Source organism: Hevea brasiliensis, chromosome 4 (assembly GCF_030052815.1).
Source record: "Hevea brasiliensis isolate MT/VB/25A 57/8 chromosome 4, ASM3005281v1, whole genome shotgun sequence".
Lineage (NCBI taxonomy): Eukaryota > Viridiplantae > Streptophyta > Magnoliopsida > Malpighiales > Euphorbiaceae > Hevea > Hevea brasiliensis.
This window is the reverse complement of record NC_079496.1, coordinates 111356429-111425189: the sequence shown is the minus strand read 5'-3', so window position 1 is coordinate 111425189 and position 68761 is coordinate 111356429. Positions and strand designations below refer to the sequence as shown.

Genomic DNA, 68761 nt, shown 5'->3' with positions numbered 1-68761 from the left:
CCGAGCTGCACAGACTAACTCGCCGAAAGGATGACGAACACTGGTTCTTTCAGGCGAAGCCTCATTGCGGACTCTTTTCCGATCTGCCCTCATCCCTTAAGAATTGGAAGAACCGTTTCTTCATTCTGAGGAGCAAAGATCCGAGCTGCTTTGAGGACTTCTCTCGTAGCTGGTGGTACCAAGGGCCCTTGCTTCCGAGGCACATTACCCTGAGTCAGGAGGAAGAGTTAATAGTGATGGATCTGAAGAGTCTGGCCGCCACTCAAAAGTATTCTTGTTTGGATGCGGTGACTGCCGAGCTGCACCATTGGACTATTCAATTGCTCACCGGCCAAGACCGCGAACTTCCGCTCTCTGACCTCGGCATTGGTATTTTCTATATCTCAGATCTCAGGACCTTAGCGGTCTCACTGACCTTTTCTTTGTGCAGGTATGGCGGGTGGTGAGGGTTCTAGGAAGCGGAAGAAGGAAAGAGAGATCTCCCGGAAGATAAAGGAGATGAAGCGTTCGGAACGACTTCAAACACCCGGTCATGAGCCTGGGGAGATACAAAGAGACCCGCCTCAACCTTCGGTCCACGACCTCGGGAGTCGTCCGATCTCCTCCTAGAACGGAAGAGCAGCCTCCACCTCTCCCAATTGTTCCAAGCACAGAAAGGGGGCCTACTCAAGCTTCTGGGAGGACCTCTTCTCGTGGCGCTCAAATACTGATCGACTCCTTGAAGAATAACCGGACTGTTAGAGAGAACCCCGATTTTGCCAAAGTCCTGGGGTCTACCATCTTCTTTCAGGAGGATCGGGACAGGCTATCCCGGAATGGTCTCGATGATATCTTGACTCGATCCATGAGCCTAAACGTAGAGTGTCTGGTGAACCAGACCATGGTTCGGGAAAAGATTCAGCGTCTGGGTAAGGAGATCGGGAAGAAGAATGAGGAAGTGGCTTCCCTCCGATCCCAACTCTCATCCGCTCGGGATTATATATCTCAAGTTGAGGGACGGGCAAAGTTCCATGAAGACAGGCTGGCCGAACAGAATCATATTTTGGCTGAGAGGGAACGTGCTCTTGGGGAAGTCCAGGCACTTCACGCCAACGAAGCCGCTCAGGTCGCTCAACTTATAGAGGAACTCAAGGAGAAAGACGAGGAGCTTAAGGCGAAGGATGAGGAGCTTAAGGAGAAAGACGAAGAGATGGTGACAGGGATAGCCGGAGCCTATGTGAATGCTCACCAGGACCTCTTGGCCGAACTTCAGAAGCGCTACCCTGAAGAGGACTTCTCCTGGATGGCCGACCTGGCTCCCGAGGGCGATGATGAGGACAGTGAGGAGGAAGCCGAGGGTGAGAGAGAGAGTGAGCAGACAATCAGTCTGGGGTGATCCCCACCAATAACTTGTACAAATTATGAAATGAAATGGAATGCCTCTTTGTTCAATGAAGGGTTGTGATCGGAAAATTTTAAACCATTGTTTGTCTGAGTATTTGATTGTATGAGCACAGCAAGACAAAAATGCAATTATTAATCTAAGTATAAGAGATCGGAAAGCACAATAAGCATGAGATCGGTGGGGAAGAAATGCTGAACGGGACTTGATTAAAATTGAAAATTTAACTTGAAAACTTAAGATCGGAACCTTCATTAAACCGAACCAAAACCTTAGCTCTTGATCTTCCGAAAAGGAGGTCGGCACTAAAACTGGTAGGAAAAGATCTAGTGCCAGTTCATTTCATTTATCAACGGAGATCAGGAATATACTCGACAGGTCCGGAAATTCGACAGCGGGTTTGAGAGCTCGGTAAATGATCTGAGAGATCGGCGGAGCTTTGACGGATGTAAGGACTTAGCGTTGATTCAATTCCTTTTAAGGAGAGTTCGGAAATATGGTTGTAAAGAAAGATAAAGAGGAATCGGAAATATCAATGGCTGGCCCAGGGATGACCTGGTGCTGGGGATCGGTTTCAAATTTTCATTGGTTTTGGGGGATCGGCCAAAATATGGTGTCGACACACATGATTTCGAATGGCAAAGTCCAATCTGGGGGTTGCATGATAGGAGCTGTTGTTAAGGTCGTCTTTAACCTGCAAAAAGCAACCATACAATCCTGATTAAAATCAAATTTAACATCATGATTCAAAAGATTTGTTAAGGGTTTAGCAAGTTTAGAAAAATCCTGAATAAATCGCCAGAAACCCAAAGATGTCCAAGGAAACTCCGCACTCCTTTGACAGTGGTTGGAGGGGGCATTTTTTCAATAATTTCTATTTTAGCTCTATCCACTTCAATTCCCCTATTTGAGATCAAATGCCCTAAAACGATCCCCTCTTGGACCATAAAGTGGCATTTCTCCCAATTCAACACCAAATCATTATCAGCACACCTCTGCAAGATTTTAGACAAATTAGTCAAGCATGAATCAAAATTAGTACCATATACTGAAAAGTCATCCATGAAGACCTCCATAATTTCTTCAATAAAATCAGAAAAAATGGCCATCATGCATCTTTGAAATGTGCCAGGTGCATTACACAATCCGAATGGCATCCTTCGATAGGCAAAGGTGCCATAGGGACAGGTAAAGGTAGTTTTTTCTTGGTCATCAGGATGTATTGGAATTTGAAAGAAACCAGAATATCCATCTAAGTAACAAAAGAATGAATGCTTGGCTAATCTCTCTAACATTTGATCCATAAAAGGAAGGGGAAAATGGTCTTTTCTTGTAGCATTGTTCAACTTCCTATAGTCTATGCACATTCTCCAACCTGTAACAGTTCTAGTGGGTATCAATTCATTATTCTCATTTTTAACAACTGTCACCCCACCTTTTTTTGGTACAACATGCACAGGACTCACCCATTCATCGTAAATAGGGTAAATAATTCCAGCAGCTAGTAATTTTAGGATTTCCTTTTTCACAACATCCTTCATTGTAGGATTCAATCTTCTTTGGTGTTCAATGGAAGGTTTACTATTTGGCTCTAGGAAAATCCTATGCATACAAACTGTTAGACTAATTCCCTTTATATCATCAATTGCATAACCCAAAACTCTTCTATATTCTCTCAAAACTCTCAACAATTTGTCAATCTCAATATTAGTCAATGATGCATTAATTATAACAGGATATGTTTCATTTGGTCCAAGAAAAGCATACCTGAGGTTGGAAGGAAGAGGTTTACGATCTACCTTTGGGGCATCCTCTACCTTTAATGATGGTGGTTTGATCTCCAAATTTTGTACTCCTTCAAGTTGAAAATTTGTGGCTTCAGGATGTGGTGGAGAACTCTCCAAGTGTTGTGCAAAAGCAGCTATGTTGAGATTGTCATCATCAATGCTCCCACCATGGACTAAGCAATTTTCAAGTGGGTCTTGTGGGTAGCTTTTTCTGAAATGCTCTTGAACAATCTCATCAATAATATCTACCCGCAAACAAGACTCAACTTCTTCATGTTTCCTTTTCATGGCTGGATTGATGTTGAATATCATTTGATCATCTCCCACTCTAAGTGTCAATTGCTCACCCTTCACATCAATTAATGCACCAGCTGTTGCCAAAAAGGGTCTTCCCAATAAGATAGGAACTTTTGTGTCTTCTTCCATATCTAGAATGACAAAGTCCACCGGAATGTAGAATTTCCCAACCTTGATAGGCACATTTTCAAGAATGCCTTCTGGATACTTAATTGAACGGTCAGCCAATGAAAGATACATGTTTGTGGGTTTCAACTCTCCCATATTCAACTTCTCATATATTGAAAGAGGCATTAGGCTGACGCTAGCTCCAAGGTCACATAAGGCATTTGCCACACAATTATCACCAATATGACAAGGAATGGAAAACACACCCGGATCTTTGAGTTTGGGAGGTAACTTCTTCTGAATTATAGCACTGCATTGCTCTCCCAAGTTGATGGTGTCATAATCTTCTAGCCTTCTTTTGTTGGAAAGAATCTCCTTCAAAAACTTGGCATAACTTGGCATTTGAGATAGTGCCTCAGTGAATGGCACATTGATATACAACTTCTTTAGCACTTCAAGAAATTTGCCAAATTGTTTGTCTAGCTTATGCTTGATGAATCTTTGAGGGTAAGGAAGGGTGGGCTTGTAAGGTTCAGGTGGGATGTATGGTTTCTCTCCCTCATCTTGCTCACTTTTGCTTTCTTCTTCTTTTTCATTTTTCTTACTCTCAATTGAATTTTCTTCTTTTGTGCTCTCTTTTTCTTCTCTCTTGTTTTCACTCTCTTGACCAACTTTTTTACCACTTCTCAAGGTCACCAACTTACATTGTTCATGAGGGTTTTGTGGTTGGCTAGGTAGTTTCCCATAGGAATTGCTTCCTGATGAGCTTGCTTGTTGCGCCAATTGAGTTTCCAACATGCGGTTGTGGACTTGTAATTGATCCATGGTTTGTCTCATGTGTTGCATTTCTTCCTCCAATTTGCTATTCATTTTGCTTTGTTCAGCAAAAAATTTCTCCATCATGCTCTCCAAGGTTGGCTTCGGTTCATGGGATGGAAGGGATTGTTGTGCTCTTGCTTGATATCCCGGTGGTGGCTGCCTTGTGGGCTGAAATTGAGGCTGAAATTGAGGCCTATTTTGCTACATAAACTGCTGGTTATGAGCATAATTTGAGCTTTGGCCTTGTTGAGCAAAAGTTGCTTGTGGTCTCCATGTTGAGTTGTTCACATTAGAGTAAGCATTTCCCATAGGTTTCTGTTGATAACCTCCTGCATAAGCAACTTGCTCCTGCAAATAATCATCACCATAAGAAGAGTAATCAACTCCACAACTTTGAGTTCCATCTGTGAAGGCAACTTGTTGCATAGTTGTAGGAGTTGAGTTTGTTGCCTTTGTGCAAAAATCACTAAGAAGCTGAGTCAACTGATCAAATCTTGCATTCATGTAGCTAACTGAGTCTAGTTCATAGATCCCAGCTTTCTTTGGCTCAAGTGCTCTAGGATTTCCCCATAAATGGGTATTATGAGCAATCTTCTCTAATAAATCATAGCATTCTTCACTTGTCATTCTCATGAAATCTCCTCCTGCTTGTGAATCAATTGTGTTTCTTATGGTCGAGTAACTCAGTGTAGAAATTCTGAACAATCATCCATTTGGGTATTTCATGATGAGGACATTGCCTTTCAAGCTCCTTAAATCTCATCCAAGATTCATACAAAGTTTCATCATCCCTTGGTTTAAAAGCTACCATCAAATTCCTCAAATGAGTAGTTTTCCCAGGTGGGAAAAATTGAGATAGAAAAGCTTGAGATAGCTGCTCCCAAGTAGCTATAATAGCTTGTGGAAGTGAATCATACCACTCCAATGCTGAATCCCGAAGAGAGAATGGAAATAAGGTGAGCCGAATAACTTCATCAGAAACTCCAGGTTGTCTTTGTGTACCACATATCATCAAAAATTTCTTCAAATGAGAATGAGGATTTTCAAGTGGGCTACCTCCAAATTGTGAATTCTGAACCATTTGAATGAGACCAGTCTTTAACTCAAATTGATTAGCTCCAATAATAGGTCTGTTATCTCTCACATCTGCACATCTAGGAAAAGCATAATCCAACATTAATCTTCTTTGAGGATCATTTTGATTAACAACTACATTTTGCCCGTTTTGCTCATTTCCTCCATTGTTTCCACCAATAGCTCTATTTTGATTCTCCATATTTTCAATTGTCGCCTCTTGCTCAAATCTTTGTTGTTCTTCTTTTTCTGCTTCCTTTCTTCTCTTGTATTCCTTTTTGTTGGCTCGGCAGAATTTTTCAATTTCTGGGTTGAACAACAATTCAGTGTCACTTGTGCTTTTCGATCGTCTCATAAACAAGAAAAGTACCTGAAAAACACAAGGAACAATAGTGAAAATAAAAGAAAATAAAAATTCTAATTAGCTTAAAACAATTAAAATCCAACTTAAAAACAAACAATTCCCCGGCAACGGCGCCAAAAACTTGATACGGTGTGTCCGCAAGTGCACGGGTCACAGTAGTATAGTTTTAAAAATGATATCGATCCCACAGGGAATTGTGCTTAAATTGGAAATAAAAGGATAAGCTAATTAGAATGACAAAATTTAAAGATATTAAAAATGAAATTTAGAATTAAAATTGGTATTTGAGAAATTAAAACTAAATCAAACAATTAATTAAAATTAATTAAACTAGATTACCAAAAATTAATTTGAAATTTCTATTTATGAAATTAAGAAGAATTAAATCTAAATTCAATAAAAATAAAATAAAGTAATTCTAGAGATTGGATTTAAATTGGATTTAAATTGAAATTGCTATTTATGAGATTCGGAGGATTTAAATCTAAATTCAATGAAAATTAAATTGATTCTAGAGATTGGATTTTCAATATTGTTTGCATGTGGTTTATCATTAATTTAGCCAAACACATGAGAATTGCAATTTTGAGGGAAATCAATTCTTAAATTTTTGAAACCTTTTTCAAGCATCTCAAAATTGGTTTTCATTAAATCAAACCCTGTTTTCACGTATTTCAAATTCTACAAAAACCCAACTAATGCATAAAATTGATTTTTGGAAAATTCCCCTTAATCTTCTTAGCTTATTTCTAACACCAAGAAAATAAAGTTTATTGCAAGATTATCCATCCCCAATATTCACTTTTCAGTCCATCTATTAAGGATTGAAACTTAACTTAATGAGGGCTCATTCATCAAGCAAGGCAATAAGCACACAAGCAATAAATCAAAATATAACAAATCCCATTTAAATGGCTAAATCAGTTCAAAACCACAATACAAATCAATATTTACAAACCCATCTCTAGAATCTCAATCAACTACTCACAAATCATTGTTTAAAGACAAACCCAAATGGAGAAATGAAGAAATAATGGAAATGTAAGCTAAAAGGGGTAGAAAAAACCCAGCAAATTGCAGAAGGATCTCTGCAGAAAAGTGCAGAAACGTGATCCTTCTTTGCTTTGGAAGAAAATGCAGAAGGTGCTCCTCCTTCTCTCTTTCTAACTTTTCCGAAAATGACTCCCTTGCTCTCTCTATGGAAAGAAAGTGATAAAGGGCACTTTATATAGGCGAGGGGACTGTTCTAGAATGGGTAAAAGGGGGAAGGATCCAGAGAAAGTGAGGTAAAAAGCTGGAGTAACGGAAATGCCACGTCAATTATTTTCCGAGAAAAGCGACATAAGCCGAGTCAGTTGTGTCGCGGGTTGTGTCGCTCTCGGCGTGAATATCTGACGATCGACACAACCTGCGACATAAGCTAATTCGGTTGTGCTGCAGGTTGTGTCGCTCTCGGCCATTTTTTTACTCAACTTCAAAATTTTTGCAATTCGATTTTAATCTCCTCCAAATGGCTACTCTAATCAAAATACATCAAATTTCTCCAAATTTATCCTACAAAACAAATGAATTCCAAAAATTAAACTAAGAAAAGTGAAAATTGCAAAATTGACTAAATATATACTAATATCTAAAATAATAGCTATGAATAAGGGTAAATTATGTGCAAAAATTACTCCTAAATGATGATCTAAAATGCATGCATCAGAATTCATTTGAACGTTACAGATACGAATTTCAAGAAAATAGCCGTTATTTTGTCGTTTTCTGCGATGTTGTGCAGAGTTGAGACAGTTAGCATACTTGAGAAAATAGCAAACCAGTTAGCATACTAAAATAAGTAACAAACCAGTTAGCATACCAGGAAAACTTTTCTGCATAACTTTCAAAACTATAAAACTTTACACCAAATCATAGTCAAACACTTTTTAGGCCAATAATGATATTTAAAAGAAAATCTTTTGAGGGATTGAAAATAAGCATCATTGACTTTTACTCCTCAATTCTTTTCACAAGTGATCCTAAAAATAAAATTAACTTCTATGCTATATGTACCTTCAATTTTGATTTTCAATGCAGCCTTGGAAGGTAACATTTTCTTCTTTTATCTCCTTTGATTCATCCTGTTTTATCCTTAGAATGTCATCCTTTCTTCAGAAGCACGAATCCATTATAAAATCCATGTGTCCTTTTTCTTTGAGATACACAACACTTAAAACAATGTTAGTTTGATTCTAGTTGAGTTTTGGTATCATCAAAATCTATGCTCCTTTGAGCTTGTGGGGTCAACAACATGCTTATGTGGTGCACAACACTCTCACACTCAAAAACACATGTTGTTTCAACTATCATCTAGACTATAAAAAAAATATAAATACCATTACAATGATTTGTTTCCTAAAAAGGGGGAGGATTTAGCCTTCACTAAAAAGTAATGAAGTTGCATTTGTAGACGTCACACTGTAGTTTAGAGGAATATTTTTTTGAAACAGAATTAAAATTTAAATATTTTTTAGTAACAAATTAAAGTTAAAGGAATGAAAGTGAAACACTGGATTTAATTTAGGGACGTATTATTAAAATTACCTAGCATGATTTTGATATTTTCAAAATTCTAAATTCAGGAGAGATTTTGTTTCTGAGATTATCGATTGCAAATTCATGCTTAGGGGGAACAGTTGATGGCACAATGCTATATGGCCTCAACAACTAAATTGAGAACGAATTCTCTCTACTTTGGTAGAGAGACAAAGTCTCTCCCTTTTTTTGGTTTTCTTTTAGGAGTCTAGCTCCTTCCGTCTACCGATTGTGTGGCTGTCTCCTACCCATCCTAGAGGGGCGGCTCCCTTCTTGCCTAGAGGTGGATTTCCTCTTTTCCTCCCCCAAGTAGGGTATAAATATGCTTTTGGTTTTTGGATTGTAGGTTGTGCATGTCACATAGAAGGAACTTATTTTGAAGACTTACGTTTTTTCTTTTTTTTAGTCAATTGGCCATAAATAAAATCACCATGTAAAATGTAAAATTTATTAATTAGTTATCAATTTTAAAAATTTTAACTGTTTGTTATAATATTTCAGTAATATAAGGTTTAGTTTTTTTTTTACATATAAAAATGAAAAAAAATATTTAATTATTTAGAAGTAGAGTGAAAAAAAAAATACAAATCATCATATTATATTTTCACATAAATAAAACTAAACACTCATATAAAAAAATAATATAAAAATTTGAAAGATTTTATAGTGTTAACAAATCACATAGATTGACTAATGAGCAGACTGTACGCTTCAATTTTTAACTCTATAGTTTTTTTATGAATTATATCATATTATCTCTAAATTTAAATATCATAACGAAAAGGGGTATACACCTCATAAAAGACTTTCTTTAAAAAAATATTTCACAACAAAAACACATAATCACTCCATTAACGCAGAGAAAGTACCAAAAAAAAATTAAAGATCTATTCAACAAGGATATATCTAAAAATTTATTCACTCAAAAATTATCATCAATAATAAATGAGAAAATATATACTCAATGTTTATTTCAAATAGATATAAATTTAAAAGTTGTTAAAAAAGGTAAGACTTAGATTGAGCTTAATAACTAAATTTAAATTATTGGAGAGGTTACAATTAATTAAAGACGATAAAAAATTAAGTATTTGGTACAAGTTTAAATACAAGGGAAATAGCAAAATGTCATATCCATTTGACAATTTAAGTCTTGCACATGCATGTGAATGTGATTTTTCCAAGTATCCTATTAATTTTATTTGGCAAAGTCAAGTCTTCCGGGCGATGAACTAAAGCTTCACATCTTATTAATTAGGGGCTACCAACCCATATTAATTTTGATTAGTAATAGCTGATATCCACCAGTAAGGTGGTACCCCACTTCCCTCTTTTCTTTATTTTTTTTAATTTTCTTATTTTAATTAATTTTATGAGATCAGTTCGCCAGGTAGATATCAATGGAGATAACGACTCAACTTCTGATTTTATCCATGAAACTATTTTTGAAAATTATTAATAAAATATATTTTCTATTAAATTTAAAGAGAATGTTAGTCAAATTATATTCTAATTCATTTTAATTTAAATTTATATGATTAGTTAAATTAATATTACAATCTAACCACTTGTATTTAACTTTTATTTTTTATTTAGGACTTATATTTTCAATTCTCTTCATTTAAATATAACTACATAATTATCACTTAACTATTACTTAGTATTAACCTAATACGGATTTAATTATGTAATCTTATGAGTAGTTAAAATTCATAATTCAATTCGACTTATGATATCATAATAAATTTAAAAAGTGCTGATCAAATTATATATTAATTCATTTTAAATACTCTATAAAAATTTCATATGTATTTTCAATTCAAAATAATTATTTACATATTTAATTTCCAGAGGTTATGATATTTTTCTAAAATAAATTAAATATTAAATGCATTATATCATTGATTTATTTTTTTTTTTAGCTTTTATTTCCCCTAATAAGAAAACACATTTTTATATACGCATCTTTTTTAAATAATAATAAATAAATAAATAATCTGAGTTAAAAAAATTAAAATGTTGGTAGACTGTACTTGCATATATATATATATAAAAAAAACAAATATTAATCTAATAAGATCACGTGAAAAACACATTGCCGCATAGTCACCTACTACGATTGGTAAAATTTGACTTCTATCAGAATTAAGCAAATACTAAGCTTTTAACATCACAATCAATACAATTAAAAGGGTATTTTGTTTTCCTTTCATTAACAGTAACGATGTTGAAAAAGAAGAGACACAATCCTTTTAAAATTAGAGGCCCAAAATTATTATCATTTTTTTTTAATTTAAATATTATTAAAAATATATTTTATTATTTTAATATTTTTATAATTAAAATTTATCAAATTTAATTTAATATTTTTTAATTAATATATTTAAAAAATATTTTTTAATAGTAATTTTATATACCTTAAGTATAGTTTTATTTTTGGATATTTAATAAGTATTATACCCTTATAAACATTTATCGCTCTTGTTCATTTTCAAATCAAATACTATTGTCTACTTGAACTAAAAAAAATAAAATCGCCATATAAAAGGATAAGTTTGTCAATTTTATGACCAATATTAAAGATTTTAAATTTTTTTGCTATAAAAACACTAATAAAAGTTTTATTTAATGAATAAATAAAATTAAATTATTGGAGACAATTTAGTATCCCTTCGTCCCATTTAAAGTGCTGTTTAAAGTTTTTCATAAGAATAAACCGAGTAATATGCATATCTGATAGCTCTTATATAGGCCTTCGATGTGAATTTTTAATTAAGATTAGGAGGCTATACTTGAGTAGTACTAGGAGTATATTTTGATGGTTGAATCCCCAAATGAATGGAATTCTGATTATGAGAGGTATCTCGGGATTATTATCCTAAAAAATGACCTGAGCAGCGATAATATAGTTTAGCGAGTAACTTTCTTATCTAAGTGTCAGAATATCATATAGTTAACTGATTTGGATTATTCGTTATCCGTTATTTAGTTAATCATTACTTGGCTCTTGTTATTATTTTAGTAATGGTAATATCAATTAATAATTGAATAACTTTATTTTTATAAAAGAAAATTATTAATAATTGATTAAAATACTCTTGTATTTAATTATAATAGAGAAAGGTGATAAGGAAAAGATAATATACCTTAGGGATATTAATAAAGAAGGGTAAAGTTGAAAAAAAAAATTAATACTTTCTTAACTTTCTAAAATAGAAAATAAAATGGAATAAATTTTTTATTTTTAAAACATTATTGAAAATGAGACAGAGGGATATAATTAATTAAGGGTGTGACTATAAAAAACTTGAGTTCATATAAAATAGAACTTAATAATCTTTACATTAAATATTTATATTTAAATTCATATATTTATTATATATTTTTTAATTAATTTTACATAAATTTTAATATAAATATTTGATTTAACGTTATTAAATTTATTTTCTTAGATATTGATTTTAAATTAAAGGCACCCTTAATCAGTTGAATTCAATTTAGGTAAATAGTAAATGTCATGTCCATTTGACAATTTAGGTCTTGCATATGTATGTGAATGGCAAACTCAAGTACTTCGGACCTGTGATGAATTAAAGCTCCACGTTTTAGGGACTGCCACCCCATATCTTAATTTTGATTAGCAATACTATATAGACATTCCAGCAACTCTAAAACGCTTAACCAATTGAATCTTGCCAGTTTCCAAGGAATTTATCTATTATTTATTATTGATTTAGTATGCTTCTAAGCACTTGTAAATTGTAATGGAAAATAGTAATTATAATTTTGGATAATATGATAAAAAAAATTTCATAATTCATGGGGTTTAAATTAAACTACAGAATCATTTTCATTTAATTAAAATTATTATAAATAAAAATTATTTTATTGTTTGGATCTATTTTAATTCTTTACTCAAAATCAAATCGTAATTATATTGGTTCTGTAATAAACTAAAAACAAATCAAGGAATCAATTTTATGTTTTAGATATATTATATAATTGTAATATAATTAAATATATTTGTATAATTAAGATTGTAATTTATGTAATTATTGTATATATAATAATTATGTATTATCTATAATTTAATATTATTTTTCCTTCCCTTGCTCTTTTCAATAATTTTAATTATAAATATGTTAAATCACATAATAATTCTTAATTATAAGTGTATTAATATATTATATAGTACGCTTAGTTATTAATTATATATATATATATATAGTTAAAGGCTATTATTAAGAAAAAAAAACTAAAAAATATATTATATTATGTATTAACAATTAATTTTAAAATTTAAATAATAATTCAGGTATGACTTTCTATTATAATAATGGGCGTAAATTTATTTTAGGAACTAAAATCCAAATTAGAATCCAACTAAACTCAAGTATTGAAAGCCGAAACAAAATTGAAACATCAAAAACTCAAACCAAAACCGTATGTATAGAAAATTCAATTTAATTGTAATTTTGGATAGTTTCTAAATGGGAATGGCACTCTAAATGTATATGCGTAGATATAATTCTTACTTTCAAAGCGAATCAACGGTACTTAAAGTTGTTACGTGACGAGTTTTCTCTTAAAACTGTCATATAATACGAGAAAAGCTTGGTTTACTTATTAATAATTATTACTTTTTTTCTTTATTGTTATTATGTTAATATTTTATGCGACTTTAATTATTTAAATTATGTTTAAGATTTATATATTTTAATCTATATAATTAATTAATAAAAGAGTAATTATTTTTATTATAATACTGATTATCAATATTATCATAATTATTATTATTTAAAATAAAAATATAATTTAATAAGCTTTTGGTTAATTATTAATTATTACATTTTTATTTAATTTTGTTACATTAATATTTTATTTTAATAATTTAAATCAATTATCGTAATAATAATAATAATTACTTAAATTAAAAAATAATTTTATTTAATAATATTATTTACTTTGAATAATTGTGACCCCTTTTAATAATTATTACATATTTTTTTTAATGTCATTATATTAATGTTTTATTTTTTTTCTTTAATTATTGAAGTTATATTTAAAATTAATTAATATTCCAATTTATATAATTAATTCATAAAAAATAATTATTTTTATTATAATATTGATTGTCGTTCAATTATCATAATAATAATTATTATTATTAATTAAAAAAATAAGTTTAATGCTATAATTTAATTAATTAGAATTTTTTTATCTTCAATTTAGATTTAATTATATCTAACTAATTAATTTATGACCTAATTAATACAAATTACCTTATTTAACTATTTTTGTACCCAAGAATCGCTTAGCTTTGTAAAATTTTTTTTGTCTAGAACTCACACTATTAAGATTTATATATATTGTAACGTATGATTAATTAATAAAAAAGTTATTGTTTTATCATAATATTAATTATCATTCCATTATCATAATTGTTATTATTATTTAATATAAAAAATAATTTAGTTTAATACTGAAATTATAGCTAAAATATATAAAATATGTAATTATATTTATTAATTTATTTATTTTTTTTACAGAAAATGAATTGTAAAAAGTATAAAAAAATATAATTTTATTGAAAATTTAAATAAGCTATATAAAATTAAAATAAGAGATAAACTTTAATAATCAAATTATATAAAAAAATATTATAAATTATTTTAATAAAAAATAAAATATTAAAATTTAAATTAAATATATAAAAAGATAAATTTTTAGTAAATTTATGTGTAGCCTAAGCATTTAATTATTATTTTTTTCCTACAACATCTAATTAGTTTCGTATATTTGTAAGTGAGAATGTATATCCACCAGTTTGACTGAATAATCACTCAAATAATCCACGTGATGGAAATTAAATGCTGATAATGATATCATGTGAGACCTAACTAACTATGTTGGCTGCTTCTGTAACAGTAGCCAAGCTCTGCTTCTATTTAAATGCTCTCTTTACCTGGAAACCACCAACACCAACAAAACAAGTATCAACCTTGTCTCCCTTCTCCACCTCCATAACACTTGTGCAAATTAAGCATTTCTCCTAGCTTTCTCATGATTTTCCTGTACTTGCCTTAATCACCCACATACTTAATGTTTATTTTCTCTGCAAATTAATCCATTTAATTTCCTTTTGGGAGGGAAAAGTTCTACTTTTACCCGGAAAAGTTTAATTTCCAACCTTTCTCCGAATTGTGAGTTTTTCCTTTTGGTAAACAAAGAGCCCTACAGGGTTTCGACTAAAAGCATGTCAGAGGGAACCAATGATGTTAATATCGACGTCTCAGATCAGTCGAATGGATCTCCAGGAATAACTAAGGTTGATGAAAAGCACGAAATGATGGAAAATACGTTGATCTTTATTGAATCAACTGCTTTTGTCTGCATTACGGGGCTCTTAATCGCTACCTTGATTGTGGATAGATTGCGGGATACCAGGATTTGGGATTTTGAGATGTGGAAATGGTGTTGCTTAATATTGGCTGTTCTGTGTGGTAGACTTCTAGGGTACCTGTTCACGGAGGCTCAAGTTAAGTTGATTTGGAAGATCTGTTCACGGAGGCCCTGGATTGAGAGAGCAATTTACTTCGCGTATGGAGTAAAGAAGAGCATCATTGTTTTTATATGGCTGGGTTTGGTTTTCCTAGCTTGGGCTCTTCTGTTTGACAGTGGGGTTAAGCGAAGCAAGGAAGTAAGAAAGATTCTAAATGATGTTACTAGAGGTCTTGCTGGTTGTCTCATTGGTATTGCTATATGGTTAGTGAAAACATTGTTAGTCAAGCTTGTAGCTTCTTTCCATGTGAAGACTTTATTTGAAAGGATTAAGGAAGCAAACTGCAATCGTAAGATCCTTGAAGCTGTTTCAAATAAAAAAAAGGACTCCGAAGAAGACACAAGCGAGTTGTTAAATGCGATTCGGGTTAAAAAGCTGCCACGTCTCTGCTGTGGTGAGAATGGACGAATCAAAATGGAAGATGAGGAAGGAGCCAAAAAAGCTGCTAATGAGATTTTCAAGGAACTCGTAGTTCCTAATGATCAAAAGTAAGCAATTAATTAGAACAGGTTTCTTTGCCTCTTTGGAAGTTAGTGTTGTAATTTAATATCGTATGCTAGCTAGTTTGTTCTCAGACTATATGGGATCATCGAACTCATCTTATCTCTGTTGTTTCCCTCTATGTGTGGTGTTAGGTATATGGACTTGAATATCCTATTGGACCTCGTGAAACATAAAGAAGAATGTCCCGATTGTCAAGTGGCAAAGGAAACGTGTGAACATTTCCGAGCGGTAGCAGAAGATAAAACGGGCAGAAATGAACAGAACAATCAATCTGACTTCAGGAACTGGGTTACTCAAAGGTTAAATGGTGATCGAGAAGCTGTAGCAGGAGATAAAAAGATAAAGAAATCAGTCTTTAGAAATTGGGTGGTTAGCTCTCTATCAAATTTGCTTTTTCTTATAAACTCTATATTAAGTCGTTATCCTCAATTTACATAGTTTTGCCTTTTGCCTTCCATGTTGTAGATTGATGACTCTTGTCAAGTGTTGTTGTTTACAGGTTAAGGTTTACAAGGACTATGAATCTGTGAACAGCGCCTTGAAATACAGAAAAACAGCAGTTGACGAGTTGAACAAGCTTGCTTCTGTCGTGGTGCTTTTCGTAATCATTATTGTGTGGTTACTTTTCATGGAATTTTTAACCACCAAAATAGTTGTCTTCATGACTTCTCAACTTTTACTGGTGGTTTTCATGTTCGGTAACACTGTCAAGACTGTATTTGAAGCCATCATATTTGTGTTTGTGATGCACCCATTTGATGTTGGCGATCGCTGTCTTATTGATGGCATACAGGCAAGCTCGAAATCATAGAATATATAAATATACTTATATCTTGATTTATGAAAAAACTTAGAATTGTCATTATCTCTCTTTTGATATATACGTTGATATGTCACAGATGACTGTTGATGAGATGGAAATATTAACTACAACCTTTTTGAGATTTGATAATGCAAGAATATACTATCCGAATTCAGTTTTATCTACCAAATCTATCTGCAACTTCTACAGAAGCCCGCCAATGATGGATTCAGTGGAATTTGCTATTGATCTTCATACTAGAGATGAAAAAATTACAAAGCTGCAAAATATAATAAAAAAGTAATCAATGTCAGCACAAATCTTTATTTGCCTCCTATTTGATTTTTTTTTTTTAAATTAATGAGGATGGATTCATTTGAAATTTCAGGTACTTGGAGAGCAATCCTAGACGCTGGCGATCGGACCACAGCTTGCAATTCAAGGAGATAGAGGATATGAATAAAATGAAAGTGATTCTCTATTTTAGTCACACCATAAACTTTCATGATGCTGCAAAGAGAGGCAAACGAAGATCTGAGCTAGTGTTGCATATGAGGATAATTTTTGAAGTTCTTGGGATTGAATATCATCTCTTGCCTCAACAGGTTCACCTTAAGCAGTTAATATAATGGGTCTATGGCCTCTGCACTTCCACCTCCTTAATGATAATTCATTAATGGACTTACTTCGTTTGAAATAAGTTCACCTTCCCTTCTATCCCTTCCAATGTTAGAAGCCTTCAGTTCTTCTTTGATTATGTACTTCCTTTTGGTTTTTTCCCCTCGCTTTAAATGACTATGTTGTGCCGTCCGTATTTATGCTAGTGATGGTTTTGAATAATTATTATAATGGAAAATAAAACTATTTTGTGTTATTTTGCATAAATTTTAATTTACTAAGCTATTTTAAATGCTTGATTTGTAGTTTAAAATTTTAATTTTTTAGTATTTATGGTCAACCTATTTTTAAGTCAATTTATGCACATTGAGTTAAGAAGGCACAGTTTTTCGGACTTCTAATCAAATTGAAAAATTGAACTAAACTGAAACTAAATTAAAAAGAACTAAATTTGCAAGAATCAAGCTAAACTTATTTTACTATTTTAATTCAGTTTCGGCTCTTCATTAAAAATCGAACAAAATCAAACCAAATCAAAACTAAACCAAAGAATTGATTTTATATATATTTATGTGTGTGCTTTTTTTTAATTTTTTAGATATATTATATAGTTTCAATAATATATATATATATATATATATATATAATTTAATATTAATTTTTATTATTTTTAATCATAAATACATTAAATTACTTTATAATAATGAATTATATACCTTTCAATCATGCAATATATTTTCTAGTTAAAAATTATATAATTAAAAAATGTATATAAGATAGTAAAATAAATTTATTAAGATATATATTATGAAGTAATTTCATTTTTAAATATATTATTTCATGAAATTAAATTATGTCCCACTAAAAATGTCAACGATACTATCCGAATTAAATATTTTATGAGGTTTGTGTTTGTGGAGATAGTAGAAAGTATGGCCAAAACAGTAAATGTTCAGAGTTGAATGTGCTAAAATTAAAATTACATTAACTTTCTTATTTTTAATTTAAAAAAGATTTAATAATAATTTATAAAATTTTTATAAACATCTACTATATTAAAATTAAATTTATTTTTAATACTTATTATTGTGAATTAAAATTTAAACTAAGTAAAACTTGTATATTGTCCAATAAAGTTTTAACTTTAAAGAGTTAAATGAAACTACAATAAATAATTTCTCTAAAGTTCAAAACTATGTAGTTTTGTGCTTTTGACTTATTTTACAATCCTTTCTGTTTTATAAAAAGAATTCAGGAAAAAATTTTAATAAGAATAAAGTTGAAAAAAATAAATTTTAATAATTTTAGTAATTATCAAATACAATTGTTAAATTGTTCAATTTTCAAAATGTAGGGACTAAATCGTAATAACAATCAAACTGTAAAGTTAAATAGTAAATTTTTCTTAATTAAATCAATAATATATTTATTTTTTTACTTAAAATAATGATAATATTGAATTGAAAGACATCTAATTTTGACGAAAGTACAAGTAAGAGACTAAATTATTTAATTTTAAAATTACAAGAATTAAATTATAATATCATTCAAAATTTAGGGACTAAATAATAAATTTTTTTTATTTTAATATTAGTGTTATTAATATTTTGAAGTTAAAAATATATGATTATTTTTATCCTTTAAAGAATATAATAATATTATAATTTTAAATATAAAAATCGAGAATCAAATTAAAATCAAATTAAAATTAAAATAAAACCAAATTAAAATTAAAAACACTTAAAATTAAAATCAAAATTAAAATTAAAATAGAACCAGATTAAAATTAAAAGCACTTAAAATTAAATCAAAATTAAAATTTAATTTTTTATTATAAAAAACAAAAAAATCAAAATTTAATTCTAATTTTAATTTTTATATAAAAAAAAAACACTGAAATCAGAAATACACATCAAACATTGAGTTTTGAACGTTCTTTCGAGTACACTTTTCAATATCATAATAAAATATTTATAGTCTTTAAATAATCTATCATAAAGCTGAATATGATTGATGAACAAGAAAACTCTTGTCCTTACTATCACAGCCGTAAAATATTTATAGTCTTTAAATAATCTTTTATAAAGCTGAATATGATTGATGAACAAGAAAACTCTTGTCCTTACTATCACACCCGTCTCCCATTTATTAATAATCATAATGACTTGAAATCCTATTAAAATTTATATTGCAAACCCTTGCATTGAATTAGTAATTTATATCACCTACTAAATTCAAAAGACTACTTCCATTTTCAATCGGTTATAATTTCTGAAATTGTAAAAGATAATCTACGTAATTGCTCTCTCTATTAACCTACAATACCAAAAATATTAACTAATTATTAAATCATTAATATTAAAAAAGAATATATAATTAACATAACAACTCACAATATTTCTAATTTTAACTATTTTTTTGCCTGAATTTTAACTATTTTTAACTATTCTTTCTATCTATAGAAAGAGATGCATGTAAATCCAGAGTCCTTAGTGGGTACCAACATTATCAACACAATAAATTCAACTGTCAAGCGCATGCCCAACCCAAGCCGAAGACAATCATGCATTTTCACAACCCGAAGTCATTCCCTTCATCGTCCATGTTTTCTTCTTCGCCACCCACAGCCAAATGCTCCTGCAGTCTTGGTAGCAAATCTTGAGAAGAGCGTGTCCACTAAGGGGATTAAAAGAAGTGAGATGCCCAGCCGAGAGTGGATGTGGTGTTTGAGGGCAGAGAGGGTGGTGGGGTTGAGATTGAGGTGGAGAGATGGGTTTTTGGATTGTGCCAATTCTCGTTTGTTGATTGGTTTTGTTGGAATTCTGTAATTGAAATTGAAATTTTTCAGATCAAAATTCGTTTTTGTTGTAAATTTTATAATTTTTTGATTTTTTTTTTTAATTGCGTTTTGCATTTCAAGGCCTTAAACTGACATCTGAATACAACACAGAGAGTAAGGTTCTAGGATTGTTCGTGAGCCAATTACAAGGCAGACCCTGGTTCCTTTTAAACTTTGTCACATAGTCGGCCAAAGCATTAGCTTTTCTATTAACTAATGAAAGGGACACATTAGAGAACAAAGGTATTAAAGTGGCTATTGTATCTACTGTTGCTTTGATCTCCCAGGCAGGGTATATATGATCATTCCTCACATATGAAAGAAGAATAGATGAGTCTGACTCCAAGATGATTGAAGTAGCACCCATATCACGAGCTAGCCTAATTGCTTCAAACATTGCTTTAGCTTCACCAACCAACAAAGAAGAGCAGTAAAACTCTTTGACTAGACCATCAATCAGGTTTCCATAGTGATTACTCACAACAACCACTGCCACAGCTTTCGTATCGCCACTTCTCCAAGCTACATCACTGTTAAATTTCAAAACATCCACTGTTAAATGAGCCGGTGCCCTAGCGATGGGTAACCTAGTGAGAAGTTGCGGTTCTCGCAACTAGGAGCCCTAGACCCAGGAGAAAATTCATAAAATAATTTTTGGGACTTCAGAGAAGAGTCATTGAGGTTTCTATGGCATTAGAATGCCAAGAAAATGCTTAGAAAAATTTTTCAATCGGTACAGACAATTTTGGCCCGTTAAGCCAAACGGAGGGCATTTTGGTCATTTCGCCTTCAGAGACGATTTTTGACCAACTTGTCCAGTTAAGTAAATAATTAGTATGATCTAAAATATGAATAAATATTGTTAAAAATTGAATTGAAAATGAGTAGAAAAGAAAAGAAAAGAAAAATGAAAGAAATTGGGAATTATGACATCACATGATGTCATTAACATGCCCCCACCCAATCACAACTTGACAAGAAAATTAAAAGGGATTAAAATGATATAAAAATGAGATAAAAATGAAACAATTCCAGCAGCCCCTTCTTCTTATTCCCGCACCAAAGAAAAAAAAGAGAGGAAAACCACCATTAAAGCTCCAAATGAGCTTGATTCCCTAGCCAACTATACCATAAAACCTCACCCTCTCTTCACAAAAAATTTCCCTTAACACTAGAGCTAAACTTGGGCAGCCATTAGAAGAGAAGGAAGTGAAGGAAAGTGAAGGGTGAAAATTCATCCAAGAGGTTAGTGCTAATTTTCTTGCTTCCATTCTTTTCTAAGCATGAATTTAAGTTGAGTTAAGTTGAAAATTTGATGAAAAATGAATTAAAGATGCATGAACTTGCCCCATGAAATTTTGGCAGCCTTAGGGTACCTAGGGTTTCAACAATTTGATTGCATAATAGTTATGTATGGCTGCCATTAAACATAATTTTGGTGTTTTAATTCATGGATTGTATGTATATAGAGAATTGAAATTGTTGGAGTTAGGGTTTGGGCACCAAAATTTGGATTTTGTTTAAGTATTGATAAAAAGAGGTTGTAATGGTCAGTTAGTGACCATGTGGTTATGTTTGAGTAGGAAATTGAGTGAATGGTGCCAAGAGAATTGAGGTTATGTATGCTGCCCTTGGTGACCTGCAGGGCTGGGCATGAGTTCAGCAGGTTTGGACAACCATAACTTGAATTTTACAGGTTCAATTGGTACAAGACCAATTGGACATGAAACTAGACACATAATGGCACAACTTTAGTGAAGAAATTATGCCCAGAAAACCAAACCAAGTGGACCAAAAGCTTGCCCTAATCCGGGTGACCTGCAGTCTGCCTGGGCAAAATGACCAAATGAACAGTGTTTGGTCATTTGGCCATAATTCAGTGTAGAGAGTTTCAATTGACCTGAAATTTTACCAGCAACAAGCTGAGATATAGACCAACAACTTTCATGAAGAATACAAATCCAAATTTTGACCATAACCTAGTCAAATTGCCAACCAAACTTAGGTCACCAAATCTAGCATAACCAAATTGCCCAGAAAATCTGGGTACAGGTCACTCCGGCCAGTTATGGTAAAATGACCATAACTTGAGCTACAAAACTCCAAATGGAGTGATTCAAAAAGGAAATTAAAGAAGACACAATAAGGAACAACTTTGATGAAGAAAGGTTAGCCCAGTTTCCACTCTAAAATTGTCCAATGGAATAGTAAACTTAGGTAATAAAAACTAAAAATTTAGAAATGCATCTAGGGGACTTTAAATTGCAATTGGCAATTAATACTAGCAAATGTAAAACTCAAAATGTGGGATCTTGGTGTAATTAGAATTAATATATCCATTAAGTATGAAAAATTCAACATTTTGGTTGACTAGTAAGGTGAATAGTAATCAAATGATTAGTAAATTAAGATGAAGACCTAGAACCAATTCTAAGCTTAAATGCTTAGAATTGTATGACAAATGTGGACTATGCATCCTAGTCAAAATTGTTAAAAAGAAATTAAGGCCATAAATTTGAAATCCATGAAATGTTCATAGATTACTTGAAACATGAAAAATAAGTCACCTAATTGATGTGAATAGATAGTTAGGGCTTATATGCCCAATCACAAATGGAATTCATAAAATATTAGTAACTCAACTTGAAATATAAAATTTGTAATTACATAAGTAGATTCTTGAATGTATAAATGAGAAAGGAAAAATGTTTTGAATACAATGGTACATGTGAACCATTGTTTAGAATTGTGATCAATATGAATAACATAATGAATGAATAAATGAACCATATTAATATATGAATGAGACATTAGTTCTCATTATTGTAGAAAGGAGAAGTATTTTGAGTACAATGGTATAAAAGGATAATTGATGTGAATTGTAATTATATAAATGATCAAATGAATGTATGAATTATAATTGAAATTTATCATGAAATAATGAAATCATAAAACACAATATATTAATATTTAATGATATTATGTGCACTTGTATTGCCTAGACACGTGTGTCAGATTGGATAGATTGGCATGCCAATAGGGTATTGTTTTAGCAGTACTGCGAAAGGCTTTATGCCTGTAATTCATGGCTTTGTGCCCGTACTCATGGCTTTATGCCCGCATTCATGGCATTATGCCAATATTCATGGCTTTTATGCCCGATTATGTGTTATCATGGCTTTTTAGCCATACTGACTGCATACGTGGTTGACGTTCCGCGTCCCATGGTATGACGGCCCGAGGCACCGCGGTGTCCAGTACCAACGACCCGTTATCCAGTTTAGTCAGCCTGTCATAGGTTACTTGGGCAGTGAAATTTATTGAAATAAGTTAAGAATATTAGTAATAAAAAAAATATTAGAAATTAAATAAATGAGTAAGATGACCTAAAATAAATTAGAATAGTTATTTATTAGAAAGAATCGAAATGAACTGGACCGATATCAAAATTTACTTATTATGAAATAATCTGAGACAACCTAGCAAGTATTGAGAAAATGCTAAAAGATTAGCAAGAAAATTATAACATAAATAAATATTGCAAATGTGACTTATATAATAATATAAGCATAAATTTATTATTTTTAGATCATTTTTTCTTTGTACATTATTACTGTACATTGGCGAAATAAATATTTCCAAAGAAGACTAAATTAGGATAAAACATATTAAATTTTAGAAATCGCATGTGAAGTATAAATAGATCTTAATTATTTGAATTATGTTTTATTTCTATCTTTATTTGTATATTATTTCCTTATTATATTATTGCACCACTAAGCAGCAATGCTTAGCGCGATGGAATTGTTTCCTCGCGCAGGTACTGAAGCTAGAACCCAATGGACGTTTGACTGGGAATTTTGAGAGTCCAGATCTGCAGAGTGTCAAAGGTTGTCACCTCCTCAGCAATGCATGTAACTAGGTCTCATGTACATCGCTTTATGTATTTTGTATGCTATAAATATTTTGTATGTTGTAATTCATATGTTGTAATGTAAATTAAAAATTCTTAAGTAATATTAATGTGATGTAAATTTATAAATTGATTATTTCATATGTAATTAAATTGTATATCATGTAAATTAATGATGATTGAAAATTATCATATATGAGTTGAGAATGAATGGAAATGAATATGAAATTGAATTATATAGAGGATATTCGAATTGATGAGATAATTATGATTAGTATGGATAAGATTTTATGGTGAAAATATTATTGAATTTTCAAGCAGGTGAATAATGAAATACGCCAAATAGAAATAAAATAAGAGAAAACTCCACTAGTTTCTCCATAGAAAAATAATTGATATTAAATTAAACGAATTCAAAATTACTAAAATAATAAAGTAAGATAAGATAGGGTGCTCCGGCACCGAATGTAACACACTTTGCTCGGCTACACTATAGTCGAGTGAGGGGTGTTACATTTCTCGACAGATGGGGCAATAAGGGTCAACATGCATACCTCTCCTATTTAAATTCCAGTTAACAGGGAGAGCATTTAGAAGTGCTTTCCACATGAAGACCTTCATTTTTTGTTGGACTTTAAGGTTCCAAGCTTTTTTTCCCAATATGCGCAGGGACTTAATGGGAGTGAGAAGATTGTACATTATGATTGAGGCTTTGAACTTTATTCATCAGCTTTCTGTAGCCCGATTTCACAGAGTACTGGCCTGATCTTTCCAAACTCCAAATTAAATTATCTTCACACCCTCTTGGACCTATTGGTATGGACAATATGGATCTTGCCTGATACTCATTGAATAATTGGTTAACTAGATTTTCCTTCCACTGTAGCCTGTCATGATCTATCAAGTCACTGACCATATTAACATGAGGAGGACAAATTGTAGGCCTGTCCACCTTGAAGTTGGGAGCCATTGGTATCCAAGGGTCTGACCAGATCAAAGTGTTTGAGCCATCTCCAATATTCATGCGAGTTCCCCCTTGAAGGACTTCTCTGCCTGCTAGAATGCCTTGCCAAATCCAAGACCTGCATTGCCCTCTTTTAGCTTCCCAAAAGGAAGATATGGGGAAATATAATCCCTTCAAAACTCTTGCCCATATGCAGTTTGGTTTGGTGACCGGCCTCCAACTTTGCTTTGCTAGGCATGCAAGGTTGAACAATTCAAAATCCTTGAATCCCATTCCCCCTCGGAACTTTGAAAGGCATGTCTTCTTCCAGCTGATCCAAGCCATTTTCTTCTCATTATTTTTACTCCCCTACCAGAATGTAGATACAATCTTATGTAGTTGAGTACAGAAGGACTTAGGAAACTTGAGAATAGCCATAGCAAAAGTGGGGATAGCATTAAGAACCAATTTGATAAGCACTTCCCTTCTAACCTGTGAAAGCAGTTTTTGTCCCCAGGATTGTGTTTTTGCAGTCAATCTCTCTTGAATAAACTTTAAAACCTGTGTCTTTGATTTTCCCCACAATGTTGGGAGGCCTAGGTATTTCTCATTGAATCGCATTTCTTGCATGCCAAGAGTCCCCAAGATGAATCTTTTAAGATTTGGTGTGGTGTGTTTGCTAAAGAAGACATTTGATTTATGAAAATTGATCCTTTGGCCCGATGCTGCTGAATACTTATGAATAATAGCCTGCAAATTAGAAGCTTCAGCTCTTGTAGCAGTACCAAATAAAAGAGTGTCATCAGCAAACAAAACATTAGTAATAGCTGAAGTAAATTTAGACATTTTCATCCCTGAAATCTTCCCATCCTCCTTTGCTTTGGACAATAGACAAGATAATGCCTACGAAATAAACAAGAATAGGTAAGGGGAGAGAGGGTCTCCTTGCCGAATGCCCCTGGTAGGAATAAAGGGTGGGGTTGGATCTCCATTCACCAATATTGAGAAGCTGACAGATGTTATACACTACATCACCAAGTGAACCCAAGAATGAGAGAATCCAAATTGGATAAGAACCTTTTGGAGGAATTGCCACTCAACTTGATCGTATGCTTTGTGCATATCAAGTTTTATCGCCATAGTGTGTTTTCTGTTGTTTGAAGATTTTAAGTGATAGAACACTTTATGGGCAATAATAATATTATCTTGGATTGCTCTACCTGGGATAAAAGCAGCCTAATCATAAGTGATAAGAGAATCCATCCAAGGCTTTAAACGATTCACAATAGTTTTAGAAATCACCTTGTAAAGGAAGTTGCACAAGCTAATAGGTCTGTAATGATTAATAGAAACAGGGTTCTTACATTTGGGAAGAAGCACTAAATTAGTTCTATTGAGCTCTCTAAGCATGAAACCCCTAGCATAAAAGCTATGAACAGCTTTACATACATCTGAACCCACTGTTTCCCAGTTTTATTGATAGAAGATTCTAGAAAATCCATCAGGTCCTGGAGCTTTTGTGCTTCCCAATTCAAAAATTGCTTGTTGAATTTCTGAGTCTGAGATTGGAGCAGGCAAGTGATCATTAATCTCCTAAGTGACCAGCTGTGGCAAAAGTCCAACCACTTCATCCTCTCCTACTGTTGCACATTTCCTATAGACATTTATGAAGAAGTCTCTAATTGTCGTCTTAATGTTAGACTCCGTATCAATCCATCTCCCATCGTTCTGCTGGATTTTCGTGATAGCATTCCAATGTCTTCGTTGAATTGTGGTCATGTGAAAGAACCTGGAATTTCTCTCTCCTTCTTGAAGCCATTTCACTCTGGATCATTGCTTCCAATGAAGTTCCTCCCTTTTCCAAAGCTCATGGAGGCAATGCTTAATTCTTTCCTCCTTTTCCTTGTTATCCTCCAATAGCGGATGAGCATAAATATTTTCAAGTTCATGCTTCAGCCTATTAATTTCTTGCTGATCACCTCTAAAATAGTCTCGACTCCACCTGCTTAAATCTGTTCTGCATCTTTTTAGTCTTTGAACTACTGTGAACATTTATGATCCTCTTACTTGTTGATTCCATGCATTCTTAATAACTTCTGGGCTCTGGGGGTTCAAAAGCCACTTCATTTCAAACTTGAAAAGAAAAGTCTTCTTTTGTGGCATTGGCTCCAAAATAAGAACAATTGGCCAGTGATTCAACCCCAACATTACTTCATGAAATATAGTAGCCTTTGGAAATATCTCACGCCACTCTACAGAAGTTAAGGCTCTGTTTAGGCGCTGTTGAATAGCACTCCTGCCAAAATGCTTGTTATACCATGTGAAAGAGGGACCCTTTCCTTCAATATCAATCAATTCACAAAACTGAATCATATCGTGAAAATCCATTACTTGGGTGAATGTAACTTGTGAGCCTCACATCTTCTCTTCTTGGTTCAAAATTGCATTGAAATCACCAATGCAAAGCCAAGGATTTGGTGATGGAAGCTTTAGATTTTTAATTCGATCCCAAACATCCATTTTGCCTTCTCTATATGGGCAGCCATAAACAAATGTCATTTGCCAGGAGACACTACTTCCAACCTGTCCCACCATAATATCTATTAAATTATGATAGTGGGAGTTGATTACAACTTCCTAACCAGTTGATTTGTTCCTGTTGGAATAATTCTGAAATTGAAATTGTATAGATGGAAATGGAAAAAGAGGTAAAGGTAAGGGTATTTTTCAAAATATAAAAACAAAAATATTAATAATAACATATTAAGTAATAAACTACCCCAGTTAAGCTTCCTATGGCTTGGGTAGATCTAAATCACAGCCCTATCTTTTCTTAAGGACAGAGCTATAAAAAATCTCTAGGGGTGGAAATCCAGATTCTTATCTCAAGCAGGAAAAGAAATTCTAATTAAAGCAGTAATCCAGACGATTCCATCCTATGTTATGTCCACATTCAAGCTTCCTCATGGTCTATTGAATGCATTGGAAAAATTGGCAAGTAAGTTCTGGTGGCATCAATCATTTGAAAAACCCAACATTCATTGGTTGAGTTGAGAGAGGCCGATATGGAGTAAGAGTAAAGGGGGCATTGGTTTTAAGGATTTAGATTTGTTCAATTCTCCTTTACTAGCTAAGCAAGCTTGGAGATTGCTTAAGAACCCTCAAGCTTTACGGGCTCAAATCTTGAAGGGTGCGTATTTTCCCTTTTCTGATGTGTTGAATGCAAGGATTGGGAACAATCCCTCTTGGAGATGGAGAAGTCTCATTGAAGGTCGAGAAGCACTAAAACAGGGACTACGTTGGAATGTTGCACGGCCATCTTTCCTACATGTTTGGAGTGAGCCATGGATGTCCTCCTTGTATGATTTTAAAATCCGTAGTGAGAAGCCACTAGGGAGTCCTGTGCTCTATGTATCAGATCTTATAAATTTTGAATCACATAAATAGGATGAGGCTATTCTCTATGATTCATTCTCTCCTACAGAATGTCAGGAAATATTAAAAATTCCTTTAAGTATGGTGCCTAAAGACCCTGAATTGGTCTATCATTATTCTAAACAAGGTATTCCCACAGTGAAATCAGTCTATTTCCTTCTGAAGAAAGAAAGCAGGATGGATATTTTGAGTGCTTCTTCTTCTTTACATAGAAATATCCCATTTGCTGTGTGGAAGAGCATTTGGTCTTTGGAGGCTCCATCGAAAATAAAATCCTTCCTATGGAGAGCTAGTACTAATTTCTTAGCCACAAAAGAAAACCTTTTTAAAAGGAAATGTGTTCTTGCTCTGACTTGCCCACTATGTTTCAACAGTCCAGAATCAGTTGAGCATCTCCTTTTTTTCTGTGATCATTCAAAAGCAGTTTGGTTTGATTCTTCTCTTGGGTTTAGGCCTAAGGAGCAAGGGTTTGGGTCCTTTATCAGCTGGTGGAAGCTGTTAGTAGAAAGGGTAGCTATTCATAATAAAAACTTATTAAGTTTGGCTACTTTCCTTTGTTGGCAAATATAAGGAATTATGCTATTTTTTATTCTAAAATGCCGGAACCCCTTCTCTTTATAATAAGGGCTAAGAATGTTGTTGTCAGGATGGACTCCTCTTGATTCTGGTTTTGTTAAGGTAAATTCAAATGCTTCCTTTGATAGTGGGTCAGCTAAGTCAGCTAAAGCTAGTTATGGAATTATTGTTAAAAATGCAGATGGGGAGTTGCTAGATGGGAGTGATGCTTCCTTCTCAAGTTTATCTTCTTTAGAAGCTGAAGGTGTTGCCTTCACAAGGCTGTCCTCTTTGTTATTAGCATTGGGTTTTCTCATGCAGTGATTGAATCAGATTCTACTCAGCTAATTCAATTCATTTCTTCCCCTTTAGCTCCTATTCCTTGGAAGTCAGAGGCTATTATTCATGACATAAGATGTTCTTTAGTATCCTATCCAAATATTTCTGTGATGTATGTTCCTAGAATAGCAAATTCTTGTGCTAACTGGTTAGCTTGTTCTGTGAGAAAGGGGAGGCTGTAGTTGGGATGGATCCCTAATCCGCCTCCTCCTTTAGCTATGTTACTGGAAAAGGATAGGTTGTACTTATCTTCTGTCATAAATAATAGTTTTTTCTCCCATTAAAAAAAATACTCCAATTAAAATGTCAAGTTGTTGAAAAAATTATATAATAAAACTGTGATTCCATATAGACAATCCTACATGAAATAACAAACAAATAAAATTTAAATACATTGATAAAAGTGAATCCTACAAATAAAAAAGTAGACCCAAAATAAATAATCAATACGCAATTTTTTTTTGTTGTAACTAAATTCATCCATATATGCATCTTACATGAAATCACTGGCTTAGAACAATTACTCCAAGTTGTTAGGCAAGTTCTTCACCCTACTTTGGTTCTGTCAAAATGCCTTGTGCTCGCTTAAAATCCAATTTTGGGCGTAACAAGCCCTATAAGTGGAGGAGTTGGACACTGTTTTGAATTTGGGAGGCATTTATGGTTCTTTGGTTAGCGGACTCCAAAAACAAACTTCAACCCATACTGGCAGCCCAAAACACGGCCCTAACAACTACTAGCCACTGACAACCCAAGAGGCAATACTAGCAGCCTAATGTGAAGACTGAACCACCGAACCGATGCCATACTAGTAGTCGACTACCAAATTTCAAATTTGATGGTGATTGGGCCAATTAGATAACCTTATCCACCAATTCCTAACGGAGAAGTTGCCACATAGGACAGCGATCAAGATGACAAGTCCCCTTGATATCTCAATTTTCCACCTCTCATTACATCCCCTCTCTCTACTCTCATAAAACAGCCTTAAGAATATCATCTTCTCAAATTGGACAGTTAATTCAAAGACAGAAAGGTGGTGTTGTAGAGAGACAGAGCACAACTAGAGATCATAGAAAGAAATGGCCTCAACTTCAGCTGTTTCAATGGCCATGCCATTAACTTCTGCAAGCCAAAAGAGGGTTCTTCCAAGCCCAGAGGCCTTCTGCAAGCCATTGCCTGTGAGGCCATCTAAGGCTATGATGGCTTCAAAATCCAATGGAAGTTTTCAAGTCAAGGCTTCATTGAAGGAGAAGGCAGTCACTGGGTTGACAGCAGCTGCACTCACTGCTTCCATGGTGATTCCGGAGGTGGCTGAAGCAGCTGGGCCTGGGGTTTCTCCATCCCTCAAGAACTTCTTGCTCAGCATTGTGGCTGGTGGGGTTGTGCTCGGTGTCCTTGTTGGTGCTGTGATTGGAGTAGCCAATTTCGACCCTGTCAAGCGTAGCTAAGGGATGTTAAAAAAATCTGAGAATTCTGGGAATTCATGTTCCTCATTATGTTGTGTATCTTTATGATGTTCCAGTGATAATCCGTCTTTAAGTCTGTTTGTCTTGTCCGTCTCTCCCTTAGCTGTAATTTCACCAGAAACCTGTGAATTCTGAAATTTCAATTTCCAATATGGCCCAACACAGCAACAAAACATAAATTTCCAGGAATCACTGGTGTAAGTTTCATAATTTTTCGCAGAATTCGATTTCTACCCAATCAAACAATCGGATTTGATATTCAATTCTATTCTGTTATATTCTAAAACCATTTTGGTAATAACATTATCATAAATTTCTTCATTGCATTGAACTTCTAAACTATTGGGGTGGCTTGGATGAGTGGAATATAATCATTTGGGTGATATTCACAATAAGTCGTTTGCAAGACAAAAAAAATCTCAACATAATTATATTTAATTTTTTTGTAAGTTAGAATGAAATTCTTTTACTTCAAATATGATAATTGACTTAAAAAAAAATCAAATGAATTGAATTTTTATAAAATTCTATATTCTAAATAGGAGAATAAGAGATGAATTTTTCATGTTAAGTTTATAAGACGGTCAATATGGAGAAACTGAGATGCAATCCTTCCGAATGCGCATCTGTAAATCCACGAACTAAGAGGGAGACGTTTCTCGACGCTTTGTGATGAAAAAAAGGAGAGTTTCACAAGTGATCGTCAAATAATCCTTCAACTGACATTCCTAAATGAGAAACATGCACTCAAATAATGGAAAAACAAATTAATATTAACACTCCTGTAGAATTTGCTGCAATGCTGTAGTCACATGACCAAGAATCATACATCCCCCAGGCAGTGCAGATTATGAACATCAACACCACATCCAGGTGCTAAAATGATTGTGGAAGAAAAATATGAATCTCAGGCGTCGACGCTTATTTCCGATAATGTTGATAAAATCACTGAACGTTTAAATTTCTTATCAGCTTTGCAAAAGCCTGAATGAATTTCGAAGAACCAATAGTACAAGACCTAAAATCAGTTGCTTTTGGTTCAGATTATTCAGTATCTAGGATATTTTGAAATAAAATCGAGCAGATATCTACTCTCTGAAGAATAGTTCACCTTATCTGCCTTAACAACAGTCATCTTCACCCTTTGCTCGTCACCATACATTTCCTCTTTGATCTTAAGTCTGAATAGATACTGGTGGAATAGTCTGCCCCGAATTATATCTGCAAATCTGGTATCATCCTGCAATTCATATTTCATCAAGTACAATTCCTTTGCAGGGTAACCTAATATTTCTTCCCCAGCCTCCTGAAAAGCTGTTACCCAAGTCAATCCTGTATGGTCCTGAATCTGAACTTGAAGAAGATACCTATAATCACACTCATCAAATTCTTGATTGCATCTGTCGCATTGCCATCTTGAGTTTCCTGATCTTATCACTTTCTTGTTACACTGCCTATCACCAATCATCAATGGGCAAGCTGTATAACAGAATGTATCTGTTTTGACAAAAGTTATTCTTGCACTCACTGTCACCCAGTCTGGCCTATCTGATCTTCCAAGACCTTCAAACTTGATCTGAGAAACTGTTTTACGTATCTCATTCTTAGATCCTCCTGGCATAATATCCCTGGAAATGGACAAAGAAGCAGCACTGTGCCCCCCTCGATCAAACCAGTCTTTCAGGCCATGAGCATCTGGAATATCTGGATTTATAAAGAGCTGAGTAGAAGAAATTGTCCCTAAGGATTTCCCACTGAAGTCACTAACCTTGCCTGCTTTGACAGCTAAAACTGGAAAAACCCCAGAATCAACAATCTCTTGCAGCTTTTGACCTTCCTTATTGCAGAAATCCCCCCAAAGGGTTAGCTCAACACTCCTGCCAGAACTATCCTTTAGATTCAGAATTCTTCTTTGTGTTTCCATACCATTCTTTCTCAAGATAGGAACTGATGGATTAACAGATATCACAATACCAATAACATCAAGTATGGCATTGTTTTCAGCATTCTCAATTTCACTGATGGGTTTGAAGGAGAACTGCTGTTGTGGAATAGAACCATCTTCATCAGAACAAAGATCCACAGTTGAAGTTGCCTCCAAAAATATCTCCCATTCATTATTCAAGTGGTTGAAATTCTTCTGTGCAGGTTTTAAGCTACCCTTTGAAATCAAATAGACTCTACCAACCTCAATAACATCATAAAAGCGGTCAACAACGGCATTGAAGCAGGTCACTCGTATCTCACCTCCATTAGAGTCAAGAAGGTCAAAGGAGAAGACCTTCCCATCTCCTCGGGCATTGTTGTAGCGACGGAGATCCCCTTTTGCAGTTACCCTAGCCTTGATAGCCCATCGCCCCTGATAAGGATTCAAAGCAGCAATGGGAATTATGCGTGCTGGCGCTTCATTCTTCATGATAGCACCGTGATTTCTATAACTTGGAGGTGGTCTGTATGGAGGTTGAACAGTTGGTTGGAAACTCTGTACATTATTACCATGATTTCGGGCACTCAAAGTGGATTGGAAATTTTGCATATTATTGCCATGATTTTGAGAAGTCAGTGGGGGCCTGAAACTATGCACAGTATATCCCTGTTTTTGGGCACTCAAAGGAGGCTGGAAACTCTGCATATTATTGCCATAATTTTGGGCACTAGGATTGTTATAACCAATCCCTGCTGGCTGTATTGAGTTGCCATTAGGTAATGCCTTCTGAGCAGTCATATCAATAAACAATTTTGGATTTCCAATTATTTCACAGTCCGGTATTATAGTTTCCAAGTTCAGCACAACAATAATCCTGTACCAAGAGGCACAAAAACGAAACAGATCAGTGTCAATCATTAAGAAGTGACAAATACATTTGCTAGGAAATCATAACCTAATGATGAGGAAACATTAATCATTCCCCCAATAAACAAAGTTTCTTGTTTTTTTTTTTTTTCTTTCTTGACAAGGCATCAGAACTATCCTGAGGCCAATTATAACATAAATAAGTGTATGATACTGTTGAAGCACAAACAACAAGATTTTGTATCAAGAACAAGGTGAATGCAAGTCAAGCAAGCAGATCAAATCTATTTAGGACCAGAATAGAGATAATTATCACAAGTGAACACTTCAATTTCATGTAAAAAGCACCCCAAAAAAAATCAAGTTACAAACTCAACGCACAAAAGTTTGTTTTGAAATAAACAGCCACATTCCTCTCTAATTTTAAAATTTATAGTTGCACATATGGGCATGGCAATATATAAATAATAAGAAAAGATTGTGCAATTTTCTTTTATGTGCTGGAAAAATTCAACCAAAAAAATTAAATCCTATCCATTCCAAAAAACACTTCAAAAACGAAGGAAAATTTTGCTGTCTAAAGACATAAATAAGAAGTAAGAACTAAAGAGTAGGAAAAAGTGCCAAAAAAAAAAAAAAAACCCTTAATCTTTTTACATGCACAACATGTAAGCAGGATATGAGCCATTAACTGGCATAAATTATTATTTATCAGCTCCTAGAATGTAAAACTGTAAGCAATTAATTTAAACACCTAAAATTTGCTAAAGCAGAGCATCTCCAGTCCAGACTTAAATTTGAATCTGAAAACTTAGCTAAATAAGAAATAATTTTTTCCTACAAAAATTTACAATGAAAATTTAACCAAAAACAATAATTAGAGGCATAATTGTATAATCAAAAGCTCTTGAACTTATACCTCTCATAAAATAACTTAAAACTCCTAATGATTTAAGATATACAACGCAGCTATAATCCATATTTGAAATTGAATTTAAACGTTAACCAAATAAAAAATTTCAACATTAATTCTGATGAGAGAGATTAAGAAAACGTACTTGCGCTTTTGAACTTCGCTGCAAATGTAATCGATCAATTGAATAACGGATCCTTTCTTGACGAAGCCGTTCTTGACTCGGTCGTTGAGCTGAGTGGCGAGCATAGCGTGCTGCGTAGAAACGGAATCGGAAATGAGGAGGCGATACCTCTCCTGCGCGCTGCCTATCTGCTTTATATCAACAACCTGCACCAAAGGCTTCAAGTTCACATCGCCGCCGTTTATCATCGCTATAGCGTTCGGCGTCAAATTCACAGGCATCGTCTTAGATCTCGCAAAAAATTCTAACGAAATGGAAGGAGAAAAAAAAATTGGACAGGATTAGATGAAAAACAAAACCCTAGAAATGGAGATGAGCGAGTGAGAAGAGAGTAATTGGAGGATTTTGCTTCTGCTATTTCAATGGAGGTTTTGGACGGTGATGATTAGAGAGATGGGATTAAACGGCTGAGGACTGACGTGAGAATGAGAAGCGATGGTGGTTAAATTTGGAGGGGAAGAATGGCGCGTTGAAGCCTGTATGACCGACTTTATCATTTATTATTATTATATTATCGGAATTATGAAATTTTAAAACACCCTTTATTTTGTAAACAATATTTTCTTATTTTTCGCATATCTAATATTTAGGACGTTTATAAAAATACGTAAATATAAAATATTTTTTTAATTAAAAAAAATTAAGCCACTTTAAAAAGAAGATGACTTTCTCATGGAGTTATGAACGGTTATTAGAAATTTTATCGAATTATATTGAATTGATAGAAATTTTATCGAATTAAAATTATTTTGATATTTTAATTAGATTTTAATTTTTTATTAAGAATTGAATCGAATCAAAACCATACTAAAATTATATTGAACAAGAACTAAACTAAGAATCAAATTTATACATAAATTTTTTTATATTTTTTAGATGTATTATATACTTTTAATATAAATAAATATATATTTATTTATTTATGAACTAAATACAACAAATTAAATAAATATATATATATATATATATTCATAATTATATTAATATCTTATAGTTAAATATCACATAATTAATAAATAGTTAAAATATATATTTTATAATATCATATAGTATACTTAATCTTAAATTATATATGCACTTATAGTTAAAAATTATATATTTAGAAATAGCTAAAAGATATATCATATGATATATTATGTATTAATAACTCAATTCAAAAATTAAATACTAATTCAAATATTACTTTTTTAAGAAAATAATTACATAAAATTATTTTAAGAACTAAAAATCAAACTGAAACATTATCAAACTAAATCAGAATTGAAGAATCGAGAACCGTACTGAATTGAAACAATATCGAAATTTCGGTTCAGTTCAGTTTCCAAATAGACTCTGAATCGGAAGGGAACCATATACCCTTCTCTTTTTAAAAGAAATGGTCAATTTTTTTGAATCTTAACAAACTTATTAAAATATGTAAATACTTATAGGTATTTAACTTAAATTATGAAAATAGCTTACAAATGATTGATGAGCGATTAATGTGTTTAGTAAAATAGTTTATAAATATATTTATTATTAAAATAACAAAAAAGATATTAAATAAAATTTATAATAAAATTTTAAAATTTAAATAATGATAATATAATAAAATATTTGGTCGAACTAACTTATAAATACTAAATTTATAAGCACTAAATTGAAAAGTTGAATCCCCAGGTTATTTATTTTAACTTATAAGTTCAATTTATAAATTTAAAATTTATTATAAATAAGTAGATCAACTTATTTTTAAATCTTATAAAAATCAATTTATAAGATAAGATAAATACCATCTTATACATACATAACAAAAAAACATAAATTACTTTGTTAATATTTTTATGAAAAACATTTACTTAAAAAACACTTTCCATGAAAAAAAAATATTTTTTAAATATAAATTATTTTTTACAAAATAAACAATTTTAAGTGTGTAAATTTTTATTTTATAAAAAAATATCGAAATAAATCAAAATAACAAATAAATTATTATTACTTTACATTAACAAACATAAATTATTTTAATCAAGGAACTTATGTGTCTTCATAAACACCATTTTTTCCCTTAATCTTAAAGTTAACTTGCCCTGTTAATAAAAAATTTGATTAAATTATCAAAATTTGCAAATAATAATTTTATTAAAAATAATATGAAATAATTCATATTATAAATTAAAATTCAGATTATTCGAAAATTTTAAATTTAGTGATGAGTAAAATTTAACTTGTCAATGAAAATTCTATCTCAATATTTTAAATAATTTTATCAATTAATTTTTTTAATGCAAGGTAAAAAAAAATGCATATATTTCTTGAAATCCCTTTAACTTAAGGGTTTAAAGTAAAATTTTTAAAAATATAGTTTTTGCCCCCAATAAAAAGAGAAGTGTTAGTGTGACAAATTCTTCTTAATATTTGAAAATTTATGGTAATTGTGAAGATCCAAATTTACTAATTTAGATTTGTTTGGCATCGATTTCCGACTCTGCCAAGTGGTTAATTTGAATGTGCCTCTTAAAAATCTCATGATTGCCTCTGCTTTGAATTTGAAATTTTTTCAAATGGCTGTGTTTTATTTTCACTTGAACTTTAAGAACTTTTCCTCTAGGTCCGTTTAAGGTGGAGTTCGTCTTTATTTTCATCCAAGTCAATATACTCACTTTATAATAACTGAAGAGTAAATTGAGAGAGTTGATAAAATTGAAAAGGCTGAGATGATTCAGAAAGTTGAGAGCAATTTGAGAATGAAAATTATTAGATATTTATTGGTAAAAATCACTTTCTTATCTTCGTTAAATACTCTCAAAATATATTTGTTATTTGTTCATAGTCAGGAATGATATTTTTGCAGGTCTCAGCATAGCAATTCGGGATTGTCTAGGTCATCTGTTAAGGCTGCTGCCAAACGCGTCTATGCTAATTGTGATGCTAGTCTTGCAGAAATTCATGCTGTCAGATTTGGCGTGGAGACAGCCCTTGATGCAGGTTTCAAATCTTTCGAAGTTTGAGGGCGATAATCAGGGGACTGAGGCAGCGGTGAATGGTAGTGTCCTGGTGCCTCCATCCCATGATCTGCGCATAGCTGATGTCCTACATTTGCATCCCATCGGCAGTCCGTCAAATTCCAACACTCTCCGCGGACCACCAATATTTCAGCCCATACTCTTCAGGACGACTGCTAAACCATTACGTGCTTGGTTCGAAGACATCCCAACTCATAATTCTGCTCTAGCAGTTTCTGATTTAGCCGCTGTAAATAACTAAATACTGGAATCTTGTTCCGATCAACACATTAAAGAATTGAGAAACAAAAAAATAATAATAATAATAGCATGCCAACATGTATTTACCATTCCATAACTAAAAGATTAAAACAAAACCGTGCAAGTCCTTGATCATAAGGAGACGAACGCAACTAATGTAATCTATTAAAACGCCAATCCAATGGCTCTAGAAAAACCAAATCAAGTAGAGCAACAACTGAGAAGGGTATCAAAAAGTCCAGTAAAAAACTCGAGTATCCAACATTGCAGAACGAGATGATTAAATAACTCTAGTGAAGATTATAATAATGACATCAATAACAATCAGGACATTGACCGCTAAGGCTTTAAGCCACTGGCACTAAGACGTCAATCTCGGGTGCCAATGCAGGTGGTGGTCGCAGGTACTCCTCTTCCTCCTTGGGAGGATGGATTGTGACCAAATCTGGTAGAGGAGTTGTTGGGCCCTGCTTCCCCTTAGGATCCCAATCTAGCATAATCTTGACCTTGATACCAAGAACCCCCTGTGTGACAGTCAAAGAATTGCTCAGAGAGAGGATCACTATAACAAACAAGGAAAAAGGGCTGGGGCAAAACTAGGCAAATGGAACAAACCTGTCGTAACAGAACATGTCTCACAGCAGAGTCGATATAATCTTTCACAGGCTGACCAGATGAAATCATGTAGCCATCCTTGAATTTCATAGATTTTGCACGCTGTGCCCTTAGCTTCCCACTGACAATCACCTGATCACATGTAACTACCATTAACAATTACATCCCAAGTCATCAAATTAGAAATGGTTACGGACAAACCTCACATCCCTTAGCACCGCTTTCCATAACAAACCTCAACACACCATAACATGCCCTGGAAGATGTACAAACAATCAAATCAGTTTTCAAATTGCACATTCATAACAAAGCACAAAAGAAAAAAACATATAATGATCCAGTAATACAAGTAACAAAATGTATAGAACACAAGTAACATAATGTACGAGACTAAAAGAATTCAAATAAACACCTGCAGAAATCAAAATCATTCGATCTCATGTTTCTATTAGAACAATGGGAAACAAATTGACGACTGCCACTATAGAATCTTTTAAGGCAACCACAATAGAATCTTCCTAGGCAAACCAGATATCTAAATGGCACATTTGCCACATCGAGGACACAATGAATATAGCCTGAATGTTATTCAGGACAAAGTCACATAGGAAAAAGAAAAAACAATATACCCTCACTAAGGTTACTGCATGAAAACAAGAGAGTTTCATGAGGATGACGCATAGATGGGCTTAATTAATTTTGTCATCTTCCGACACAAAGTTGGTAGGGAAAGACCAATCTGCTTTGTAGATGACATAACAAACGCATCAAAAAGAATAAAGACTACAAGGGAAAAGGGTGGGGGGGTAATAGAAGAATGAAAAGAACACAAGAAGAGAGAGGAAAATTTTAGCAAAGATAGTTGCACTTAGAAAACATAATTCATCTCAAAATCCAACCACAATTTTTTTAGCACAACACATAATATTAAAACCCCAATCCAATTAAAGAAACATAAATTTCAAGTGGACTAATTCACTAATCCATAGTATTTGCTCGTTGGAAAATAGAACATCCACAAAGTTGAAGCCTTGAAGGATCTTAAATTTCAACAAAGAATCCTATGTAACTTAATCACCATTACCAGAAGGTCCAAATAGAAGTCCCCCAGGGCCAAACAAAAAAAATAATAACCTCAGGATCTAAACGGTTATCAGTTCAATAAAGTATTGAATCAACAACAAAAAGGAGAATAAAAGCCAACAGAAAATAAAAAATTTCTATAATGTCGAGAAAAATATGATTAACTAAATAATCAATAAGAACAAAAACTAGACGAATTAATAACAATATACCCTCCCAAAGTTTACCGCATGAAAATAAAGCTTTTCATGAGAATAATGCATGGAGAAGTTTGTTCAATTTTGTCATCTTCCGACACAAACTTGGTAAGTATAGACCAAATCTGCTTTATAGATGACAAAAGATGGGATTAGAAAAGAGCCTTCATACATTTACAGATCACAACTTCTAGAACCCTTTCCAATTCCTTCAAGCAAACTAATCTTGAAAGCCCTCTCCATTCATTGAATTGATTATTTCACAAGTTCATATACAGTGGCATGTTGCACAACAAGCATGCTTCTATAGATAATAGATAGACAGATCCATATATATAATATGAAATATAAAGACAAATAGAGTAATTAAACAAAAAATTGATTCAAACACCAGAACTACGGGTCAGAATAATTAACATCTGAAATGCTGTTTAACGCAGATCAACTAGTATTATAGAAATATAGTGCCTTAAACTTGAAAACATAGAACGAAAAAAAAAAGGAGAATTAAAATAGATATTTGTATATACCTGCGAACAGCAAGACCACCAAGAAGCTTATAGCGAAGGGACTCAGCCTGAGCAATGGCGCAAAGCCCTCTGTTGTTAACCTTCTCAGCGTAGAGTTCGACGCTATTCTCTGGGAATTTAAATCGCTTTTGTACCACAGAGGTCAGCTCCCTGATCCTCCTCCCCTTCTCACCTACAATAAGCAACTCCAATCAGTAAATCCCTGCAAATCCAAATCACAAATCCCAAAACAAATAGAAGTAAATAGAAACATTTATTACCCAGAACGTTTTGGGTGCGAGTAGCTCTTATAATGATCTCAGTGCGCATAGGGGTGACCCTAACCTCCACGCCAGAGTATCCATCCTCGGCAAGCTCTCTGGTCAAGACCTCATTAAGCTCGGCGAAGAAAACTCCGTCGGCGACGAACTGTATAACCACAAACGCAAAAACGATAAACCAATTAAGAGTGAAGAAATTGTGTTGCTCGGTTAGTTTGAAGGATAAATAAAAGAAATAAACAGAAGAGATGGGGAGAGACCTTTCTCTTCTTGCTTATTTGGGTCGCCATTTTGTAGGGATAAGAATGGCGTTAGTACTTGCAGAGACGAAGATCTAAGTGCCGTGGCTGGCGGTCCACAAACCCTAGTAAGTTTATATATGAGAAGGGTCTGGATCGGACGGTAGAAGTTGATTCTAGGGTTTAGTTGTCAATGGATGGGATTGTTTGAGTTTGACTTGATGGGCTTCTTGTTTTGTTTTTGGATGTAGCCTTTTTCGTTCATGAATTTTTTTAATAGAGGGATTGGAAAAATAAAGACTTAAATTTAAATCATTAGATAAGTGATAAACTTTTAATCATTGGATTAATCTAAGATATGCAAGTCTTTAATTTTTTTTAATAATAATTAATTTTTTTATTATTTCATTTATATGTCTAAAATTAAATAGAATGATGCATTAATAATTAAATGAATTAAAATAGGAAAAAAAAAACTATTTTATAGACAAACCAAACTGAAATTGATTAAGCTTCATATCAAATCTTCCCAATGTAAAGCAAACATAGTTCAAAATGAAATTGATGTTATTAAGCTTTATTGCTTTGTAAATTTATCACATCTTATTACATAAAATTGTTTTCTAGAACACAAATTTCCCAAATAAAATTCATGAAATTTCAATCAAAAAATGGCATAAAATGAACAATAAATATTTTTTTTTAATTTTAAAAATTATTAAAAAGTATGATAGTCGTAGGATTTCCTCCAAGGGAAAAAGATACAGGCTAGGGCCCTTCCTACATGCAGCTATGGCCCAAATTGGGTAACTCACTCAGTTGTCGGCTCACCCACTACCAAAAATGCACGACCCAGAAAAAGCCATTACCCATGAGAGTAGAGGCGACAAACATTGTTATTATTATTATTTTTATTGAAGATATACAGATTAGGGTTCATGTAAAAAAAATTAAAAAAAAAAACAATTTTTAATCTCTCAGCCTACCCTCGAATGAGGACTAAAACTAAGGAAGTTAAATATATTTAAAATAATAACATAACATATTAATTTAATTGAAGAAATAAATAAGAATATAATCTTGCTCATGCAATTGTTACTTCAACTTTTATATAATATTTATATTTGTTGTGATTAATTAATTAAATAATAAAAGTGTGGTTTGGTGAATATTATGTTAATCTTAATCGAAACATAAGTAATTTTATTTTATTGAATATTAATTTTATATCAACTACTTGGTCATTGGACAAATGTATGTGTCATCTTGCATAATACAATTATTTTTTTAATAATAATAGATTTCATTGACAGTGGAAGAATACTGGACCCAAGTTTTAAAATCAATACACTAAAACCCAGTAAACTACCACACCCAGCCCAATAAACAATCGGTCTAAAGCCTAAATCATATAAGTGAGGAATTATTAGGTGTACCCGGTATACATACACATCTCTTACAATAATGTGATATTCATTCTCCATATTATAAGAGGCCCAACTTTGCTGTGAGAGAAAAAATATTATTTTTAGTGCTCTCAGTATATCTAATAATTAGCCTATAGAAATAACTTATAATTATTGGGTGTTTAACTCGTAATAAAGAAACATGACTAATCAAAAGAGACAGCGCGGTTGACTAATGAGTAGTATTAAGATTTTTTTTATCTAAACTCAGTTCAATATAAATTTAAAGTATAAGATATATAGTGATATTTAGTTATTAAATATATGAGTTTTACATTTTTAATCCGTAATGAACTGAATGTACATAAGAAGACATTCTCTACAGTGAAAGGCCCACATCGATTGAGATCCAAACAGTGGCATGTAAACCAGGTTCCAGCCTAAAAGCGTCCATCTTAGGAAGGTGCTTCACTAGAAAAGCCACAATTGAAAAATGATGCAACAAGGGCCAAGAAGAAGCTAGAGGACCATAAGTCTCTCTCTAAAACTAGAGAGCGATTGATCCTTGTTGTGGACTCATCCTTGTTGTGGACTCTAACCCCTGCATTAAATAAACAAGTCATTCTTGTAAAGAAGGAACAATTACGTAGATAATTTTATTAAAAATTCATTATTAGTGTTTAAAGTGAGAAGAAAATTTTGATTTATTATCTTAAAGGAAATATATCATATTTTGTTGAAGCTTACTAACTTAATTTCAGTTAGATTTATGCCTCTACTAAATATACTTTTGCAATAGCATCAAATGAGAAGTTGAAATATTAATAATTATCTTTTATCATGAGCCTTTTTTATTAATTTTCTGTTATTATTTGATTTATTTAAAAGTCAAATGATTCGTATATTAAGTATAAAAGCAATTCTTTCTTTCTTTGTTGGGAAATCTAAGTCCCACAATGATAATAAACAAAAATTAAAGGGTAAATATAAATAATTAAATTACAACATTAATTTGATTAATTATTTTAATATGAAAAATAATTATAATTATAATTGGCTAATTGTTATTAGGCCAACTCATTTCATCATCTTCTAGCTATTGATGATTAATTATACTTTGAATAAACCATGACCATGTTTTAATTACTATATTAATTAGATGTCTCTCTTTACCCCTAATTAATTTACAATTATCTATCCGCTGAGTCCAATAATTTTATTTGACAAAAAATTAGTCTACCAAAGCTAAATTAGAACTTGTTCATAATTATAAATAATTACAAATTTTAAAAATTTTGGGCTTATTTAATTTAAAAGCTTACTTTTTTTAAAAATTTATGTCTTAAAAAATAATTTAATTAAGTTAGAATAAGTAAATTATTTCCTAGAGAGTGAATAAAATGAGAGTCTTAACCTCTTAAGAAGTTAAGATTTCTAGCCAACTAAATGAGTTAAGTTTTAGTATTTTTCTGAAAACTTAAAAATCTTGAACTAAGTTATTCACACTCAAACAAAACCTAAAGATAAGACAAATTCATTATTTTTTTGATTTGCTAATTTTAATTTAATTGAAATTAAAAATACTTCTATTTTCTTATTTGATTTATTAAATAAAATATATACTAAATTACATATTTTTATTTATAAAAAATATATTTGATATAATTAATTATAAAATTAAAAATTTTCAAAGTGATTATAATTTATTAGATATTTACTTGATAATCAATACTTTTAACTTAAATTATTTATTTATTAAAAAATCAATTATCGTATATTATCATTGTAATTAATATTTATAAAATTTAATATATTAAAACAAATAATTAATTAAATAATTAAAAAAAATTAAAAACAAATACATAAATTAATTAAGTGAAAGAGTTAAAATAATTAATTAACAAAAGCTTGACACTTGTATTTATAATTAATTGACACATAGTTAAAAATAATAAATTTATTTAAAAAATATAAAATATTTAGAATTTACTAATTTTAAAATATTTAATATTTTATTTTATTTTATCTTCTTTAAATATTTAACTATTAGTATTAGATAATATATAATTTAATAATTTTGTTTTAAAATATTTATTTTAATATATATACAATTTTAATTTATATATATGTATATAAGAAATTAATAATTTATTTTATAAATAATATATATAAGATATAACTAATATTTAATCAACGTGATTAAAGGCTAATTAATAATACTAAACTTTTGGTGAATAATATTTTCTAAAAGTGACTATAACATAATATCGATTATAAATTCAAAATATGATTTCAAAGTTATCTTTTGGAAAAATAAATATCTACATTGTGTTTATGATGTTGGAAATTATAAAATAGGGTTATGTTATAATTTTTTTGTCATATATCAAATTATAATATTTGACTATACTCAGTTATTGTCACTATGACGAATCTAAGAGATCAACAAGGAGTTTAAATATTAATATGTATTTAATAAACTCTTATATTTAATTTTAAAAATTTTTTAATAAATTTTAAAATTTTTTTTAATAGGCACAATTAAATAAAAAAATTAACAAATTTATATTTTAATCATTTGAAAGATTATTTTGATTGAATCGATTAAATTAAAAAATTAGTACTTATACTTTTAGATTTCTTTTTAAGTAATCAAAAATTTTTTTAAAAAGATTCAGAGTAAAATATACAAGATACCTAATATAAAATGTTGCATCCTTTAAATAGCAAACTTAGGGGTTGAAAGGGGCAACTCCTCCCATTAAAAGTTTAGTTTTTAATTTAAAGTAATTTAAATATGGGCATACCTTTAATAAACTCTCATATTTACTTCTTGCAAAATTTATAATAAAATGTTTAATCGTTTAATTTTTTATTAGCCTAATTAAAATAAAAATTAATAATTCTATATTTTAATAATTTTAAAGCATATTTTATTATTAATCCAATTAAATTGAAAAATAATAGTTAATATTTTAAAAATTTTTTAAGCAATAAAAAAGAAATTAAAAAAAATAAAATTAAAGATAAGGTACACGACACATAGGTCTAAATGTTACATTCAATATTAGCCTTCTATATTTAAATGTTGCATCCATTATTAATTAATATTTTTAATAGGTCTAATAAAATAAACATTTTAATGGATTAATATTCTAATAATTTAAAATTTATTTTTTTATTAGCCCAATCAAATTGTAAAATTAACAACTATATTTTTTTAAAAAATTTTCTTTTAGATAACAAAAAATAAATTTTAAATTAGTTAAATTGTGACTAAAATATACAAGATATTTAACTCTAAATGTTGCATTAGTTATAGGCCGCCCTTAAATTTAAATGTTGTGTGTGTAACATATATAACACCACATCATTTTATATAAAAATTGATAAAAATGACTAAAACTCACCCCTTAGTCAACTTATAGTCAAGTCAACTGAATCACTTAGTTCCTCTGTGGAGTTATAGATTTAAATTGAGTTTCACATTTTTTATTTTTAAGAATAATTCAAACTTACAGCAAACTAGTTCGCTACAAGAAACTAAATATATTATGACGATTAAAATCGTCACTGAATATTCAATAGTTGTCATCAAAGGTTTTTTGTGATGAAATATTTATGCCACCGCGATCGTCATTGTAACCGCTTAATAAAATATATATTATCACAAATATTATTCTTGTCGCTAAATAAGAACCTTTCATGATGAAAAAATTAGTTGTCATAAAAGCTTATATTTTTAGTGACATCATAATTTACGTCGAATTTTTGTCTTTTAATTGTTTATTTCATTACTAAAACTATCATTTTTCATTACGAATTGTTCACTTTGTCAATAATTTGAAAACCTTTTTATGACAAAAAAGAGTTGTCATAAAAACTTATATCTTTAGTGACAAATAATTCATCATAATTTACATTTATCATTTAATTATTTATTTTATCATTAAAGTTCTCATGTTTTAATGCGAATTTTCACCAAATAAATAACTATTTTATGATAAAAAATTATCTTTAATCACATATATTTTGTCATCATTTATGTCTAATTTTTATCATTTAATTATTAATTTTGTCCCTAAAATTTACATTTTTAATTGCAAATTGTTAATTTAGTTACTAAATAATTAACTATTTTATGATAAATAAATTAGTTGTCATATAAGTTTATTTCTTTAGTTATAAAGATCTTGTCATAATCAAAGCTTATTTTTTATCATTTAATTGTTCATTTTCAATTACAAATTATTTATGTTATGAATGACAGTAAAAATGTCATATTCTTTTTAATTATGATGGCACTAATAAATTGTCAATATTATTTTTATTTGATAACAAATTTATTATTTATCATGATATTCATATATTTTAAATGATAAGACTTTTTATCACTAAAATAATTATTTAGTGACATATTGTATTTTGTTATAGAAAAATAGTAAAAGTCACGACAATTTAAAATTAAATCATACATCGCAAAAAAATTATAATTTACCTGTTCAATCATTATAAAATTTTTAACATTAAAAATCATGAAATGAGAACAATTAAAATTATGTTACAATATAATAGACTAAAAAAAAAAAATAGCAACATCCAAATAAAATATTCGATTTGATAATCAAGCAAAATAAGCTGATCTATATTTTAAAATTACCAAGTATGCAAAATATAAATTTGATAAACAAAACACCATAAATTTTTGAATAAACTTAAACTATCAAGTACACAAAAAAAAAAAATCAATTTAGATCTTAATTAGTAAGTCTTACAAAAATCTTAAAATGCTAAAAAAAATCATTTGCAATTAGCTGTTGAGTTTATTTAGCTGCAAAATTGAAATAAAAACATTAATTCCACATAGTTTAAAAATAAATTTAAAGGAAAAGGCCAAAATTTTTAGTAGAAAGAGACAATCAGATTATGAAGAGGTGCAAAGGGACTAAGTGGATGGATTAAAGAGATAAAAAAATCCCTAAGGTTTATGGTCATGAACAAAAATCCTGTACATTCTTAGTGGTAGCACATCCTAAAAACAAAAATTACATATTGCAACTTGCAGCTCAGTGAAACAAAACTAAGACTTGAGGGGTTACAAATAAAAAGAAGCTGATTTTTTTGCAAATCTGTCTATGCAAAATTTAATTAAAAAAAATTTAATGAGATGTCCATTGAGTTAGTGCATCTTTTATCCCACCTTTCAAGATTCTTATATCCAAGAATGATTGTAAGTGCTCTTCTTTTGTTCTAACTTTTAAACCTCCTAATCATTTGCACAACATCTTAGTCAGAAAGCACATGAAAACAAATAAGCTAGTTTTTAAGAAGAAACCATACATACAAAGCTCTTTACATTATAATATTATTCTAAACCACGTCATTAGATAAGAAAGACGGCAATTTTAATAACTTTTGCAACCTGTTGCCAGTGGAAATAACAATTAAAAGAAAAATGAGCTAATAAAATTGTTTATAGCATATGCACAAAGCTATTATGGAAGAAAACCTTGTAGTTCAATCAAGCATATATAAGCAGCTTTTACATAAAGATTCCATAGGCAACTAAAGTAGTCTATGTCAACTTAACAATATGTTAAGCTGGAAAATTTTGATTTTCACAAGTTTAAAAATCTAAAAAAAGGATCTTTTGATTTACAAAAATAAATAAATAAATAAATTCTTTCTCAATCGATATATCACAAAATCTAACAAAACAAATTTGTTAGATTTTGTGATACACAAATAGTATAATATATGTAATGTTCATGTGCGCCCAAACGCTTCAAGTAATTAATACTGCATGCATTGCATAAGGATATAAGGAAACATGAAAAAGAAAGATACATATGGTGTGTAAATGCAATTGATTGTACCTACAATATTAGAGAATATCAAGCGGCACTGCAATCATGGTGACAATGTGCAAATGAATACAAGAAAAAGAGTGATTTTGGGTTTTGCTTGGAAATGCTTGTTATAAATATTGGAGATGGCTTGCTTTTTGGCTCTAGAAATGGATCTTGTATAACTTGAGGTTAGGGTTTAATTAGGGGTATTTAATAGGTCATACTCATACCAACTCAACTCAACTCAACTCAACTAAGCCCTTATCCCAACAATTTGGGATCGGCTATATGGATTCTCTTTCTCTATTCTAAACAATTTTGGGTTAAATCCTTGGAAATGTGTAATGCTTCTAGGTCATGTTGTACTACCCTCCTCCAAGTCAGTTTAGGTTACCCCTTCTTTTCTTTCTATCCCCTAACCTAATGTGCTCTATTTGTCTAACTGGAGTCTCCATATGTCTATGCTTCACATGACTAAACCACCTCAATCTCCCTTCTCTTTATTTATCCTCAATTGGCACCATGTTTGCTAGTTTTTAAACCACCGCAAGTTCACGCATCGCTAACAAGTAATAAAGTGATGAGTGAAGTATCATTCTCACGAGAAATTTAATTAGCAAGTATCAAGCTACATGACAATTTTGATTGTTTAGGCTACCGAATATGGATGAGAATGAGTTAAACCTATTTTAGATGCTGAAAGTAATCTTTGAATTAAATTATTTATAAAAGTAATTCCAGAATTAAGATTTCACACTACAACTTTACTATGGATTTTAATCTTATCTATTCATCGGATTGAGAATAATTGCTTTGATGGAAATTAATCCTAGGATATCATAAGTCCTCTCTCAAGGCACTTAAGGTGTATTTTAATTAACCTAAACTCTACTTTCATGGTGATTAAATTAATTAAAACCCTTTAAGATCTGTGATTAATTTTGGAATTCCACAAAGGTATCAATCTATATCTAGGTCGGATTTCCTAGGTTCAAGATCTCGATTTTCTAATATTAATCTTTACCTTTCAGTCCTTCAATTAATATCTGCAATCAATACTAAGTGGGTATTGACACATAGCATGCATTAAGATCACAAGAAGTTGAATCAAAGAACTAAACTCAAATCCAATAAATAAAAACTCAATATTTATCCATAATAATAATTGCAAATGTTACTCTCCTAATTCCAGAATAAAGGAATTACTCACTCATGGTGAGTTGAACAAACATGAAGGAAATAAAATAAAAGGACATAAATAGTCCGTTTAGAGAAATAGAACAAAAAAACCGAAGAGAAATGATTGCAATTTCGATCCTTGTGGGACTTTGGCTGAGGGTTTCCCTTATGTGCTGGTATTCTACTCTTCAAGACGGCTGCGGAGAATACAAGTATGAAAAATGAAAATGTAACACCCCCGTTTGCATAGCCTGGTAGATTTCACTATTCCGGTGACCGGTGTCGGTCCGAACAATTAAGGAGATTAGAGCCACACTTAAGACAACTTGAGAAGCCATAAATACAAATAATTAGTAATGTTTAATTAGTTAACTATAAATAAGAAAAATAGAACATAAGAAGTTAAACGAGCCGAGAGTCACAGCGATGAGTGACCTCCTCGGGAATGACTGCGAAGTCATTTTAAACTCAAATTTCGAACCGTAAAAAGTGACGTTGCGGTCCTTAGGACCCTTATGGACACAGTGGAAAAGAGAAAATCATGAAAAAGAACTGTTAAGCCAGTCAAATAATTAGGTCAGGGAGCCAGAAGAAATATTGGATTATTTACAAACCGGGATGAACCGGCAAGGGGCAATTTGGTCAATTGACCCTGAGAGCTGACTCCTGACCTAACTGTCAAATAAAAACAGAGAAAAGAAAATTTTAGAATCGATAATTAAATTAAAGAACTAATAGAAAAAAAAAATAGAATTGTCTTCTTCTTCCTTCCATCTTGCCGCCCACCTTCTCCCTCTCATCTCTATGTAGGTCCACCATTAAAGCTTGCTTCAAGCTTTTAAACATCTATTTGATCTTACCTTACCCCAAATTCACCCATAAAAACTTGTTTTAGTCACTTGACAAGGAGATTGATCATCAAAGAAAGAAGGAAAGAGGAGAGAAACTAGAGAATTTAAATTCAAGTGAGGTAAGCACATTAATTTGTAAGTTTGAAATTTAGTAGTTGTGTTTATAGCTTGAATTACTTGTAATATGTTTAAAATGAAAAGAAATTAATTGTGGGAGGATTAAAGCAAAATTCATCCAACTAGGGTTTTGATGTGTGTGCATGAATTTGATGGACTTAAAGGTGTGTATGAGTTTGATAGAGTTAAAGAAGCATGTATATAGCCATTGAATTGGTTAAATGCATGAAATTGATGAGTTAGGGTTTTGAATGCTAGGGTTTGGAACCAAATTTTGGAGAAATGCATAAATGATGACTTTGGTCTATTGTGAGATGAAAAATGGTCAATAATGACCAAAAGAGGTGTGTGGGAATTGTTGGAATGAAAACCAAATTCGTAGGTCCAATGGTCATCTTCTTTGGCAGCATGACCAAACCCACTTTGAAGGACCAAAACTCAAATTTTACAAGTCCAATTGATATGCCACAAATTGGGGATGAAAATAGACATAAAAGAGCACAATTTTCATTAAGGAACCATGCCCAAAAACTGACCAAAACTGGGTGAACAAATTGACCAAAGTGAAATGAGAGCAGGCTGCCACTACACCAAACTGACCAAATGAACAGTAATTATAACTCGAGCTAGGAAGGTCAAATTGACCTGAAATTTTACCAGCAATTAGATAAGGTATAGATCTAAAACTATTATGAAGAACACCACCCCAAATTATGCCATTAACCCATTCAAATTATTGAGCAAAGTTGAGTTACCAAACCTGCAACTCTGCAGAATTTCTATTGAGCAGTAATGTTTGAAGGGTTATAACTCTCTCTACAAAACTCCGATTTAGGCGATTCTTGAACCGATGGAAACCTAAGACATAGTAGAACATTTCATATGAAGAAATTTAGACCAAATTATGAACTTAACTTAATCAGATTACTGACCAAATTTGGATCAAAATCTGCCAGAACCCAAAATCTCAGCATGAACAGTGCACATAAACAGTAATTTTATTTTGGCCATAACTTGAGCTACAAAACTCAGATTGAGGTGATCCAAAAATGAGAATACACTTAAGACAATAAAGAACATTTTCTATGAAGGAAGTTTTGTCAAATTCCAACAGTAGATTGACCAATGGAATAGTGCAACTTAGAACTCCAAAACCGAAAATTTGCAATTTTGCCAAAATGACCTAAGCTTTGAGGAAACGACCAAAACCAACAAGTTTAATGACCAAAATGTGGTATGTGGGTGAAGTTGGAGTTCCCATACCTATTAAGCCTTATAAAGTCAACTATTTGACTTGAATAGTGCAGTGAATAGTAACTCAAAACACAAAATTTCAAGAACGTCAAAATTAGCACGTTAGAGCTAGGTATAAGTGAAGTTAAATTTATTTTTGGATTTATGTTAAATTATGGTACTGAAACACTATAAAATTGTGTGTTTCAGTGGAAAAGAATACCGGAACAGAACCCAAGGAGTCGAGTTAAGGCCAAAAGGCGACTCATTTGAGGTTTGTGCACAACATCTTCATGCTTTAAAATTCATTGATACAGTGAACAAAATATGTATTTTACTTGTGATTTGGAATTGTTAAAAGTTTATTTGTGACATTAATTATGATGTTTTGATTAAACTGTGAAAGTTATTGTGTATATTTGAAATAGCAATGTTTAGCAAATTGTTAAGATAAGTTTTGAAACCACAGTGTCATGACCATATATTTGAACACCTCACTAGCACGACTAGTGGGGGTAATTAGTTTCGAATTTTGATTCCTTCTCTGGAGAAGTGTTGAGGTGTGCCAGTAGAAGAGGATGTGAATGGATATCCATATATTTGAGCTAGCTAGCCTTGTGATATGATTTCTCTTTAGCCTCTGGCTATTGAGATTTTATTTGTTTCGAATGGCATGATCTAACTGTGAGTTTTATGAAATGTGTTTTGATACTTTGAAATGAACTTGGTTTGCATTAAAATCTCATAATTCATGTTTTGTGTTTAATGCTCATGTTTAGTCAAATTTTTCAATAAATGTGATTTTATTTTTGCATAAAGATTATTTTAGTATATTGTGTACCACTGAGTCCTAGTACTCAGCGATAGCTTCTATTCTTTGTCATGAGATCTGAGAACTAGAGGAAGCGACGGTATTGCTAAAGATTAAGGATCATTCAGCCTAAAGTCTTCGGGTATAATTTATACCCTAATTATAAATATTTCTTTTGATGTATATATTGCACATAAATGTATGGACATGTACAAATGGGTCTTGAGCAGTTGTATAAAATTTGTATAAAGTTGTAATATATATTGTAGTTTGAAATTCTCTTAATGTAAATTTTATAATGATCTATTCAAATTGTTTTGTTTCTAATGAAATATGAATGGAACTATTTTATTTAATTTGAATGAAATGGATTGTTAGTATTTTGATGATCATTGGATACTGGATTTAAAATTGAAAGTTGATAAATGTGTTGAGAAATTGTTTGAGATTGAGTTTGAAATTGAAGCAGTTGTTGAGAAAATTTTTAGAAGTGCTTTTTACAGGTATTTGAAGAACTGTTTTCTCAAAATACAGAGGGAACTCTATCAAAATTTTTATAAAATTTGCGAAAAAATAAAATGGGCTAAAATTTCCAACTAGCTTTTCACTTAAGTACGTGTTTTAAATACTTATTAGAAATGCTCACCACTTACCAAAAGTAAGAAATTGTTTTAAAATCCCTTATAGGGTGCTTAATGAGTTATCGGTAGGTGAAGTTCGGTAGTTCATTAAGTATTCTACGGGATCATGTTATGCCTTACAGAGGGGTAAGGTGTGACAGAAAACCCTTCTAAAAAAACTCCGAAAAGCTCTGCCAAAAAGGTTGAACTAAAAAGAAGCTCTCCCTGTTGTCATTTTCTGCTTCTATTTATAATAGCTGGTCTAGGGTTAGGTCTTTAGAATCCCAAAAGCATTAGGAGTCTATTTGGAGTGTGTAAACAAGAGCTGGAATTCGGATTAGAAAACTAGCTGCCGCATAGTACACGGCCCGTGTGTCACTACACGGCCCAGAGCGGTGTAACTTACTGGAGTTAAATGGTTGCTTCTTGCATTAGCACAGAAACTTACACGGGTCTGTGTTGGGTACATGGGTTTGATTACGCGGCTCGTGTACTTTTGTTTTTAGAGAATTCTTCAAGCTTGTGTCCTGCAGAGACTTACACAAGTCTGATTACACAACTCGTGAACTTCTGCTTCTTCTTTGACTCTTCTGGCTTTCTTCTGGCAGTAGGTTACACGGGTCTGTGACTTTGCTTACACAACCCGTGTACTTTGTATCAGAAGCTTTTCTCAATCCTATGACCTTTCTAAGTTTCCTTCCGCACTCTTATGTTCTTGAACTTCACCCAAATACCTGAAATGATGCAGAAAACATAGAATTTAGAGCTCGTCAATGGAATTTACAGAAGTTAATGAAATTAATGGTCATGCATGGGATTCCTATTCTAAATGATATGAAATATTATACAAATGTACTTAAAAACATCTATATAATACAAGTGTATCAAATACCCCAAACTCAAACTTTTGCTTGTCCTCAAGCAAATTAAAACTCTCTTTAGAACACTTTTTAGGGAAAAGCTTAAAAACATAACTATAAACTCAATATGCACACAATTGGACCCTTTCAACCTTCATACCAATTCCCTTCCTTTAAGGCAAAGGGGCTTCAATAGTTACCTGCTTAAACCTTCACACTTTTCTGTTAGTAGTATGTCATAGAGCATATCATTTAGTATGTATCTTGTACATATTTTATTAATAAGAGGCATTTTCACTTTTTTATTTACATAATATATTTATGTGTAATAGAGAAGATCCATTGATATTTTATTAGAAATTCTATTCTTAAGTTGTTAAGAATATGAGTGACAGTATTTCTAGCACAAAGTATCATAAATTAGTTCACAATCGAGGATACTTCACACAATACATGACTTATCCAGAAAGATTGTATTCATGTTTGTTCCCAATGTATTTATATGAGATATAAATAATATGGAATGGTGAGTCTCATGCCATATAACAAACATGATGGGTACTTATGCATGATAAGTAGGCCGAACCAGTGACATTTATGACAAGCACATGGAGTTTACTCTTGTCAATGTATTGTCATAAATTATATCAGTGCATATAATCTTTAGACCTGAGATAGTTTCTTGTATATCGGTAGTTTGAGTTTGATACTGCTTTCATACTAGTACTGTGTATGGATATATGGGCATGTGTTGGCTCCTACTAGTTATATATGGAGGTAGGTATTGATCAAGATGGAATCTGTTACCCTAAGTAAATAGGGATAAAATCCTATGTTCATTTAATTGTTCTTGATGTTTCAAGTTCTTGGCCAGGACAGATAAATTTAATCAGAAAAGAGTTTCTAATGATAAAATATTTTTAATCAAGAACTGGAATTAAAAGAGAATATAATATTCATAGTAAATGGAATTTGATATAAACCATGACTCCAGCTCGAATTGAAATTTTGTAACAGAGAGATTCTAGTGCATGGTAACATATGATTATAGGTTCATTTAAGGTAAACCCTATTAATAGTTAGGTGGCTATGGCATACTATGCTAGGTATTAACCATAGTCTATGAGGTGCCTAAAATGATTTAGAGAAATTATTTATGGTAAGAAAGAGTTCTGATGATATTAAGAGTTGATATCATGTCTCATTGCCAATTAGTGATGAGCCTAATGAGTCACACACATACACAAGTAATCACCAAGTTAAATATGATTTAATTAATTAGTTAAATAGTTTAATTGATTAATTAAATATGTTTGGTTTGCAATTAGATTGCAAAGTCCCTAGCATAGCTTGAAACCAAATCTAGATTATTGGATGTATAGTATAAGTTAAATTTATATTTAAAGTGTTTAAATATGAATTTAAGTATGAGAAATTAATTAATAGAGATTAATTAATTAATTTATATTTAATATAAATTGATTAAAAGAAGAGAAATCATTATTTTGGGTTGAGAACTCAAAATTAAGACACAAGGGTATTTTGGTCATTTCACCGGGTGACATGTGGCACCATGAGATGGTGACACATGGCACTACATATAAGCTTGCCATTTGTCTTTTAATCATGTAAGATGATCAAAGTCAAGATTAAATCTAAGTTTAACACTTGGCACAATGTGATTGGGTCAATTAAACTAAGAGCCAATAAGAAATTGACATGTGGCAAGGGTTTTAAGTGGTGACCTAGCTATATAAGGGAAAGGATGAAAAAAAAAAATACAATATGCTATTCTATTCTTTTGTGCCGCCACCCAAAGAGCCTCTCCCTCTCTTCTTCTTCATCTCTCATTAATTCAAAGAGAATTGCTAACATTCTCTTGACTTAAAATTGCTAGAAATCATTTCTAGTGTCCTATATACATCTATAATCTCTCTAAAGGCATAAAAAGGTTAGTGCACTTGTTCTTGATTTAATCTAGGGTTCTAATGAATTAATCTGTTAATTCTAAAATCTTAAATGATAAATATAGATCCAAGAATATATTAAAAAGTATTTTAATATGCTGTTTATCATTGAAATCAAATAGATAAATAATGAATCTTGCATGATGCATAAGACCCTAGAAGAAAAATTTTGAATTCAATGATCTAAACTTATATTTTTCATGCTTTCGCTCCTTTGAATTGGTATCAGAGCCACTATATTTTCCATTTAGATTGTTTAATATATGATTTAATTATGTGATTTGATCATGAGATGATTGGTTCATTGCTGGTTGTAAAGAAAAGGTGGCGGCATGCTTGGTTGTGCCCATGGTGCTCATGGTTGTGGCGCCACTATGGTGCGCAAGGTATGATGGATATTGAATGTGCAATTGTTGTATGATCTAAGGTCCATTTTATATCTAATTAAACTGTTTAATTAGAATTATAATCACACAATTAAATTTATTTGAATGTGATTCAAATCTGAATTTTTAAATTTGTTTGAATGTGATTCAAATCTAAATTTTTAAATATGTTTGAATCATATTCAAATCTGGATTTTTAAGTTGAATATGAGATATTCAATTTAATTTAAGTATGTATGTTTTATTTAATTGTTAAATAGTGATATGCATGATGGATGATAATGGACAATAAAAGACCAATGTGATTGGATTTATTTCTTTTATATTTCTTTGGGTTGTAAATTAATTAATTTATTTTAATTTATTTTGGAGGCATGTATTATAAAGATTGTAATATTTTTGGGGTTATAATTTCATTTATTTAGTTATTGTAAATTAACCTTGGTATGCCAAGGATTACTATGTAATTGGATTGTAAGAAGATCAAGGAGGTCAAGAGTATTGGTGGGACCAGTGGGAGGAATTCAAGATTAAGTGTTGATTATGTACTCCTTCAGCAACTCTTGTAATATGAATGAATGAAATGCACCTAGGAATGCCCTGATTCAATTCTTGGTGGCTCAGAATTGAATCCCTTAGAAAGTCCATGATCATACTATATTAATTATCCATGAATACATGAGATGTATGGGAATGTATGCAAGTATATGATATATGCATGCTAATTGGATAATGTGCAAAGTAAGACCTTAATAGTAATTAGGACGACCACAAAATCTTCCAAACAAATGATTAAGTTGGATATAGTATAATTAAAATAATTATAACATGGGCCCTCAATTGAGGTAATTATTTTAAGAAATTTTAAATACTTGCATACGATACAATTAATTTAAGAGATTTTCTTATGAATAATTGTTAAGTATGAGATGTTGTAAATATTTAAATAGTTTGGTGGCCAATATTAGATGTACCTGAGGACATTAAAATTATTTGCATGTTTACTGGCTCAATGGGATCAACTTAACTAATGCAAGATAAGTCAATAATGAATGTGCTTGAGATTTTGAACATTAGGGGCTAGGTAAAGGATTAAACCTCACATGAGATGTGATGGGCAAGGAGTTGCTCACTTATAGTTTATTGTAATTCCAATAATGGATGTACCTGAGGATGATCAATAGGATTATAAGAATTCAATCACCCACTAGAAATCCATCCAACTAGGATTTCCGTTTTCTACTTTGAAAGTGTAGGATTCGCTAAATTAGTGGGAGGACCAATTTGATTACAAGACTATAATCATTTTGGTTTATTACATGATACATTTACTAATTAATCTAGTTATTTTCTGCAGTTAATTTTTTGATAATAATGAGCACACCACAACCACCGCCACCACCATCCAATATCCTTGCAAGTATACTTGATCGCAATAGGTTGACAGGATCTAATCTATCTGATTGGCTAAGAAATTTGAAACTTGTCCTAAACCTTGAACATATAGGATATGTTCTAAACTCAAATGTTCTTGGTCCCTTACCTCCAGAGGCCACTCAAAAGGAACATGAAACTTTGGACAAGTAGAAGGAGCATGATCTGAGAGCCAAGTGTTATATGCTTACTTTTATGAGTAATGAGTTACAGAAGCAACATGAGAACATGTAGAGTGTGAGTGAGATCCTCCTTCACCTACAAGAGTTGTATGGTAAGCACAGCAGGAATGCTAGGTATGAGATATCTAGACAGCTGTTCCGTATGAGGATGTCTGAGGGACAGAATGTGGGGATCATATACACAAAATGATTCAGCTGATTGAGCAGCTGGAATATCTTGACTTTAACATGGATTTCCAACTGCAGACGGATTTGATCCTTCAGTCCCTTCCTGAGTCATTTGGGAATTTTGTAACAAATTTCCATATGACTAAGTAGGAATGCACCTTGGCTGGTTTATTCAACATGCTGGTTATTGCCCAAAAGAATATGCCAGGCAATAAAGGAAAAGAGGTAGCCTTGATTGTATCTTCTTCTACTGGAAAGTCCAATAAAAAGAAGGGCAATAAGAAAAAGAAACCTCAGGTTCCTGGTCCTTTTAAGAAAATAGCTAAACAGAAAGGGAAGACTAAAGTTGATGGAGGCAAAGGAAAGTGTTTCCACTGTCAGCAAGATGGGCACTGGAAAAGGAACTGTCCAGAGTATCTTGCTTTTCTGAAGGACAAGAAGGATACACCTTCGAAAGGTATGTCCATATCTTATTTTTTAGATTCTGATGATACTCATAGTTCATTTACAACTTGGGTTTTAGATACTGGTGCCAGTTCTCACATTTCTTATGATATGCAGGAACTAGCAAATAGTAGCAGCTTGCGTTCTCGAGATACTAGACTCTGAATTGGCGATGGCTCAACTGTTAAAGCTTTAGCCATAGGATCTAAATCTTTTTACATGTTTGGACATGTTTTGTATTTGGATAATATTTTATATGTACCTGATGCTTTTAAAAACATCATTTCTATATCTAATTTAACTAGAAATGGCTATGAATTTCAGTTCACAGATGATGTTTGCAATATTTATTTTGGAAATAAATATGTTAGTTTGGGTTATATGAATAATTGTCTTTATTATTTGGATAATAATGATAAACACAAATTGAATGCAATGCCATGATGAAAATCAACTCAAGTTCAAAATATATTTGGCACTTAAGGTTAGGTCATGTTGCAAAAGATAAGATTGAAAAACTAGAGAAAATAGGGATTCTATCCTCATTGCATTCTGAACCTACTCCAACTTGTGAATCCTGCTTTCAAGGCAAAATGATCAGATCACCCTTTGTTGGACAAGGGCAAAGAGCTGAAAATATTTTAGAACTAATACATAGTAATGTATGTGGTCCATTTAAAGAAATGGCTAGAGGTGATTTTCATTATTTTATTACCTTTACTAATGATCAATCAAGGTTTGGGTATTTGTATTTGATGAAATACAAATATGAATCCTTTGAAAAGTTCAACAAATTTAAATCTAAAGTAGAAAATCAAACAGGAAAAAGTATTAAAGCTCTTCGATCAGATCGTGGAGGTGAATACTTGAGTACTGAATTTGATGAATACTTGAAAGAACATGGTATTGTTTCCAAGCTGACTCCTCCAGGAATACCACAGCTGAATGGTGTATCTGAAATGAGAAATCGTACCCTATTGGATATGGTACGTAGTATGATGAGATATACTGATATGCCAATCTCCTTTGGAGATTTTCATTAGAATCAGCTTTGTATATTCTAAATAGTATTCCATCAAAATTAATATCTTCCACACCTTATGAGATATGGCATGGAAGAAAACTAAGTCTTAAGCATATTAAGATTTGGGGTTGTCCAGCTTATATTAAAAAGCTGAACACGGATAAATTGGAAACCAAATCAGAAAAGGATCAATTTGTTGGATATCCAAAAGATAGTTTTGGATATTATTTTTATTTGCCTACATCACAAAAGGTTGTGGTAAGCAGAGATGTCACATTTCTTGAACAACAGTTTGTTCAAGAAGGAGGCAAAGGAAGGTGAATAGAGTTAAAATTGGAGAATTCTAACCAACCAACAGATTAGATGGATATAGATCCATCTAGTCAACCTACACCTATTGATGAAACATCTACAGCTATTCCTCATAGATCAACCAGGGTATCTCACCCACCAGCGAGATATGATTTCCTTCATGAAGAAGAATAAGAGTTGTTTACTCATGAAGAAGTAGATCATAGAGATGATCCACTTACCTATGAAGAAGCTATATCAGATATAGACTCTTCAAAATGGATTGATGCTATGAAATCCGAGATTGATTCCATGTATAAGAATCAAGTTTGGGATCTTGTTGATCCACCTGCAAGTATTGTACCTATAGGGAACAAATGGGTTTTCAAGAAGAAAATTAGTTCTAATGGAAAGGTAGAGACCTATAAAGCAAGGCTAGTAGCAAAAGGGTTTTGCTAAAGGCAAGGAATCGACTATGAGGAGACTTTCTCGCCTGTTGCCATGCTTAAATCAATTAGGATTCTATTAGCAATAGCTGCATTCTATGATTATGAGATTTGGTAGATGGATGTCAAAACAGCTTTTCTCAATGAATACATTGAAGAAAATATCTTCATGGAATAACCTAGGGGTTTTGAATCCTAAGATGGTTCCAAAGTATGCAAGCTAAAGCGATCCATTTATGGGTTGAAACAAGATTCAAGAAGTTGAAACATCCGTTTTGATGAAGCCATTAAGTCATTTGGTTTTATCAAAAATGAGGATAAGCCATGTGTATATAAGAAGGTTAGTGATAGTGCTGTCACTTTCCTTGTCTTATATGTGGATGACATTTTATTGATGGGTAATGACACACATATGTTGACAACTGTAAAGGTATAATTGTCAAATACATTCTCTATGAAAGACTTAGGGGAGGCAACCTATATTCTTGGGATTCGCATCTATAGAGATAGAGCGAAAAGAATAAATGGTTTATCCCAAAGTCTATACTTGGAAAAGGTGTTAAAGAGGTTTAACATACTTCATTCCAAGAGAGGATTGTTACCAGTGAGACATAGTATCCACCTTTCTAAAAAGATGTCTCCAAAGACACCTGAAGAAAGAGATAAAATGGCCAGGATTCCATATACTTCTGCTATTGAAAGTTTGATGTATTCAATATTGTGTACTAGGCCGGATATTGCATATGCTATTAGTTTGACTAGCAGGTATCAATCCAATCTAGGTTTAGAACACTGGATAGCTGTCAAGAATATCCTTAAGTACTTGAGAAGAACTAAGGATTTATTCTTGATATATGGAGGTGGTGACTTGCAATTAGATGGTTATATTGATTCTGATTTCTAATCAGATATTGATGATAGAAAGTCTACCTCTGGGTATGTGTTCATTTATAATGGAGGTGCAGTCAGTTAGAAGAGTTCCAAATAGAGTACGACTGTAGATTCTACTATCGAGGCTAAGTATATTGCTGCATCAAATGCTGTAAAGGAAGCTGTTTGGATAAAGAAGTTTGTGACAGAACTTGCAGTAGTTGCTTCCATTGAGTCAGCAGTTCCACTTCATTGTGACAACAATGGAGCAGTCATACAGGCTAAGGAACCCTGATCTCACCAGAAATCCAAACACATAGAAAGGCGCTACCACATTATCAGAGAAATAGTTGGGCGAGGCGATGTAGCAATGCAGAAAATAGCGTCAGCTAAAAATCCAGCTGATCCATTCACTAAGCCTATGTCACAAACTCAGCTAGACCGACATCTTGAGAAGATGGGTTTAAGATATTGTAATGAATGGCTCTAGTGCTAGTGGAAGATTGTTAGTAGTATGCCCTAGAGTATATCATTTAGTATGTATCTTGTACATATTTTATTAATAAAAGGCATTTTTACTTTTCCGTTTACATAATATATTTATATGTAATAGAAAAGGTCCATTGATATTTTGTTAAAAATTCTATTTTTAAGTTGTTAATAATATGAGTGACAGTAATTCTAGCACAAAATATCATAACTTGGTTCATAATCGAGTATACTTCACACAGGACATGACTTATCCAGAAAGATTGTATTTATGTTTGTTCCCAATGTATTTATATGAGATATAAATAAGATGGAATGGTAAGTCTCATGCCATATAACAAACATGATAGGCACTTATGCATGATAAGTAGGCTGAACCAGTGACATTTATGACAAACACATGGAGTTTACTCTTGTCAATATATTGTCATAAATCATATGAGTGCATATAATCTTTAGACCTGAGATAGAACAGTTATCTTGTATATAGGTGGTTTGAGTTTGATACTGCTTTCATACTTATACTGTGTATGGGTATATGGGTATGTTTTGGCTCCTACTAGTTATATATGGAGGTAGGTGTTGATCAAGATGGAATCTGTTACCCTAAGTAAATAGGGATAAAATCCTATATTCATTTAATTGTTCTTGATGTTTCAAGTTCCTGGCCAGGACAGATAGATTTAATCAGAATAGAGTTTCTGATGATAAAATCTTTTTAATCAAGAACTGGAATTAAAAGAGAATATAATAGTCATAGCAAATGGAGTTTGACATAAACAATGACTCCAGCTCGAATTGGGGTTTTGTAACAGAGAGATTCTAGTGCACGGTAACTTATGATTATAGGTTCATTTAAGGTAAACCTTATTAATAGTTGGGTGACTATAGCATGTTATGCTAGGTGTTAACCACAGTCTATGAGGTGCCTAAAATGATTTAGATAAATCATTTATGGCAAGAAAGAGTTCTGATGATATTAAGAGTTGATATCATGTCTCATTGCCAATTAGTGATGAGCCTAGTGAGTCACACACATACACAAGTAATCACCAAATTAAATATGATTTAATTAATTAGTTAAATAGTTTAATTAATTAATTAAATAGGTTTGGTTTGCAATTAGATTCCAAAGTCCCTAGCATGGCTTGAAACCAAATCTAGGTTATTGGATGTATAGTATAAGTTAAATTTATATTTAAAGTGTTTAAATACGAATTTAATTATGAGAAATTAATTAATAGAGATTAATTAATTAATTTATATTTGATATAAATTGATTAGAAGAAGAGAAATAATTATTTTGGATTGAGAACTCAAAATTAAGATACAAGGGTATTTTGGTCATTTCACCAGGTGACATATGGCACCATGAGATGGTGACATATGGCACTACATATAAGCTTGCCATTTGTCTTTTAATCATGTAAGATGATCAAAGTCAAGATTAAATCTAAGTTTGACACTTGGCACAATGTGATTAGGTCAATTAAACTAAGAGCCAATCAGAAGTTGACATGCGACAAGGATTTTAAGTGGTGACCTAGCTATATAAGGGAAAGGATGAAAGAATAAAATACAATTTGCTATTCTATTCTTTTGTGCCACCACCCAAAGAGCCTCTCCCCTCTCTTCTTCTTCATCTCTCATCAATTCAAAGAGAATTGCTAATATTCTCTTCAATTAAAATTGCTAGAAATCGTTTCTAGTGTCCTATATACATATGTAATCTCTGTAAAGGCAAAACCTGAATTTCTAATTGATTGGAAAGGCTTGAGAAGCTGTTCAAGGGGCTACCATTGGTGATCTTAATGAGGACAAGCTAGAGGGACAACATCCGGTGTTCTAGGTACATCCCAAAGGTACCAAACACAACTACAGTGCATCAAAAGGTTAGTGCACTTGTTCTTGATTTAATCTAGGGTTTTAATGAATTAATATGTTAATTCTAAAATCTTAAATGATAAATGTAGATCCAAAAATATATTAAAAAATGTTTTAATATTCTGTTTATCATTGAAATCAAATAGATAAATAATGAATCTTGCATGATGCATGAGACTCTAGAAGAAAAATTTTGAATTCAATGATCTAAACTTATGTTTTTAATGCTTCTGCTCCTTCATTTTCATGGAGTTTTAACTAGTTATTCCTGTATGCAAGGCTATTAATAAGTCACAAATAATCTATTTTATTAGGATAGACTTGAGAAACACTTACTCCCCCAAATTTGTCTCTATTATGGATAATTGTGATGGAGTATTCAAATTCCAACTTCATATGCATATATCAATTTTCTATCTTCACTAATGTAGCATACACTTTTCAAAAGATCAAAAGATCTTTAAAGGGTTGTAATGGGGCTAGAGGATAATGACTCGGTTGCCAATGAAAGGTTTTTAGGGAATGCAAATATGAGGATAGCATGTATGCATAAAATATCAAGTATACTAAGTTTATTCACTAATTTTGTATGGAGAGGAAGGGCTTCTGGTTTTTTAGAGTGCCAAGCATGCTTATTCGATACTTATCTTGGGACTTATTCTTCTCCTTTTTTTTCTCTCTTTTTTTATTTTTTTTTATTTTTTTTATTGCTCTTTTGTCCACTCCCCCAAACTCATTGCTTTTGCTGGGTTAGAAAGGCAAATTTTTCTTTGATCTCAATTGCACACTTGCACTCTTTCTTGAGTTTTACATCTTCTCCATTTTCCTTTTTTATACTTAATATACTTTTTACTTATACATTTAGCTTCCTCAAAAGGGTATGTTAGGTGTTTAGGTTAGAGGCTAGGTAAATAATATGGATAAACAATAAATTTTTAAGGGGTAAATATAGGTTTGAAATTGGCTACAAGGGATATATATTTTAATTAAGGGTGGCTAAGGCTTAGTGAGGCTATATCAAAGAATGCTTTAATCATTTCTTCATCAAGCATATATTACGATTTCACCTTGATAGGTCCAAGAGACATGTTATAGAGCTGGTGAGGTATTTTTAGGTTTGCTTATATTTCAAAAATTTTCTCCTTACTTTACAAGTTTAATGTGACAAATTAATAGCTGTGAAAGGGTTTAACTAGTCTAGCTCCACTAAGGTGATTAAGTTGTTTTACAGACAATGATTAAAGCCTTTTTGCCTATCCAGATACATTCATTCCTCATCCCATGGAGTTCAATTATTAGCTTATTGAATTTTGAGGTTATAGTTCTAAGTTAAAAGCTAATTCGAGAAAGAAAAAAAAATAATAAAAAAAAAGAATTTCAAATTTGCAAAATTTTCTGGATTTTTAATACACAAATATGATATGGATATAATTAAGCAATGCAATGCATGAAATGTATGACAATGCATCAGTACCCCCAAACTCAAATGTGGCATTGTCCTCAATATCAACATAATATGCAAAATTAAAGCATTGCACACAGAATTATCAGAAAAGGCATATTATATTATTAAGAAGTTTAAGGTTTAGATAAAAACAAGCAATAGAGACCTATGAGCACTGAGTAGGATTAGGGCATATAAATTTTTACATGAAAGATCTTATCCTACAGTCCTAGCTCTAAAAAGTCTCTGATGGTGACGATGATCCCTCACCATCGAGTCTCTCCATGATCATATCTAGTTTGTTGTGGGCCTCTTGGAGACTGTCCTCGATCGCGTGCATCCTGTTGTTAATGGTAGTCTCCATTCTCTAAAGGTAGGCAAGGATGGGATTTGTCGAGGTTGGAGTGTAGGGAGGCACTCGGGCTGGAGAATCATGGTGGGGTGGCTCTTGGGCTTCGTCCTGTGGCTCTGACAGTTCACCAAGCTCTGGTTGTGCTTCTCCTCTTCTGGGGATGAAATTGCCTTTGGCATCGACCAGGTAGCAGATGTTCCCAACCTTCTTGCATATCCCCATGGATATGCAAATGGTTTGGTCTATTCTGGTTATACCATCAATGGAGCAAAACCTGTTATGCCCCAAGACGAAACCAAAGTGCAGTGCGAGGGTTGTGATGAGGCCACCAAGCACTATTTGCCCTGTAGGCTAGTGACATAGGTGGCGGAGATGGTTGTAGAGGAACAAACCCATGTTGCAGCGCTGTCCAGTGACCATACACCACAGGAAAAAGAGTTCATTGGCATTCACTATGCCCAGGCTGTCCCCTCGGCCCATTATGGTGTGTGCGGAGAGTCGGTGCATGTATCTAAGGGCGTGACTGGTGATGCCGGTGGATTTTGATTTGCTAGAGTTGTAAATTTCGGTGTTTGGTGCAATGGAGTGCCAGAATTCCACACTATTGTAGATCATTCAGTTTTGTGGAATTTCTTGGAATCTAGTGCTATCAAAACCAAACACCGCGTTAAACTCATCCATGTTCATGGCGCGGTCAAACCCAAGGAGCCTGAACTCGATCTGTCCCCTGTCTTCCCGATCTGTAGGCCATAGAGTAGCCTTGAAACTCCCTAGGAACTCCAAGGTGGTGTCATGGTAGGCTGAAAAATTGAAGTTGGGGGAACCTGGTCCATGTATTTGGTGGAGATAATCCTCTTGTTATTGAGCCGGGCACATAAGTCTCTGTGGGTGCTGTCTCTGAATGGCCAGAAGATGAAAAAATCAAGTTGTGGTGGTTGTGGTTCGGCTTGTAGCTGTGGTTGTGGTTGTGGTTGGGGTGGTTGTGGTGCGGCTCATGGCTGGGTTTGCCTGGTTCTCGGGTGTTGGGGTGATGGCTAAAGAGGGGAAGGTGTGGAGTGGCCTCCCTGCTTTGAGAAAGAGCCCATTCGTTGGGCTAGTCTTTTTACAGGTGCCATTGATGGTTTTTGAAGAATGAGAGGCTAGGGTTTGTGAGGAAAGGGGAAGATTTGAAGGCTTTTTATAAGGGAGGAGGCTTGGAGAGGAAGGGTTTTGATTATGAGGGAGTTTAAGGGAGTGGGATGAATTTAAAGGGTTGTTGTAACCCTTCGTATCGCGGGTTTTGCGCCCCAGGAATCGCGTCTGTGACATGATACACGAGTCATGTATCACTACACGGGTCCCGACCTGTAGACCTGTGTAACTTTCTGTCTGAGATTTTTCTTTTTCTGTCGAGTTACACGGCCCGTGTAACTTTACCCAAGGACCCGTGTAACTTTTTATCTAAGGATGGTAATGCTAAGTGAATTACACTAGTCGTGTAATTTTGTTCTGAAACCTGTGTAACTTTCTGTCTCTTTTAAATTTAAAGCTTTCCTTTCTATTATCAAAGCACGACCTGTGTAATGTTACACGGGGTTAACCCATGTAAGTTTCTAGGGCTTGTGCAAGGGTCTTTTCAAGATCTCAGATGGTTACACGGAGCGTGTAAAACTAATACACGACCCGTGTAATTTTCTGACTCTTCAATTCTCCCCATATGAAAAATTAATGCTTTCCACAATGCATAAAACAAATAGAAAGGTTAGCAACAGTGCTACTTTCCTAGTTTCGTACGGTCTCCTCTTGTGTGGTTTTGACTTGATATCTCCTCTTCTTTATTGCTCTCAGTCTCTACTTCTTGTAGATTTGAGACTTGGGGTGCCTACAAAATAAAGCATAAACAAACACAAAACACAAATAAGACTTGAAATAAAGGAAATTATAAAATTAACTAAAAAAAATAGAAATAAAAGTAGAAATTTTGGGCTGCCTCTCAAAGAGCACTTGTTTATAGTCATTAGCTCGACTTTGCTTTCATTCTATCACAGTCTATCTGGAAGGTTGCTGAAGGTGCAGTTGGTTCCCTCCTCTATGGGTTCTTCTTGAAAATATGGTTTTAGCCTTTGCCCGTTCACTTTGAATGCTCCTGAGGTTTCACTCTAAATTTCCACAGCTCCGTGCGGGAAGATTTGCATAACCTTAAATGGTTCTGACTATCTTGATTTTAGCTTTCCTAGAAAGAGTTTTAATCTGGAGTTGAAAAGTAGGGCAAGGTCTCCTTCTCTTATTTTTTTCCTTGCTATGCATCTGTCATGCCATCTTTTGGTCTTGTCTTTGAAGATTTTGGCATTCTCATACACATCCTGTCGAATTTTTTCCAACTCATTGAGCTGCAGCAGTTTTTTTTCACTAGCAGCCTTGAGGTCAAAATTCATGGTTTGAATTGCCCAGTAGGCTTTATGTTCAAGTTCGACAGGGAGGAGGCCTGAAGGGTGTTATTCCAATTGGAGTTTTATATGCAGTGCGGTATGCCCACAATGCATCATCTAACTTCACAGACCAATCCTTGCTTGAGCGATTTACCGTTTTCTCTAGGATTCGTTTCAGCTCCCTATTTGAAATTTTTACTCGACCACTGGTTTGAGGATGATAAGGTGTGGCCACCTTGTGAGTCACTCCATACTTTTTCAATAGTGTTTTGAATTTTTGATTACAGAAGTGACTTCCTTCATCACTGATTATCACTCGTGGTGTACCAAATCTTGTGAAGATATTCTTCTTAAGGAACTTTGTGACCACTCTAGCATCATTGGTTGGCATGGCTATTGCTTCTACCCATTTTGACACGTAATCAACACCAACCAAAATATACTTGTTTTCAAAAGAAGAGGGGAATGGGCCCATGAAGTCTATCCCCCACACATCAAATATTTCTACCTTTAGTATATCATGCTGTGGTATTTCATTCCTTCTGGAGATGTTACCTATTCTTTGGCATTGATCACAAGCCAGCATGAAGGATCTCACATCCTTAAACAGGTTAGGCTAATAAAACCCTGCTTGCAAAATTTTAGCTACTATTTTTATGGTGCCAAAGTGTCCCCCATATGGTGATGAATGGCAGTGCTAGAGAATACTCTCTATATCCTCTTCCGGTATGCATCATCTTATCAACCCGTCATTGCATCTCTTGTACAGCAGAGGTTCCTCCCATGTATAGTATCGTACATCATGTAGAAATTTTTTCTTTTGTTGATAAGTCATGTTAGGTGATAAGACCCTGCACATAAGAAAATTCACAAAATCAGCATACTAAGGAACTAGGGATAAGGCTAATAATTACTCATCGGGAAATGAATCATCAATTGGAAAATCTTCGATGTCTCCTGTGTATTCTAATTTAAGCTTAGAGAGATAGTCAGCTACTACATTTTCAAATCCCTTTTTGTCCTTGATTTCAAGGTCAAATTCTTGCAAGAGTAAAATCCATCGAATCAACCTTGGTTTCGCCTCCTTCTTATTCAAAAGGAACCGGATGACAGCATGATCTGTGAATACAATAACTTTTGACCCGATTAAGTAGGATCTAAATTTTTCAATTGCAAACACAATTGCTAGGAATTCCTTTTCTGTGATAGCATAATTGATTTGTGCGTCATCAAGTGTCTTGCTGGCATAATAGATAGCATGGAGCTTTTTATCTTTCCTTTGTCCAAGTACTGCTCCCACAGCATAATCACTAGCATCGCACATGATTTCAAATGGTAGCTCCTAATCAGGTGGTTGCATAATGGGTGCTGAAATCAAGGCTTCTTTTATTCTGTTGAAAAAAACAAGGCAATTTTCATCAAAATCAAAGGGAACATTTTGACTTAATAAATTTATCAATGGTTTAGCTTTTTTGAAAAATCTTTGATGAATCTTCTGTAGAAGCCTCCATGTCCCAAAAAGCTTCGTACTCCTTTGACTAATGTTGGTGGTGGCATCTTTTCAATGATTTCAACCTTCGCCTTGTCAACTTCAATCCCT

The 68761-nt window shown here is 32.5% G+C and overlaps 4 protein-coding genes and 1 non-coding gene across 5 annotated transcripts; 3 read left to right on the top strand and 2 right to left on the bottom strand.

The window, feature by feature from the left end:
* Positions 1-5111: 5111 nt before the first annotated feature.
* On the top strand, positions 5112-5218 carry LOC131179650 (small nucleolar RNA R71). The gene has a single exon (XR_009148539.1). It is a non-coding gene; the product is annotated as a small nucleolar RNA R71 (small nucleolar RNA).
* Positions 5219-14400: 9182 nt separating this feature from the next.
* LOC110636890 (mechanosensitive ion channel protein 10-like) lies at positions 14401-17045 on the top strand. Its single transcript, XM_021786767.2, has 5 exons — positions 14401-15457; positions 15605-15842; positions 15973-16266; positions 16373-16575; positions 16664-17045. Exons 1-5 carry the CDS (start codon positions 14664-14666, stop codon positions 16902-16904), a joined length of 1770 nt encoding a protein of 589 aa, XP_021642459.2. The 5' UTR covers positions 14401-14663; the 3' UTR covers positions 16905-17045.
* Positions 17046-29721: 12676 nt separating this feature from the next.
* Positions 29722-30536, top strand: LOC110636880 (uncharacterized). The gene has a single exon (XM_021786748.2). The coding sequence runs from the start codon at positions 30000-30002 to the stop codon at positions 30366-30368; it is 369 nt and encodes a 122-aa protein (XP_021642440.2). The 5' UTR covers positions 29722-29999; the 3' UTR covers positions 30369-30536.
* Positions 30537-31083: 547 nt separating this feature from the next.
* LOC110636879 (replication protein A 70 kDa DNA-binding subunit A) lies at positions 31084-34810 on the bottom strand. The gene is made up of 2 exons (XM_021786747.2): positions 34239-34810; positions 31084-33187 (listed from the first exon to the last, which is right to left on the bottom strand). The coding sequence occupies exons 1-2, from the start codon at positions 34496-34498 to the stop codon at positions 31435-31437; spliced, it is 2013 nt and encodes a 670-aa protein (XP_021642439.2). The 5' UTR covers positions 34499-34810; the 3' UTR covers positions 31084-31434.
* A 2777-nt stretch (positions 34811-37587) lies between these two features.
* On the bottom strand, positions 37588-40628 carry LOC110636889 (40S ribosomal protein S3-3). The gene is made up of 6 exons (XM_021786765.2): positions 40468-40628; positions 40208-40355; positions 39948-40119; positions 38339-38393; positions 38138-38269; positions 37588-38046 (listed from the first exon to the last, which is right to left on the bottom strand). The coding sequence occupies exons 1-6, from the start codon at positions 40495-40497 to the stop codon at positions 37870-37872; spliced, it is 714 nt and encodes a 237-aa protein (XP_021642457.1). The 5' UTR covers positions 40498-40628; the 3' UTR covers positions 37588-37869.
* Positions 40629-68761: the final 28133 nt, after the last annotated feature.

Bases quoted from the DNA above. Each gene is read 5' to 3' on its own strand.
- LOC110636889 (XM_021786765.2), bottom strand. From the start codon at position 40,497: ATGGCGACCCAAATAAGCAAGAAGAGAAAG. The intron at 40,356-40,467 runs GTCTCTCCCCAT...GTGGTTATACAG, and splicing joins AAATAAGCAAGAAGAGAAAG to TTCGTCGCCGACGGAGTTTT. The intron at 40,120-40,207 runs GTAATAAATGTT...TGCTTATTGTAG, and splicing joins TCGCACCCAAAACGTTCTGG to GTGAGAAGGGGAGGAGGATC.
- LOC110636890 (XM_021786767.2), top strand. From the start codon at position 14,664: ATGTCAGAGGGAACCAATGATGTTAATATCGACGTCTCAGATCAGTCG. The intron at 15,458-15,604 runs GTAAGCAATTAA...GTGTGGTGTTAG, and splicing joins GTAGTTCCTAATGATCAAAA to GTATATGGACTTGAATATCC. The intron at 15,843-15,972 runs GTTAGCTCTCTA...TGTTGTTTACAG, and splicing joins CAGTCTTTAGAAATTGGGTG to GTTAAGGTTTACAAGGACTA.
- LOC110636879 (XM_021786747.2), bottom strand. From the start codon at position 34,498: ATGCCTGTGAATTTGACGCCGAACGCTATAGCGATGATAAACGGCGGC. The intron at 33,188-34,238 runs GTACGTTTTCTT...CTCTTGGTACAG, and splicing joins AGCGAAGTTCAAAAGCGCAA to GATTATTGTTGTGCTGAACT.
- LOC110636880 (XM_021786748.2), top strand. From the start codon at position 30,000: ATGGCCTCAACTTCAGCTGTTTCAATGGCCATGCCATTAACTTCTGCA.